Below are 72,089 nucleotides of genomic sequence, written 5' to 3'. Positions count from 1 at the left end.
AGAAGGATCATCCGAGTTAGAATCTTTAACTTAAACTAGATAATAGAGATACCCCTTGGAGATTAATCTTCGAGCTCTAAGATATAATATGAACTTCACTTTTAGACCTAGGAAACCACCCTCCCACTCAATAACTGTCTCATTAGGGAATTTAAAGACAACCTTATGGGTTTGACAGTCTAGAGAAGCATAGCACGAGTGAAACCAGTCTATCCCTAATATAATATTAAAATCCACCATAACTAATTCAAATAGATCCACAAAAGTTTCTTTGCTGCCAACAGATACCACATACCCTCTATAGACTCTTTTAGCAATCACAGAGTCACCTACTGGGGTAGAAATAGAAAAAGGGTTAAAAACATACTCCGAACCAAAGCCAAAAGACAAGCCACTAATGGGTTAACATAAGAGAGAGTAGACCCTAGATCAAGTAAATAGTACATATCATGAGAAATGATTTTTAATGTATCAGTCACAACATGGGAGATACCTCAGACTCCTATCGGGTAGAAAGAGCATATAGATGATTCTGACCAATGCCAGAACTAGATGGTTCACCCATTAGTGCAAGAATTGATGATAAAGCAATTGAAACCTTTTTAGCCCCCAAAGTAGCCTTACCAAAAGGACAATTTCTTATCATATGCCTTATTTGACTGCAATTAAAGTATCTATCCCTCCCCTTATCAAAAAAATCCCAATGCAATCTACCACAAAACCTACAGTAGGTAACTGATGGAGCTGACTCCGACCTACTAGCCTGAGATTAGACACCTAATGACCTGAAGTTATCACCACCATAGAAATGCCTATCGCCTTGCGAATTTGGGTGGGAGCACTAGCTGTAGAGTAAGACCTAGAATTGCCCCACTTTTTCTTGGGCCACTTCCTACCATCTCTACCACTCTATTGCTGGCAACCACCCTGCTTAGAGAACCGCAACTTCTTTCCCTGCCTCTTCCCTATTTTAGCCTACTTTGTTTCTCTTGCTCTACCTTTTGCATGTACATAACTAATCTAGAGATATCTATGTCCTTGATAAAAAAGATAGCCTTACTCTCTAATATCAACTCTTTAGAAAACTTGGAAGATAACTTTCTAATTTTATCCCTCATGCTAGAAACCATCTCCAAAACACATCAAGACAACAGGTGAAACTTCAAGGCATACTCTTTTACAAACATCTTACCTTGCTTCAGATTAACAAACTTTTTAGCCTTAGCTTCCCTCAACTCCTGAAGAAAGAAGCAATCTAAAAATACATTAGAAAAATCCTTCCAAAGAGCTGACTCATCACCAACACCCCTTGCTTAATCCTATTCCTCATACCATTGGTATGTTACATCCTTCAGCTGGTAGGCGACAAACTTTATACCCTCAACATTTATGGCATGCATAATACGAAAAATATTTTCCACCTCATCCAGAAAACCCATAGAATTCTCCTCCAACATAACACCAATAAAGGTCAGAGGGTTCAACCTTATAAACTGGCCAACCCTTGTGGCCTCAAAAGATGGAGTAACAGGAATACCACGCTCTAACTGAGTAGCTACCAACTGTGCCAATATATGGATAGACTGATGATACTCAAGGTTCATCACTTTAGCCTGAGGAGTCTGAGATAGACTAGAGAACTAGTGGAATTCTAGAATAATCCAAAACTAGACCCCTAGATCGGGTATAGATCGCATAAGTAGAATGGGTCCCATCAGTATTGTCCTAAGTTGGCTAGAGGAGTTTCTATGAGCTTTAGATCATCGAGGAGGCATGATCTGAAAAGTAAAAAAATAGGAATAAGAGTATAATTCAGGACCTTAAGCTCTACAGCTCAAAAATAGAACACAAAAAAGAGAAACATTCCTAAATATCTCATAGCTTCTACATTATTAGTGTGGCAAGCTATACACTATTAAAAGAGACTCTACTAGACACGACTTTGTAAACTCCCAAGTGACCACGAACCTTAGGCTCTGATACCAATCTAACACGACCCAAACCAGGGCCTAGTAGTATCGGGTTCCTCATTTCCAACCAAGATTGGAGACCACCCCCAATGCCCAACTATAATTTCCCTACACCCTATACTAAATAAATTTTGTACATAAAACAAGATAAAACAATCATAAATCAAATTCATTCAAATGGTGTCAGCCTCAATACCAATACAAACACCAAGGCTGACACCACTACCGACACCACCCATGCCAACCCAAAGTAATCTCATAAAGCCTCTATCCAAAATCAAAACAATAACTCATTGGGATATACCCCTGACCATAGACAAAAACCAAAGTCTACAAAATAATAAAAGTACGTAAAGAAATCCATAACATGAAATGGAGTCTTCTACAATATGGAGGCTCAACACTTCAATCCGACATAAAGCTGTCCCTGAATGTAAGTCACTGAGTATGAGGATTAGTATGGCCAGTTCCTATATTGCATGGGGATACAACACCCCAAGACGGGTTGGCGAGTAAATGCTAGCATATACTCAAGAAAAAGGATAAAATTAATGCCATCATTCAAAACCAAAGTAAATAACCATATGAAATCACATGATATATACAAATATATAACATGCCAGAAAGGGAATCGGGTTTAGCGTGTATTAAAAAACTTAACCTAGGTTATGTAATATAATCGTTCTAAAACCACCCACAGGCTATATGGGTCCAGTGTTACCCCTGAACGGGCCCCATTGCATATAGATGCATAAACCAGAGATATCATAGAGGTAGGGTATTCCCATGTATTCTTTGCCCTTAATATTATATATATATAAGTATAAAATTAAGGGATTCTCGTGTGCCCCACAAGTTTATGGTCACTACGACCAACCATCATGTTGACAAATATGAGTTTCCATTATTTGTCAATTGGACTCACACCTTAACGATTAACTATCACAACCACTATTAGTTCCCATTTAAAACCTTTAACATATAACCAAACCACTAATTCCAGAGTTAATTACCAAGTCATTATGAAGTTATATCGTTATACCGATTACAATTAATGTCATTAGACAACACTTAGGGTATTCCTATGTGCTCTATAGGAATTCTATTCAATCACCACCAAGGCCTTTCCAAATTATTTAATTTAATTAATCCATTTTGGGTTCCATTTCCATTTTATGCATTGGAAGGTTTTCAATAAAATTCCAACTATGTGATAAAACCATTCTCAAAGGTAATTTAACAAACATGTTGAGGGTATATAGTTTTCAAAACCAAAACCAAGAACCATTTAACCATTCCCATGCAACCACATGTTCAAACCAACATTATAACAAGAAAAACCATAAATAGAACATGGGATAACATCATCCAACCATTAGTATCCAAAACCCCCAACATATAGTTAAAAACCAACACAAACCCATAATAATTCCATGAAAATCATTAATTAAAACATGCTCTTAGTTTGAGGTAACAATAAGAAAGGAGTAATATTTCTTAGATAACAAATAAGACAGAGAGATCTACTCTTGAAAGCCCATAATTGAGTCACCTTGAGGAAACCCTAACCTCTTTCTTGAACCAAAAGCTTGAGAGAGATTTAAGAGTATTTAAAGTGTTTTTGATTGAGAATAATAGGGTAAATAAAATTCCAATAGTGTTTTAAGTTATGAGGACAAAAGAAGTTATGAGAAGAAATTTCCAGAATACCCCAACTTAAATTGTAAAAATTTGTACAAGTAGGTATGGTTGGACCTCTCCACTCGTACCCATATTATACTAGTGGTACCATCCACTTGTACCCAAGATAGAAAGTTGGATTCCATATTCCATCCAACATACCACTCCCCTTACCTAAATTGTACCATCATCATATGAAAAGTACCCACTTAGTCATACCCTAAGCAGAATGTCAAGGCTAGATAATAAACAACATATGATTTAGACCCAACCTCTCATATCATGTACATACGACTTTTATGAAGTCCAATTATACCTTGGACAGTGAATGTCCTACCACACATTGATTATCATATGACTTGGGCTACTAAGTCATATCCATCCAATGATTCCACTACTTTTCAAATAGAAACTCCAATTTCTCTTTCTACGTCCATCTCTTTCAATGCCCAGGCATCCATCCAATGCATTCTTTTTGATCTTGTACCTTATGTAGGCTTGGAAATCATAGGCTAGACAAGCGGTATACTGAATACCAACCCAATCTCAACGAAAAAAAAAAGAAAAATCAAGTACATCATATGAATAGTAAGCTTAAGTTATATGATGTCCAGAGAGTTCAAAACATAGGAAATTTCTAAGGGTCAAACTCAGGGTGTTTCACATGTCTTCCACTAGAACCTTTAACTCCCAGTTAGTTTTTAACATAGGATGGATTATGCGGTTATACTCAAGCCCTCTAGTTATGTATTCAGGGAGGGAAGTTGGGAGGTTGAGATAGAGGAATATTTTTTTCATAATGAAATCTTGATGGAGAGTGTGGTCCTATTTAGGGGATATTAGGTGCTTGGTTGTGAAGGAAGGAACTCTGTGGAATGCTGAAGAGGACATAAAGTCTAACCATCCAATCCTATTCTCTGTTTCAAAAATTTATGCTTAAGGTAAGTGTTGTTCTTGACATCATTATTTTATGTCTTTCTTAAATGTAGATTATAAAATTGATTTTCTATCTTAAGGTAAAAGTAGAGATATTTAGGGGATTAATCGTGCTTGTACTGTCTTATTCCATTATTAGGGGATGAATGATCTAAGAGGAGGAGAATTTAAACACCCTCGGTTTTGGCCCTTCAAAATTTCTAGAGTCTTGAACCTTCTGATCATCATATGACTCATACCTTGACTCCTATGGTGAGGTTATGGGTCTAGGAAGCTAATTGTATATTGGCCAGTATGATATTGGCTATAATTTATTTAAGGTACGAGAAGACTCCATATGAGTTATACATTAATGATATAAGAAGTATAGTGCCTAACTGTATATTTTCTAGTATGATATTGGCCAAGTTTTGTTCATGGTATGAGAAAACTCTGTACGAGTCATATGTTCATGATACAAGAAGTATAGTGTGCAATCGTATATGTCTAGCCTTTGATGTTTTGTTTAGGGTATGACTTGAAGGGTACTAGTCGTATGGTGATGGTACGAGTTAGTCTAAGAAGTTGTATGTTGGAAAAAAAGTGATGTTCAACTTTTTGATCAAGTTACGAATTGAGGGTACCATAAGTATGATATGGCTACAAATTGAGGGGTCTATCCGTACCCTCTTGAGTTCTTTTTACAACTTTTAAGCTAAGGGTATTTTTGACAATTCCCATCCTAAGCCCCTAAGTCCCCACGTATTATAACCATAGTTGGTCCCCCCTTACACACTTAATTAGTTAAAATACACTCGCGAAAATCTCTCTAACAATCTCTATAGAAGATTAGGCTAGGGTTTCTTTAAGGTGGTCATCTAGAGGCTTAAGGATCAAAATCTCTTTGTGAATATGCATAACTCAGGTATGTTACTCCTCCTTCATTTTTAGTTCAACTAAAAACATATTTCAATGAATGGTTTTCATGGAAATATTTTTGTATTATTTTGGGTTTTGGAGCATATGTTTGGGGTTTTGGTTGCTCTTGATTAGATAACGTTTCTCCATATTTTTCTTATGGTTTTCATGTTATAATTGTGGTTTAAACATGTGGTTGCATAGGAATGGTCAATTTATATATGGTTTTTCTTTGGAAAAATATTATGCCCTCAACATGTTTGTTAAAATGCCCATGAGAATATTTTTGCCATATAGTTTGACAATTATTTAAAACATTGCATTTCATGATATTGTAATGAAACCTAAATTGGTTTAAATGGTTTTAAATGGATTGAAAAGGCCTTGGTGTCCATGGTATTTTCTTAAATGGAAACTTTGGAGTCAAATTGGTTTAATGGATTTGGTATGACATAAATGGATAGACTTGCAAGCTCTAGTTTTGGTATGACGATACCAACGGTTGATGCCTAATAAATAAGACTCCTTGGTAAATAGTTAATTTTGTGGACAAAAACTTAAAACTCATGTTTATAGATATGAGGTTTGGTCTTGGTGATCGTGTGCATATATCACAATTATATTTTGGAAGATATACTAGTCATCTTAGGTTTTTCTCTAGATTGTGCAGCTAAAACATGCCAGGGCCCTTTCAGTAGGGGGAGCTATACCCATATAGTCCATGGGTGGATTTAGGACGGCAGAGCTACACAATCCAATGTTAAAGATTTTAAATGCATGCTAAACCCAGTTTCATTTTCCATCATGGTATATATATATGGTTGAATATGGTTATTCCCTTGGGTTTGAATAATGACATTATTTTATTCTTATTTCTATTTATATGTTAGCGTTTACCCGCTAATACATCTTTGGGCTTAGTATCACCATGCAATATAGAAACTGACTGTACTATCACTCTTCTGCTCATTACTTGGTAGTTTAGGGATAGCTTGAGTCAAACAAAAGTGGTGAGCTTCTATTTTCCAAAAGTCCTATTTCATGTTATAGTTTACCTTATGTTTTTACTATTTATTTGACATTGGTTTTGGCTATGGTCAGGGTGATGTCCCGACTAAATTTCTTTGAAATTATTTAGAGGAATTGTATGGACAACTATAGACATAGGTACATGATGGTTTGTTTGGTTTGGTTTTGACGGTATGAATTTGTTGGATTGGTGTCAGTTTTAGACTTATCCCAAAGTCATTGAATTCTAAATACTCTATCTTGTTATATGTTCCGAATTTATCTGACAAGGGTTGTTTATTGGTTGGATTAGGAAGAGGGGGTGGTCTACGGTCCATGTTGGACTTGAGATGCCTGACATAACTGGGCCTTAGTTTGGGTCGTGTCATGATATATTGATAACCAGCAAGGCCGGAGGACACTTGATGATATATTGATACTTGGAAAAGTCGTAGGATACTTGATAATATATTGATACTTGAAAAGTCTGGAGGATACTTGATTATTTATTGATACTTGGCTAGGCTGGAGGATACTGTAATTATATATTAATGCCCGACAAGGCTAGAGATTGGTTATACCGATGATGGACATAATGATAATAGTTATTATACAGATGGTTATGATGATGAGATTGTGATATTAATTATGTACCTTGTATTCATTCCTGCGTGCGCATCTCCTATCACTAGTATGCAACTATGTTTATTTGTCGATATGGGATAGTTTCCTAGATATGGTTCAAGAATACATCTTGTTTTGTTGTATGTTGATCGAACCTTCTAAGCATGGGGTAGTGGGGTACGCATAGGCTCAGCTATGTAATTGGTTGTCCTGAGTTACTGGTTATTCATGTTGTTATTAATATTGTTATTATCATGGTTATGATCACTATTATGGCTAGCTTATCAAAAATTGGTCGTTGAATCGATATCGGTATTTGAAGTATGTTTTTGGCTTCTTCTATCTTATGATTGTATTGTTATGCACAGTTTTTTCATGTGTAGCCATATTGGCTTGAAACCCTAAGTATGATAGTATTAAATCTTGGTAGTATTATAATGAGGTCTTAGAATAAGGATATGATGATCTAGGTTATGCTTTGAGATGACCTCATGTTTATATGTATATATAGCTATATGGAGCTATCGAACTACCGTATATCTCTTCCTTTATTTGTTCATATTGTATATTCATTTCTTTGCCTTGCATATTGTTATATATCTTTCTTTTGCTCTTCATCTATATATTGGCATGAGATAAACGATATAGTATTGTTGTCTATTAAATGTGGCTGGAATAGTATACTTCACCCTAATACTTCCTTAGTCTTATTATGTTACTCTTAGGCTTGAATAGGATAGCTGTCTCTTATTATTCTCATTGACTTGTTGTATGATTTCTAGACTCTTGGGTGTGGTTTCCATTTGGTTTATATGTTGTATATATTTGCTTTATATTTGGAGCTCAGTTGGTAGTTACCAACTAATTAACATTGGTTTGGTACTCATACTACACTTCTGTAGCCTACAGATCATACTATGGGTTACCGCCGCTAATGTGTACATCGTACGGAGCAGCCTTGGTTTAGAGACTTAGAGTGAACTCCTGACTTTTAGAGTATTAATTATCTCTCTCTTATATATTAGACTAGTCTTTAAATTGAATACATAGATAGGTTGTATCAGTGTAATTCTCTTGATATTTTACTTTTGTACTCTTATTATATTAGAAGCGCTTGTACTGATACAACCAGGTTTTGGGATTCACTTATGTAATTAATCTTTATTTAATTTATTCTATATTCTTTTACTTATCTATTGAGTAATTTGTTACAAGTCATTTCGGACTACGGGTTGGCTTGCCTATGGTAGGTTATTGTAAGCGCCATCATGATTGAAGGAATTGGGTTATAACAAATTGATATTAGAGCCTAGGTTTCATCAGTGTATTAGTACAAGAGCTAAGTTGAAACAGCTAGACTTAGAACCATTGAAAAACATTATTTTTTAGTGTCACTGGGGCGGGTACGACTAGGGTCTTGAGTTGAACCCAATGGATACGAGTCATATCCTCCCTCACCTACCCGCTCATACACTTAGAATCCTAGGAAGGGTAGCATTCTATCTTCTATAAGACTGACCTCTCCTTAATCGTGCCATAAGGGTATGAGTACCTATGTGAGTTGTATAAAGTGAGGTTTTAGCTTGGAATAGACTGTGTTTTTTATGAGTCGAGCATATGACTAGGGGTGATTTTACCCCTTGGATAAGACTCAAAAAAGAATGGCCATACCCTTAACAGTGTGTGTCACCTAGGAGAGGCCTAGGGTATGAGTCAAGGTACCACTCATACCCTAGGGTACGACTACTTAAGTGAGTCTTAAGGTAAGTCGTACCCCTGGATGGGTTTATTTTCTAGCTTTTAACTAAGGGCCTTATGGTTATTTTCCTTGCCTAAAACCTTAAACTCTCTCACTAAATAAGTGTGTGTAGCCTTCTAAATATCCATTTTGATGGGTCAAACACCCTAAATACTCTCTAAATCTCATCTTTTAAAAAATTGAGTCTAGGGGCTTCAAGAGAAAAAGGGGAGTCTTTTAAAAGGCATGTACCTTTTACCCTTTATAAATAACTCTAAACCCTTGTATTTCACACTTGGATTAGTAAGTGTACATGGTGGCTTTGAAATCAAATGAAAAGAGTTTTATTGCCTAATGATGAATAATGATGGTAGTCTGCACATGTTAATGCTATTTGTATGTTGTCTAATATGTGGGTCTTGAGTAACCCCAGTATTAATAGTTTCTATCATAAAATTGGCCTTGGAAAAGGCATGTACACAAGGTGTTTGTGAAGATGTCTAAGTAAAATGTCTAGTTAAATGATGATGATATTGTGAACTAGGGAAATGGCCCAAGATTAATGAATGCTTGATAAATGATATTGTAAAGGTAAAGTGAGCAATGTATTATGTAATTATGAACCTTAATGGCTTGATAAATAAGAAGAGGGTTGAAGTCCCTAACATGAAAATGAATGTGAATTGTGTATAGGACTAAATTGTGGTATAAAATTACTAATGAAATATGAATGGCTTGTAAGGGTCTTGAGGACCATAGTTTCAATTACATGATGAATTAAGGCATTGACCTATTGAAATGTTTGAGCAATGAAGGCTCTCATGAGGACCATGTTGTTATGTATAATATGGAAATGGCCAAATGGGTTAAAGTCCTTATTTGTGGAATTGAATGTATGTGGATAAATGGACTAAGGGTTAGAGTCCCAATGTCGTCTAATAATAGTCTTGAGTTTAAATTCCCTTTCCTAATGAAATATCTTATGGTTAATGTCCCTTGCATAATGAGATATCATAAGGTCGAAGTTCCTTGCCAAATAAATTAGATTGGGGTTAGAGTCCCTTAACAAATATGGCACGAGGTTAGAGTCCCTCGTCAAATATATGAGCATATGGTTAGTGTCCCATGCTTGAATAGATATGTATGAATGGTTAGATTCCCTCACTTAAATGGGTGTACATACAGTTAGAGTCCCTTATTTGATGATATATAAATATGGTAGAGTCCTATGCCTAATGAGAAATGCTTGAATCTATAAACGTGGAAGGTTAGAGTCCTCTATTGTATGTAAGATGAATGAGTTCTTCCAAAGTTTTAATAAATCTTATCCCCTTGATTACAATGTGATATGTCTATCTATATGGATAAGGTTATGAAGATGAATGTATATGATATATTGCTTGTTATTAAAAGATTATGCTATTTTATCCTTATTCTTGAGTTACATGCTAGCATTCCAACCGTTAATCATCTTCGGCTGATGCATCCTAGGTTTGGACCCTTAGAAAATTTCAAAGAATCTTATTTTTCAGACCCATTATGACTCATGGTATGATCCATAAATTAGGGTATAAGTGGTAAAGACCTATCATAAACTGATCAGTGTTAGTTTGTAGGATGGTCTTAGACACTGGAATGGATACCACTTGAGGTTATTAGTCATAAGGCATGGGTATGAGTCATATAAGTGATTCATAAGGTGGTTAGTGTTTGATCCTTCTAGTGTTATATTCTGCTAGGTATACGAATCGTATGTTGAGGTTACAACTTGGTTGGATGAGTCATATACTGGATAGTTTCTGATCCATGGTTGAGGATTGGTTATGATTGTGTGGGAATAAACCGTAAGCTAGGTTATGACTCGTAACGAGGTCAGTCATAACCCTGTGTTGGATTTTTATGGGCTTTAAGTGGGAGTATTCTGGACATTTCCCTACTTGAGTATTCTGGACATTTCCCTACTTACCCTAATAAGGACCCACGACTTCTAATATACTTAGGAGGTTATTTACCCTATTATTTTATTCTTAAATACTTAGAATCTCTTCCTAAACAATCATAATTCCCATAAGAGCTTTTGAGGCAAAGAGCTAGGGTTTCAACTAAGGGATTACTTTTGGGCTTGTCTTGGTGAATTCACTCCAACAATCTTCTTGGTTTAAGGCATGATACTCTTCCCTACTTGTAATTTCAATTAAAGGCAAGTTTATATGGTTAATTTCATGGCTTTTACTTTTGCAAGGTTTTGGTTTTCAATCATTGATTTGGGGGTTTTGATGTTAAAGGCTTAGTTATGATATCTTATGGTTGTAGTTATGTTTTCTATGAATTAATGGTGGTTTTGGATAATAGAATTGCATAATGGTAATGGAATTTGGTTTTGGTTATATTATGCCCCCAAGGTGTTTGATTAAATGCTTATGAAGATATATTTATTGCATTTACTCTTTTAAAAGGGAACTCTTGCTTGTTTTCATCTTATGCATGAAACTACAAATGGTTTAAATAGTTTACAAAGGTTAAAGGTGAATTGGTTATATTTGTAGAGAATATGGTAGTCTCCTGAGAGGTTAATATGACAAATGACAAAGTCACCAAGAGTCCCCTTAATCTAAATGGGTTGTCTACGAAAAATACTTGCAAGTATGGTGGTATGATGATACCACTGGTTTATTAAATATCCATGGTTAATAAATGGATAATTAGATTATTTGTACTCGATTTTAATTGGGCATTAATGGAAGGAAGTGTAAGATAGCTCGTGGAAGGTGGCAATCCCAGTGGGATCAAAATTAAAAACTCATATTTGCCGATATGAGGGGTCTTTGATGGCCACGTACGAGTGCCATGTTTTTATTAGAGGGATGTTCTAGCAATCCCAGGGTTATTAACTGGTTGCGCAGCTACACACGCCGGACCCTTTCAGTAGGGGGAGCTGAACCCATATGGCCCGTGGGTGGTAGGACAACTAAGCTACACGACCCAAGTTAAGGTTTTAAATGGCATCATAAACTCGGTCCCTTATCCCAGCACTTACATATATGTATGGTTGTTTGCATTGGATGGTTTTCACTTGGTTTTGATAAATGGCATTACCTTATACTTATCCCTAGATTTATGTAGTGTTCACCCACTAACTCATCTATTACCAACTGTATACCCATACTATGCAAGAACCGGATGTTCAACTCCTCCTTCATAGTATTTGATTTAAGGATATATTATTGGACTGAAGTTGTGAGCTTTCATCCTTTCGAAAGGCATCATTTCATGTTGGATATTCTTAGACATTTATTTTCTTTTCAGATATTCATTTTGGCCATGGTTGAGGGTATATCCCAATGAGATATTTGTATTCTTTTGGATAGAGGCTTTGTGGTACTTCTGGGGGGTTGGAATAGGCGGGATCGGTATTGGTATCAGCCTTGGTGTTAGAATAAGCTGGGAGGCTGGAATCATCGGAAATAATTTCTCACTATTCCATCATATTACATTTTGGGTTTGATTTTTATATTATTTTTTGATATTCTCTTTGGTTTGGTATGGTATGGATGGTTGATTTGGTATGGACAGGCTTGGTTGGGTCGGTCATGGTTTTGACCCTATACTAAAGTAATTATGAGAGCATTGCGTAATTTAGTTGTATGCTCAAAATTCAGCTCATCTAAGGTTGTATGAGGTGGTTGGGTTAGGTTAAGGGGGTGGTCCCTGTTCCTAGGTGGACTTGGGATGCCTATAATGACAAGCCCCAGGTTCGGGCTGCGTCAAGTTGGTATCAGAGCCTAGGTTCATGGTTAATTAGGAGTCCACAAAGTCATGTTTAGTAGAGTCTTTTTTAGAGGTGTGTAGCGTGCCACACTCATATGGGAAAGGCTGCAAGACTTCTAAGAATGTTTCACTTTCTTGGTATTCTTTCTTCAATCTCTACTTCTCGGTCCTGGAATCTACTCTAATCCTTGTTTTTTCAATTTTCAGATCATGCCTCCTAGATCTAAAAAATAAGGAAATACTTCCGTCTCATCTGGGGATAATGCTAAAGAAGTACTTCCTATATCTGGAGTATATCTTTGATCTTATGATCTTGTTCCTAATAATACTAGAGTTCCTTCTATTTCTCCTACTACTTCTTAGGTCCCTCGGGGCAATATGATAAATGAAGAGTTTCGTCAGTCTATACATGTTATTGCCTAACTAGTTACTACTCAAGCCTAATGGGGTATGATAATTATTGTATCTACTGAGGCTGCTAGGCTTGGACAGTTTATGATGATGGGTCCTTCGACTTTTATGGGAGTGGAGGTAGAGGAAGACCCACAGGGCTTTTATAATGAAATAGAGAAGATTTTTTGGGTAATAAGGGCTACTAATGTGGAAAGAGTAAACTTTGCAGCTTATCAGCTCAAAGAGATTGAACTTTGCAGCATATCAGCTCAAAGAGATTGCTTATCTATGGTTTGAGGAGTAGGATAGAGATAAGGGTGATATAGAAAAGGATGCTTTGTGGGGGATCTTTTTTGATGCTTTCATTGATTGGTTCTTTACTCAAGAATTGAGGAAAGCTAAGATGGAGGAGTTTATGAACCTCAAGCAAGGGAGAATGTCTGTGAAGTAGTATGCTTTGAAGTTCCATCAGTTGTTAAGGTATGCTCTTGATTTGGTGGCTAATATGAGGTTGAGGCTGAGGAAGTTTGCTTCTGGGATAAACAGAGATCTAATTCTATAGAGCAAGACTGCTTTGCTCATGAGGGATATCGACATATCAAGGCTAATTGTTCATATATGTAATAGGTTGAGGATGAGAAGAGAAGGCAGGCGGAATATGGAGACAGGCATAGTAAGCGGGGTAGGTTTTTTATTAGAGAGGTGCCTAGTCTCAAGGTGGTAGAGATAGTGGGAAATGGCTGAAAAAAGTGGGGGAGTTCTAGTTCCTTCTCTACTGCCAGTGATCCTTAACCCAGTAGTCAAGCGACAAGTATCATCATGATGATGAAAATTATCGAGCGTAGGGAGTCCAGTCTCGGATAAGTGGAGGTCAGTTTGTTTCTTTGTGTACTCCTTGTTGGTTTTATTGTCATCCTCATCGGGGATTCTATGAGAAAAGTAGGTATAAGTGCTAGAAGTGTGGCCAAGTAGGCTATCAGCTTGGGGATTTTTCATCTAACAAGGTTGCTACAGGGGCGAATAAGATTCTGGTGGCTTCATCTTCTATTTCTATACCCAGGGGTGTGACATCTACTTCTGTTACTATTCCTAGTTCCAGTGCTAGTCGAAATAGGTTGTTTGCTTTGGTATCCCGTCAGGAATCTGATGAATCACCTGATGTTCTTATTGGTAGGTTAAAGTTTTTCTCTTGTGATGTGTATTGTTTGCTTGGTCTAGGTTCTACCCTTTCCTATGTTACCCCTTATGTAGCTGTGTCTTTTGGTTTTGATCTAGAAATTATTTCAGATTCATTATTATTTCTACCTCAGTAGGAGATTCGATCATTGCTGAAAGGGTCTATAAGGGGGTATTGTACCTGTAAGTGGTAGGCAGACTTTGACGGATCTATTTGAGTTGGGTACGATAGATTTTGATGAAATCTTAGGCATGGATTGGTTGCATTCTTGTTATGCATATTGGGATTGTCGAACCCGTAGGGTCATCTTTAGGTTCCCTGGTGAGCCAGAAATAGAATGGGAAGGTTTTTTCCTTAGTGCCTAGGGGAAAGTTATTTCTTATCTTAGAGCCCAAAGGTTAATCTCTAAAGGTTGTCTTTATCACTTAGTCGTAGTTAAAGATTCTAATTCGAAAGGTCCTCCTTTATCTTTGGTCCCTATGGTTAATGAGTTTCCAGAGGTCTTTTCGGATGGTCTTCCTGGTGTTTCTCTTGACAGGAAAATAGAGTTTGGTATTGATCTACTTCTAGACACTCATCCAATTTCTATTCCTCCATATAGAATGGCTATGGCTGAGTTAAGGGAACTCAAGAAGCAAATTAAGGATCTTCTAGATAAAGTATTCATTCGTCTAGTGTTTCCTTATAGGTTGCACTAGTGTTGTTCGTGTGCAAGAAGGATAATTCTATTTGTATGTGTATCAACTACTGGTAGTTGAGTAAGGTAACGGTCAAGAAAAAATATCTTCTCCTGTCGGATAGATGATCTGTTTGATCAGCATCAAGGTGAAAAGTTCTTCTCAAGATAGATCTTCAGTCTGGGTACCATCATTTAAAGATTAGGGAGGTGGATATCTCTAAGACGGCTTTTTGCACTAGGTATGGGCATTATGAGTTTCTGGTGATGTTATTTGGATTGACAAATGCCCTGATAGTGTTTATGGATCTGATGAATAGGGTGTTTGACAGTATTTTGATCTCTTTATCATTGGGTTTATAAATGATACTCTGGTGTATTCAAAGAGTGAAGTGGATCATGCTAATCACCTCTGTGTGATATTGCAGACCTTAAGGGAACAACGGTTGTTTGCTGAGTTCTCTAAGTGTGAATTTCAGTTGATTGTTGTGACTTTCTTGGGTCATATCATTTCCAAAAAAGAGATCATAGTGGATCCACAGAAAGTGGTTGTGGTAAAGAAGTGGCCTAGACCTATGACTGGGTATTATAGGTAGTTTGCGGAGAGCTTCTTATCAAAATTTGTTTCTTTGAGTAAGTTGACTTAGAAGAATGTTAAGTTTTATTGGTCGGATCCATGTGAAGGAAGTTTTGAAAAGTTGAGGGATAAATTGACATCATCTCTAGTTCTGACTTTGTCGGAAGGCAATGATGGTTTCATAGTTCATTGTGATGCATCTCGGGTTAGTCTTGGTTGCATGTTAATGCAGCATGGGAAGGTGATAGCTTATGCTTCCAGGCAGTTGAAGGTGCATAAGAGAAACTATCCTACGCATGATTTGGAGCTGTTGGCCATTGTGTTTTCTTTGAAGATATGGTGGCATTATTTGTATGGGTTCAACGTGGATATATTTTTTGATCACATGAGTTTGCAGTATGTTTTCTCGCAGAAAGAGCTTAATCTCAGGCAAAGAAGATGGCCTGAGCTTCCAAGGACTATGATATGAGTCTTCACTACCATCCAGGTAAAACTAATATGGTTGCTGATGCACTTAGTAGGTTGTCCATGGGTAATTTGGCTCATGTGGAAGAAGGAAAGTAGGAATTGGTGAAGGATATTCATCGCTTGCAAAATCTTGGGGTTCGTCTCTTGGACTCAAAGGAAGGTGGTGTGATGTGCAAGAAGTGGTTAGATCATCTCTTGGTGCGGAGATTAAGGAGAAGCAAGTGTTGATGAAAATCAAAGGCAGCGTTGGTGAGAAAAAGGAGGCAGATTTTGAGATGATGGAACTTAGCAGTACCAAGGGCGGTTGTGTGTACCTAATGTAGATAGTTTGCGGCAAAGGATCTTGGCTGAGGCGCACGAGTCGCACTATTTGTCCGTTGATTAGTGGTGATTTTACCACCCATTCTCACTAATTCATGCACATTACTTTTTTTGAATGAATCAACGAGACATAATTGTGATTAAATGCACTAATATCCACTCCTTGCAGACATAGAGTTGAGAAAACATAAAGATGTGGATCAGATCTTGAAATGATCAAAAGGAATCAAAAAAGTTCTACTAATGACTCAGAGCAGAAATGCCTTGGTTTCCGCTGTCGCGGTATGAGCTCCGCGATCATAGTCTTCTAAACAGAGAACATATAAAGCCTCAAGTAATGCAATCGTAGTCGGAGGAATGCAATTGCGGTTTATCAAGATGGTCAACATACCGTGAACGCTCAATCATAGATGTGACCGTGGTTGTCAATCGCAGTTAATGCTCTGCGATCACGAATCAGTAAGATAAATGAGCAAAGGCATTGTGGGTAATTCAGACAGCTGATTCAAGATTTCTGTAGAGGATCCAAACACTTTTTGAAGAGGTGTGGTGAAATTGAGGAGAAAGTGCGAGAGAAAAAAAGAGGAAGAACCCTAGAATTTTGGGTGAAAAATTGATTGTTCGTAGTTATTGTAATTATTATTCAAAGAGAAGATTGGCGAAATTTAAATGTGGAATTTAAGATTATTTTACCTTCTATTATTATGGATACCATGGAAGATAAACTTGGTAAAAGTCTTTTCCCCTATCTCTTGAGTAGCTATCTTTTGTCTAGGGATTATGTTGAGCTAAAGTGTAATTTTTTATGGAGTTATTGTTTTTGCATGATTCTTAGTTGTTGAGTATGGATTCCACCATTGCTTCTGTTGATGAGTTGGAATTTGTGTGTGAAAACCCAAATCTCTAAATAGATTTGATAGGTGAAAACCCCAATCTCTAGAAACCTTTCATTATCCTTGAAAGAGGGATTAAGGTGAACATGAGGTAACCTATAACATCCTTAAAAAAGGGTTATAGGGAGACAAGGAAATGGTTGACAACTAATCCTATGGATTACAAACTTTTGCAATCTTAGATATAAGTGTAATTGGAGTGTAAATCATGTCAAGAGCATTATCCTAGAAACAGAGATGCTTGATTGAGGTTATGGGTGTTTACGAATTGTACACTTTTTAGGTGCTCGAAAGACCCAATGGGTGAAATCATTGTGGTTTTATTGAAAGATTGACCTAAATGACTTTTGACCTATCCTATCCTTTAGTTAACAACTAAGCTTCATGCTAAACCATCAACAACCCATATGTTTTCCCTTTAGGTAGACATAATCCCAAGATCTTCTTAAATCTTGATTTTTAAGCAAAAGTATTACGTTCATGCATTGTTAGTCGAAAATTGTTACAAACCAATACCAAATTGAATCCCCTCATTTTATTTTACATGTCGTGTTTATTATCATTCCGGCTAACCTTTTAGTAATTAGAGCACCCATAGGACTTGAAATTCATAATTTGCTCCATGTAGATTCGACCCCAACTCTAGTTGGGTTATTGAAAACTACCACCTCACCCTTAAACGTGGGAGTGAGTTGAGCGTTATCAAAATGGCGACGTTGCCGGGGAGTGACATATAGATTTTGCTTGTGCAGTGTGATTTTTACTTCGGTGCACCCGTATTGAATTTAATTTAATTTCCTTGTTGTTTTTTATCTTTGATTAGGTAAACATTATTTTTCCCAAATCATTATGTGTCACAAGGACTCGGATTATCTTGGGGTCGGATATCATGAAAGTTCCATTCGTATTCCCCCCACCAAGGAGCATGGAGTATTTTATGTTAAAAGTGTAATAATGCAATTGCTCCACTTAAAGGGACTTTTCAAGGGTGAATCCCTTGAAGACTCAAATGCCCACTTAAAGGGGTTCATGGAAATTTGTGCTCTGTTCAATGTTGCACATATATCCCAAGAGTCTATCTGGTTATGCCTTTTCCCATTTTCTCTCATGGGAAAGGCAATGCTATGGCTAAGGTATTTTCCCGCCGGATCTATTACTTTGTGGAAAAGTCTCACGAAGTCCTTCTTATGTCAATACTTCCCACCATCTAAAATGTTTAAGTTGCGTGATGAGATTGTCATTTTTGCCAATACCACAAAGAACCGTGGTACAATGCTTGGGGAAGATTCAAGGAAGTACTTTTAAAATGCCCCTCCCATAAGATGCCGGAGAAAATACTTCTCCAAATCTTTAATAGGGAATTGGACTAACAAAATAAGGCCATAGTGGACAATGCATCCAGTAGATCATTCATCAACTCGCCAGATGGGATTATTTCAAAAGTCTTGGACCAAGTTGTAATTTGGTGTAAGGGTTGGGACATAGAGGATGCTGAGGTGGACATGGGGGCTCCCACCTCATCCTTTATGTACCACGATCAAAAAGATGAAGAAAAAGAGATTGATGTGAAGATGGTCAAAGTGATGTCATCCCTCGAACTCCTACTTGAGCATATGTTAGGTGACCAAATGGAAAGTGTAAGTGTGATAAGTACAAAAGAAGTTGAACTTTGTGAAGACACAGAGGAGGAGAGGATTGGTGACAAGTTAGGTATGGTACCTAAGAGCTTGGAGGGTTTCTATATTGTACCCTAAGGATAAGAAGGGAATCAAGGTCAAAATTGGGAAAGTCTAAGCATGGTACATTGTAAAGGGAAAGAGGAAATCAATAGAGATATTTTGGCGTGGATCTTGAGTAGTGTTGAGAAGAATAGTGAAATGGTGAATGAGATGTGAAGTGAATTCTCCATGCTACACCAAATGGTTACATCTTACTCCATCTCCATCCAACTACTAGAGGCAAAATTAGCCAAATATCAAAGTATCTCATGGAGAAGCAGAGTGAAGAAATGTAAAATGGGGAAGAGACAAAGGCGAAGAGAAAAAGATTGAATGATAGAGAGCCAAATTTAAGTGACTTATTGATAGGAAAGCCAATAGTTAATGATTGTCAAATAGTATCTATGCCATTGAACCCCATTCATCCTTCTTTTCCAAAATGGTCCTTGAGAAAGGGAGAGCACGATAAGCTCAACAAGTTTTTCCATAAATTTCGTACACTCTCTATTAATATTTCTCTTATTGAGGCATTGCAAGACATGCCCAGAGATGCTAAAATTATGAAGGATTTGATATCAAAAAAGAGGTTTGTGGAGGAAGAAACAATAGAAGTGACACATCATTGCAGTGATATTATGACAAGCCTATATGTGTAAGAGAAAAAGGACCCCAATTCTTTTACAATCTCATGCACCATTGGCGCTCTCACATTTGCTAAGGTATTATGTGATCTTGGAGCAAGTGTGAACATCATGCTTTATGCTATATTTTACAAGCTTGGATTGGGGAAAACTAAAGTCAACAAAGATGAAATTTCTCATGGCTAATCGATCCATAAAAAATCTCATAGGAGTCCTCCATGATGTTCTAGTAAAAGTGGATTGGCTCATCTTTCTGCTCGACTTTATTTTTTTGTATTATACAATGGATGTGGAAATTACTATTAATTACCCTTGGGAGGCCATTTTTAGCTACCAGAAAGTCTTTGGTAGATGTGGAGTCCAGGGAGATAAAGTTTAGATTAAATGATAAGGAGGTATCCTTCAATGTGTGTAAGTCTATAAAACAACCAATGGACTTACAAGTCATCTCGGTGATTGATGTTATTGATGGGAAAGTGTCAAACCATGTTTATGTGAGCTTGTTGAATGATCCTTTGGTTGGGGTGCTATGGAATTGTGAAAGAGAAGAAATGGAGAAGTATGATGAGGTGGTAGCATCTTTAACAGGGCTTGGGTTTCACACCAAGAACCCGGTTAAGTTGGATCTTGGTCTAAAAAACTGCGGAAGTTCACCCGCAAAACCATCCATCCTTGAACCTCCCAAGGTCAAATAAGTATTCTTGGGAGAGGGTCATACTTTACCAATCATCATTGCTAGTGACCTCGACTCCCCTAAAGTAGAAGCATTAAAATTGGTGGTAAAAAAATCCATTTAGGCCATTGTTTAGATGATAGAGAATATCATCTAAATAGCTCTTTCCATTTGTTTGCACAAAATTAAACTTGAGCAAGATCACATACCGAGTGAGGAACACCAAAGAAGATTAAACCAACCCATGCAAGAGGTGGTAAAAAGGAAATTATAAAGTGCCTTGACGTGTGAGTGATATATCCAAAATCCAATAGCACTTGGGTGAGCCCGGTACAATGTGTTCTGAAAAAAGGTGGTATCACGGTATTTAAAAATGAAAGAAATGCTCTCATCCCCGTCCAATTAGTCACCGGATGGTGAGTGTGTATGGACTACCAAAAATTGAACTTATGGACCAAGAAGGACCATTTTCCAATGCCTTTCATGGATTAGATGCTATTTAGGCTTGTTGAGAGAGGATGGTATTATTTCTTAGATGGGTACTCTGGGCACAATCAAATTTGTATCGCCCCGGAGGACCAAGAAAAGACAACTTTTACATGACCATATGGTATATTTGCATTCAAGAGAATGCCCTTTGGGTTGTGTATTTCCCCAACAACCTTTCACCATTGCATATTGTCAGTATTCACGGATATGGTTGAAGACTCTATGAAAGTATTTATGGATGACTTCTCGGTAGTGGGGAACTCTTTCGAGTCATCCCTCGAATATTTGAACAACGTGGTTGAAAGGTGCATGGAAACAAACCCTATCTTGAATTGGGAGAAGTGCTACTTCATGGTCAAACAAGGGATCATCTTAAGCCACAAAATATTAGGAAAGTGCATTCAAGTCGATCAATCCAAGGTTGAGGTAATTACCAAGCTCCCATCTCCCATTTCCATAAAAGGTGTTCTAAGTTTTCTTGGCCATGTCGGGTTCGACCGATATTTAATCAAGAATTTTTCCAAGATAGTGCACCCCATGTGTATAATTCTTGAGAAAGAATCTAAATTCCAATTTTATGAGGCATGATTGAAAGCTTTCGAACATCTTAAGTAATTGCTCACTTCTGCCCATATTATTGTGGCTCCAAATTAATCATCCCCATTCGAGATAATATGCATGCAAGTGGTATCCATAAGGTGTGGTGCTAGGGAAGCACAAGGACAAGATCTTTCATCCTATATACTATGCAAGAAAAACCTTGAATGACACAAAATGTAACTACACCATCACCGAGCAAGAATTATTAGCGGTTGTATATGCCTTTGAAAAGTTTTAGGCTTATTTATTAGGCATGAGAGTAGTGGATCACATAGATCATTCTATCCTTAAGTATCTCATGTCCAAGAAAGAATCAAAGCCACATTTAATTAGGTGGATTTTGCTATTACAAAAGTTCAACTTTGAGGTGAAAGATCAGAAAGGGCGTGAGAATCAAGTGGTCGATCATCTCTCTCAAAATAAAGGAAACAATGAAAGCATAGGGAAATAGAAATTGATGAACGTTTCCATGATGAATTGATCATGTACATTGAGTGGAATAATACACATTAGTATGCTGACTTTTCCAACTAGGTAACAAGTGGTATACTCACCGAGGGACTGAGTTACCATAAAAAAGTGGTTTTTGTTTAATACAAAGCAATGTTTTTGGGATGAGCCATTTTTTTCTTGAGAATGTGCCGATGGATTTATTAGGCGATATGTTATGGATATTGAAATAAATGATATCTTGGAAGCTTGCCACTTTTCGCCTTACAACGATCACCATGGAGGAATCCAGACTACCGCCAAGATTCTCCAATATGGATTTTAATGGCCTTCCATGCATAGATACACCATTTAATGGATTAAATCTTGTCAAAAATATCAAATGCATGGTGGTATTTCAAGAAGGCACGAGATACCCCTCAAGCCTAACCTTAAGGTGGCGCTCTTTAATGTATAGGGAATTGATTTCATAGGTCCTTTTATGAGTTTATTTGGGAACAAATACATTTTATTGGCAGTCAATTATGTCTCCAAATAGGTGAAATCCATCGAACTCCTTACTAATCAGAGAAAATGTGTTACTCATTTCGGAAAAAGCATATTTTCATAAGGTTCGGTATCCCTCGGGCCATTATTAGTGATGGCAGCTCATATTTCTGCAATTGGGTGTTTGGTGCTCTTCTTGATGAGTATGGGATTAAGAAGAAAGTTGCCACTCCATACCACCCCCAAATGAGTGGTCAAGTGGAGGTTTTGAATCAAGAAATCAAGGCCATACTCAAAAAGATGGTGAATGTAGGCCACAAAAATTGGCAAGGCAACTTGATAAAGCGCTTTGGGCCTATAGAACTGCCTACAAAACCCTAATTGGAATGTCTCCCTATCAATTGATGTTTGGAAAACATGTCATTTACCCATCAATCTTGAGCATAAGTCCTTATGAGCTTTGAAGAGGTTGAATATGAATTGGGGAGAAGCATCCAAGGCACGGGTGACACAACTCCATGAGATAAAGGAGTTTCGACTAAAGGCTTATGAGAGTTCGGCATTGTATAAGGATAAAATAAAGAAATGACATGATGTTCGAATATTACGGTTAGAATTTCATGTTGGATAGACTGTAATCCTCTACAATTCCCGTTGAAACTCTTCACTAAGAAGCTCTGCGTAAAATGTTCAAAACCATTTATGATTTCTATTGTTTACCCAAGTGGTGCCGTTGAATTGGAAGATAATAAAGCGGAGAAATTTGTAGTCTATGGTCAAAGGGTGAAGCACTACAATGACAAAATCCCCATGGTGGCCAAGGTGGAGTGTGTTGAATTCAAAGATGTTTGTAGTGAAAAGGAAGAGTCGTACTTCAACTTTAAATTAGGGGCGGAGATAGCCCTTCTTTAACTCATCTTGTGTTTGTTTTGATGTTTTGTTGGTATTTTAACATAAGCAATGTTCCAAAAAAATAGGGAAAATAGAGCTAGAAAAATTGGCAGTTGTGTAGAAAATAAAAAATAATGGAAAAATAGGGGAATTCACTCTCAGTTACCATGATCGCAGCAATGTGATCGCAGACATATTGATGCAATCGCAGCATTACATTCCTACACTGCCTACTATCTATGGGAGATTTTGCCATCCCTTATACTTCTTAAATTCACTTCTGTGAGGGCACTTCAAGCCTTTGAGTTGGGGGTGTGGTAAGGCTACTTGGGTTTTCCTTGCTGTGAACGAACTTTCCCTATGATAGATAGAGTGATGACATTCTTAAGGGTAAAGCATTGTGTTTGGGTCTTGATACATACGTATAGGGGAATTTTAAGTTCCCATAGCATAAATGCCAAGAATGCAAGAAAAGTCTGAGTACCTGTGGCATTGTAAATTGTAAATTTAGGGTCTCTTTGTATGCTATTGGCAAAGTCTGAGTAGCCATAAGGTTAGTCTATCAATTTTGAGAAAAAATATGAGACTAAGGCTTTGGTTGTAGCATAGTTGAGCAAATTGTGCATGGGGCTAATGCAAAAAAGGAACGCCCCTCAATCCAAAATTATTGAAAAGTTAGGGGCATGGATGTGAGCAATGTTGTAACAAAACTTTTTCTCTTTTTGTGTATTTATTAATTTTTGACTTGTGAATAGAAATAGATACTCCAATTAAGTCTCTAGATGGAGGGACTATTGAGTTACCTTAGCAAATTTTCCATGCCATATATGGTGAGCTATTTGCATTCATTTCTTGTATACTTATGTTATCTAGAGCTTGCCTTGTTAGTCTTTCAAAGCTAATTTTGTTTGTAGTTGGTTGGAGAAGTGATCTTAGGCCATCTTTGTGACTTTGGAACCCACTTTAACCTAAATAGCCTAACCGTGCATAATTGTAATCCCTAGTTGCCTACTTTAAGCCGTTGGACCTTTCATTGGCAAACTCATTACAAGTTGTGAACCATTCTTTATATTCTTCTTTTGAACCATTCCCTCCTTGAACTTGAAAATGCAATTTGTGGCTAAAATCCTAAGTTAGGGGTGGTGATAGTTGATGGAATTAAATTTGGGGCCACGAAGTATTTGTGAAATGTTGAATGCACCTTAGCATTAAAAATAAAGGAGTAAAAAAGAAAATATCCAATAAAGGAAATAATTGCATGAAAATTGCAAGAAAAAGAAATGAAAGAAATGGGTGAACAAAGAAAGCAAAAAGTAGGCATAATAAAAGAGAGAAAACAAAAAAGTGTGGCCCATAGTCAGAAAGGCGAATTGAGGAGGGTGGCGTAAATGTTCAAGGATAGGTGTAACCATGTTGTTCCCAAAATGATATCCTACCCTAACCCAAAACTATGTTACAAGCTTAGAAAGTCCTTTGAGATCTCTGACCATTTACTTTAGTTGTAGTGGCGATTGAAAATAATGGAAAGCATATGGTATGATATTTGTTGCACAGAGTTTTTTTGTAAGAGAGAGAGTTTTTGCACTTAAATCTCTTGTTGCATATTTGGTAGTTAGGTGTACGGAATTCTCTTTCTTGTGAAGATGGCATGTGAACAAGTTGAGTTGGGTGGCTTTGTTACCTCACGAACAATGAGGCAAAAGAAGTATAGCGTAGTTGTGGTCAAAAGGAAGCTATTCCTAGGGTATTACCTTTGTTACTTGGTTGCTCTTTAACGTCTTATTCCTCCTTAGATATTGCATTTATGACGAGGGTTGAAGCGGAAATATCTTAGCACATGTGCAATGATGTAATTGTGGTGATAACTAAAGTCAATGACATTGTGCACTTTAAGGCATGAAGTTCGGGCATAAATATTTATCATCTCATGGTAAGAGGTAGTATTTCTTGGGGACAAGTAAAAGCTTTAAGTTGGGGGTGTTGATGAGTGGTAATTTTACCGCTCATTATCACTTATCATTCATGCACAGTACTTTTTTTGAATGAATCAATGAGATATAATTATGATTGAATGCACTAATATCTACTCCTTATAGACATAGAGTTAAGAAGACAGAAAGATGTGGATCGGATATTAAAATAATCAAAAGGAATCAAGAAAGTGCTACTAATGAGTCAGGATAGAAATAGCCTCAGTTATCGTAGTCGTAGTCTGAGCACCGCGATCGCAATAAGCTAAGTAGAGAATATATAAAGCCTCGAGTAATATGACCACGGTCAGAGGAATGCAATAACCATTTCTCAAGATGTCCAACATACCACAATCCTCAATTATAGATGCGAGTATGGTTGTACAATCGCAGTTAGTGCTCCATGATCGCGGATCAGTGGGATAAATAAGAAAGAGCATTGTGGTCAAGTCGGATAGCTGATTCAAAATAGAAGATCCAAATACTTTTTGTAGAGGTATGGAGAAAGTGAGAGAGAAAAAAAGGAAGAACCCTAGAATTTTAGGCAAAAAATTAATTATTTGTAGTTATTGTAATTATTATTCCAAGAGGAAATTGGTGAAATTGAAGTGTGGAATTGAAGATTATTTTACCTTATATTATTATGGATACCATGGAATAATTACTTGGTAAAATCCTTTTCCCCTATCTCATGAGTAGCTAATTTCTTTAGTCTTGGGATTATGTTGAACTAAAGTATAATTATGTGTCAGTGTTATTATGTTTGCATGATTCTTAGTTGTTGAGTATGGATTCCACCATTGCTTGAGTTGATGAGTTAGTTTTTGTAGGTGAAAACTCTAAATCTCCAAATGGGTTTGATAGGTGAAAATCCTAAACTCTAAAAACCCTTCATCATCCTTAAAGGATGGATTAAGGAGAACATGAGGTAACCCATAACATCCTAGAAAGAAGGTTATATGGGAACAAGGCAATGGTGGAAAATTAGCCATATGGATTACTTTCTTTTACAATCTTAGATATAAGTGTAATTGGAGTGTAAATCATGTCAAGAGAATCATCCTAGAAATGGGGATGGTTGATTAAGGTTTTGGGTGTTTATAAATTGTACACTTTTTACGTGCTTGAAAGAGACAATGGGTGAAATCATTGTGGTTTTATTAAAAGATTGACCATTATGACTTTTGACTGAGTCTATCCTTTAGTTAATAACTAAGCTTCATACTAAACCATCATTAACCCACATGATTTACCTTTAGGTAGACATAATCCCAAGATCTTCTCAAATCTTGATTTTCAATAAGAAGTATTACATTCATGCATTGTTAGTCAAAAATTATTACAAACTAATCCTAAATTAAATCCCCCTATTTTATTTTATATGTCGTGTTTATTATCGTTTTGAGCAACCTTTTAGATATTAGAGTACCCATAGGACTTGAAATTTATAATTTGCACCTTGTGGATTCAACCCCAACTCTAGTTAGGTTATCGACAATGACCGTCTCACCCCTCAATTATGGGAGTGAGCTGAGAGTTATCAGCCATCCTAGTTCTACTAACATGTACCATGATCTGAAGGCGATCTATTGGTAGAGTGGCATGAAGTAGGATGTGGTTGATTTTGTGTCCAAATGCTTAGCGTGTCAACAAGTTATGGTTGAGTACTTGAGGCCTGGTGGGTGATATCAAGAGATTAAGTTGCCTAAATGGAAATGGGAGGAGATCAATATGAATTTGGTTAAAGGTCTTCCTCAGTCTTGAAATTTAATTCGATTTGGGTTATTGTAGATAGGATGATGAAGTTCGCGTATTTTATGTATGTACAAACTAGCTTTTTGAAAGAGGATTATACGAAGCTTTTTCTTCAAGAGATTGTGAAACTGCATGGGGTGCCTATTTTAATTATTTATGATTGGGATATATAGTTTATGTCCCACTTCTGGTGGTCTTTCCATAAAAGGTTGGGGACTTAGTGAGCCTGATTACGGCTTTGTACCCGTAGTCAGATGGGCAGGCAAAAAGAACTATTTAGACATTGGGAGATATGCTTCGATCTTGTATGATTGATTTTGCTAGTAGTTGGGCGAAGCATCTACCTTTGGTAAAGTTTTCTTACAACAAAAGCAATCATAAGAGTATTGTTATGGCTTCTTTTGAGGCATTGTATAGTAGGAGGTGTAGATCTCCTATTAGTTGGTTTGACCTCAGCGAGGTTGATTTGTTTAGTCCAGATTTGGTTTGTCAATCTATGGAAAAGGTGAAGGTTATTCGGGATAGGCTCAAGGTTTCCCAGAGTCGTCAAAAGTCATATGCAGATGTTAGGCATAGATATTTAGAGTTTGCAGTTGGGGATAAGGTTATCTTTAAGGTGTCTCTTTTGAAGAGAGTAGTGCGGTTTGGCAAAAAGGGAAAGCTTAGTCCTCGGTACATTGGTCTTTATGAGACTTTGGAGAGAACGAGAAATGTATGAGTTAGAGTTGCTATCTAGTTTGAGTTTGGCTTATCTGGTATTTCATATTTCTATATTGAGAAAGTGTATTGGTGATTGTCTTCAATTGTGCCTTGGGAAGGGTTGGATATCTCAAATTCTTTATCTCATAAAGAGGTCCCAGTTGAGATATTGGATAGGTAGGTTCTTCGGTTGTGGACCAAGGATGTGGCTTTGTTTAAGGTTCTATGGTGGAACCACAAGGTGGAAGAGGCCACGTGAGAAGTAGAAGAGGACATGAATTCCAAGTAGCCGCTCTTGTTTTCTGCTTTTAATATTCGTGCTGAGGGTATATGTTCTTGACAGATCTTTATTTTCTAATTTTGTTAAAGGAAAGATTAATATCTTTGCTTCTTTGCTTTTAAACTTTGTTAAAGGGATGTTTGATAATGTAAATAACTCTGTGTGTGGTTACCCCTACCTTACCCGTCATTTAGGGATGAATGTTCCTAGGGGGGAGACTGAAAGGTTTTGGCCCTTAGAAAATTTCTAGGAATCTCATTATTTGGACCCATTACGATTCATGGTACGAGCCTTAAGCTGGGGTACCAGTGGTAAAGACCTATCATAAGCTGACTAGTGTAAGTTGGTGGGATGGTCTTGGACAATGGAATGGATACAACTTAAGGGTATGAGTCGTAAGGCAGGGGTACGAGTCGTATAGGTGACTAGTAAAGTGGTCAGTATTTGATCCTCCCAGTGGTACATTCTACCAGGGATATGGATCGTATGCTAAGATTGTGACTTGGTTGGATGAGTCGTATACTAGACAGTGTCTAATCCATGGTTGAGGATTGGTTACGATTGGGTGGGTATCAATCATAAGCTAGGTTATTACTCGTAAAGAGGGTAGTCATAACCCTGTGTCAGGTTTTAATGGGATTTAAGTGGGAGTATTCTGGACATTTCCCTACTTTCCCTAATAAGGACCCATGACTTCTAATACACTTAGGAGGTTATTTACCTTATCACTTTATTCTTAAACACTTACAATCTCATCCAAAACATATCATAGTTCTCTTAAGAAATTTTAGGGCAAAGAGTTAGGGTTTCAACTAAGGGATTACTTTGGGGCTTGTCTTGGTGAATTCAGTCCATCAATCTTCTTGGTTTAAGGCATGATTCTTTTCTCTACTTATAATTTCAATTAAAGGCATGGTTATATGGTTGATTTCATGGTTTTTACTTTTGCATGGTTTTGGTTTTCAATCATTAATTTAGGATTTTTGAAGTCAAAGGCTTGGTTTTGATTTCTTATGGTTTTAACTATGCTTTCTATGCATTAATGGTGGTTTTGGATAATGGAATTGGATGGTGATGGTTTAACGATAATGGAATTTAGTTTTGGTTATACTATTCCCCCAAGGTGTTTGATTAAATGCTTATAAAGATATTTTATTACATTGACTCTTTTAAAAGGGAACTCTTGCTTGTTTTCAGCTTATGCATGAAACCATAAATAGCTTAAATGGTTTACAAAGGTTAAATGTTAATTGGTTATGCTTGTGGAGAACATGGTAGTCTCCCAAGAGGTTAATATGGTAAACAGAAAGGGCACCGAGAGTCCACTAAATCTAAGTGGTTTGGCTATGGATAATGCTTACAAGTATAGTTGTATCACAATACCAATGGTTTATCAAGTATCCATGTTTTATAAATGGATAATTGGACTGTTTGGACTTGGTTTTAATTAGGCATTAATGGCAAGGAGTGTAAGCTAAGCCGTGAAAAGTAGCGATCACAGGGTGATCAAAATTAGAAACTCATATTTGCCGATATGAGGGGTCTTCAATGTCCATATGCAAGTGTTATATTCATATTAGAGGAATGTACTAGTCATCCCAGGGTTATTGCCTGGTCATGCATCTACATGTACTAAACCCTTTCAGCAGAAGGAGGTGAACCCATATGGCCCATGGGTGGTACGACGGTTAAGCTTTAGACCCAGGTTAAGGTTCTAAATGGCATTCTACACCCCTTTCCTTATCCCAACACTTACATATATGTATGGTTGTTTGCATTGGATGTTTTTCACTTGGTTTTGAAATGGATTTACATTATCCTTATCCTGAGATTCGTGCTAGTATTCACCCACTAACCCATCTGTTAGAAATTACATACTCACGCTATGCAGGAATTGAACGTTTGACTCCTCCTTCATAGTACTTGATTCTGGGATAGCTTATTAGATTGAAGTGGTGAGATTCCATCCTTTCGGAAGGTATCATTTCATGTTTGATATTCTTAGACTTTTATTTTCTTTTCAAATATTAGTTTTGGCCATAGTTGGGGGGCATGTCTCAACCAGCTATTTGTATTCTTTTGGATAGAGTTTTTGTGGCACTTCAAGGGTTAGAATGGGCGGGATTGATATAGGTGTAAGCCTTGGCATTAGAATAAAGTAGGAGGCTGGCATTATCAGACATAATTTCTCACTGTTCTATCATATTACTTTTTGGGTTTGACTTTCATATTATGTTTTTTTATCCTCTTTGGTTTGGTATGGTATGGATGGTTGGTTTGGTATGGACAGACTTGATTGGGACGGTCATGGTTGTGACCTTATCCTAAATTCTTCATGAGAGCATTGCACATGAAGTGGTTGGATTGGGTTAAGGGGGTGGTCCCTGGTCCTAGGTGGACTTGGGATGCCCATTATGACAAGGCCGCGGTCTAAGTTGTGTTACGAAAGCTATATCCCCATGCAACATAGGGGCAGAAGCATTATCTTCTCTTCCTGCACAGTGATTAGATGATCAAAGCAGTTTGTGCATTGACTTTGGAGTGATGATCTTCTTTTCTTCGAAATACATTTATCCTTTGTCTCTTATCTTTAGACTTAGTCATTTTTTACTTGGTTTAGCTATTGTTAGGGGCTTGTCCCAACATATACATTTCTAAAATCCGGTTTGTATAGAGCTATTGTGGATGACTGTGGACTTGGGTATATTGGTAGTTGATAAGCCTAATGAAGCGTTTAGATATGTATAGGTTATGACTTATAGTATGTTTTCCTTTGTCTCATTATATGGTTGGGATTTACCCAACCCATGTGATTGATGTAATAATTGTGAAGGGTTATAGGGCGACCTTTGGATCATGTGGGCTGGAGGTTCCCATACGACATGGTCTGGTCTTGAGGCGTGTTATATGTGTTTGGTAGAGTTCGGCAGATCTGTGCAGAGATATCCATATCCTATCTTTGGGAGGCTACAATGACACTTAAGAAAATTTACTTGTTGACTCTATATCATATGCCCACATTCCTGTGAACCTCAAACTTATTCTTTGACTCTATTCTATCCCCGAAGAATGATACGACAACGTTGACACATGTGAATGAGACTTCAATATGTATTTCTAGAGTTTTAGCACAACGTTGAACTAAAAAGTTAGAGATGCATATTGAAGATCTTCAGTGGAAAAGAAAAAAAAATTGGGCCAACTTAGGCTCCAACAGAGCTTGTGACTACTTCAGCCTTTAAGGTTTAGCATTGGACATTTGAATCTTATTGTAGATCTCTTTCACCCATGGATAACATTTGATTCATTGAGTAGTTCTTAGACCTGAGTTGGGTCTATTCGTGTACATCAGGGTTCTCTACTAGTATTAAGTATGAGATTGGATTTCTCGTGTTGTCTAGGCATTTTCCTATGTTATATCCTTCTAAGATGAACATTGGTGCATGGATGTATTAAAGGGTTAGTATTGTCACCCATTTGGCATTGAAGCACTTGATAGGAGCCAAATCTTCCTTTCCTCATGTTAGTGATTATGAGAGAACCATAGAGAGCACAAGTATTGAGACTTACAAAAATAATGGCAAGAGGCATGCCATCAGGTTAGTGTCATTGGTATTTTATTCGAGAGTGAGGATTTTTTTGGTAGTGTTCAACTTCACCTGCAGCCCATCATCTCTACGCAGAGAGTATTCCATACTATGAGTTATTCTCAGATTTATCGTGATGATTATAATGGTGAGAGTTCCCATCAGACTTATAGAGTGTGGTATGGTTCTTTCAGATTATGGAGACCATTATGTATTATGAAGGGCAGTATCTCAAACCATTCCAAGACATTGGTTTGGTTGTGTCATGATAAGACACAAATTTAGAGAATGCCTTGGTATAAGATAGATGATCAACTAGAGTTAGCATGTATTCCCCGCCAGGCTATAGTTCCTAAGACAGGATGTGATTTTAAAAGTACGGACATAATTTTGCAGATTTGTCTCAACGTCAGTTGGCCAGCTATTTGGGCGTAATTTTTATTCTCTCCTTGTTGATGCTTCAGGACTTGCTACAACCACAGAGACACCGACTCCTAGACTAGAGAGTGTCCTCGATATGAGATTTTCTTTCATTCAGCTTATTCAGATTAGCCTCATAATGTTGTGGCATCTTTAGTTAGAGATATTATCTGTGGAACCTCTATTGATGATTTAGTCAGTTAGTCTGAGTTGGACTCGTCCAGATTTGTTTTTCTCTATGCCCGTCAGGCATGTGATTGCGAATGTCACCACGATTGGTATGTTTTTATTTCCCGCCTTTATCTCTTATTATGTGTATTGAAGTTTTTATATCCATTGATGATTGTATGCCTTGATGAATTGATATCGGCCATAATATGCCTTATTTTTAAATTCATGAGTATGTTACTACTCCGTGGTTTATTTCTTTTAGTAGTGGATGGACTAAATCTATATTGATGTTTTCCCCTATAGGTGTGGCTTTTGGGTTCGAGTCCTATTTATTTTGGCACGTTAGCCCTATTATACCCTTTGAGTGGTACATGATATTGATGTTCATTTTGGTATTGCATATTTAGTATATTGATATTGTTGTAGCTATTGATACCACTATGTAAGGTTATTGATATTACTTGATATTATTACTTGATGTTATTACTTGATGAATTTGATTCTTACTAGCTAGCTGTATAGACTAGTATTATCTAGTTATACTTTCATTTTCTTGTGACATTATTTTGTGGCTTGAGTAGATATAGCCTGATTTGATGATTTCTTTCTCCTACCACGATAAAAATGACGGTGTTCCCTCTTGGTTGGCTCTATTAGATTGATTCAGGGATGTATTGTGGTATCGAAAGTAAGTTGACCTTGTATAGTTTTGTGTGGTTTTTGAGTTTTCAATTTAGTTATGTTTCCTGTTATTGAGTTTGATATTTATAGACTTACCTCTGGGGTTGCAAAGGCTTTTATTTTGGATATCCCTTTCTATATAGCCTGTGTATGAAATTGACCATTCCTGGTCCGTTATTTGGTTATGACTATGTCATCGTTCGATAGTAGTTTTGAGATTAAGATATCATAGATCCACATCTTAGATTTGTTGGGTTATTTCCCTTGTGATGGTTTTTCCCTGTTATTAGCGTGAAGATTGAATGCTCCTTTCCTGCGATAAGGTTTTGACTTAAGTAAAGTTATAAAGTTAGACGCACATGGCCTTTCCTGTGATCGCTTCTTAAGTTTGCAAATTGTAAATTCTTCATCTTGAGTTGTTGATTTTCTAGTGATGGTCTTGAATTTGACCTTGGTTTCGAGATTGGTATATTTCTACTATGATGATGTGATTCTTGGATGGATCGAGTGGTGATTGTTCTACTTGGGCAGATTTGGGAAATCCCTATTTCAGAGTTTATATGACCTAATGAGGCTTGGTGGAGTCTTTCTCCTTGATATGTGCATGTGGCTTTTCTTTAGTGAGATGGTATGTTAGATTGATTAGTTGTTGTTTAAAGTTGCATTTCTCCGAGTCGCTAGCATTTTTGCCAATACTAGTGTGGTTTTCAGCCTTGGGAAGTTTTTAAGTATGTTTGGATAGTTTATGCCCTCCAGCAAATATGGCGTGGATTATTTGTATTTTTAGCCAGTGATTCATCCTTTGGCATGATTTCGATTTTGTGGCTATATTCCGCACCCTCTAGCTGAGATAGAGTTGGTTTCTTGTATTTTCAGTCAGTGGTTATCTATATGGTGATTTTAGTTCTTTAGATATGTCTCAACGGTGGCTCGGTATGATTTACCTTGGATATGTTAGATTTGGATACTAAAGTCAATTTGAGATAGTTGACATTGATATAGCCTTATTGGCTCAGTTTTTTATTTGACGCCTTGGCATGGAAATTTAGAAGTACGATAAATTTAGAATATAAATGCCTACCCATCTTATGGTTAGGTTTTGGTGGCTAAGCCCGGGTGATTCAGCCTTTCTGTTGAGATTTCAGCTTGGTGTTGTAGATCTTGTGTGCATCTTTTGTTTTAGACAGTTCAAATTTCATTTATTGGCTGGTTGAGCCTACTCCATAGATTGCCTATTCGATTTCATCGACTTCTGATGGAATATGGTGAATAAGTATTTAGATAACAGCCCATGGACCCAGTATTGGTTCTTTCAATTTTAACCCTAAGCCTCTAAATTTCTTTGGGAATTTTGGATGATTTACTCAATGGGAGTAATATACTCGAGTTGGATCAAGTATGACTTCATTCTCGATGAATGAGACATTATGGAGTGGAATACTCAGTGATGAGTAGTTATACCTTGGATTATGAGATTTCAATTTGATTTTTATCTGGATTGGTTGACGCATTGGCACGGAATTCATTCCTTGCTTATCTCTATTTGTATGCCTAGATAGAGCCTTATGAGCTTATTCTCATGCTTGCCATTTTAACTTTCAGCAGGCCAGCTTCAGTTATTTGAGTGCTCTGAGGTGAGATTGTATGGATAGGACTCGGGTGATTCTTCTCCTGGTTTGGAGTAAATAGCAAGTGTAGAATGGTAAAGGTTATGTTTGGATTTAGAATTAGTGGCATGACTCATGTCTTGTGTTGCTTTGGCTTGGATGATCCTTTGTTAATTTATGAGGATATAAAGATGGTATCAGTGTGTTATGGTTGAGTTGATTTTTTGTTGTTTGGAAGTAGAATGAGAGTAATGGATGAAAAAGGGATTCTTGTGGAAAAATCCCTTGCAAGTGTTCTTTCTTTGATTAGGTTACCTGGGAAGTCATGTTGGAAGCATGAGGGCCAGTACCTCATCCATTATAGCTTTTAAGATTATTTCTATCTGTTGACTTTTGGGGATGAAAGTCCTTTTAGTAGTGGATATTGTAATGACCCTTCCAATAATTTTTCATATTTCCACTTATTTTTGCATTTGAGATTCTCCATAGCTCCACTAAGTCATTTATGATTTACTGGGACTGATGGTTCAGTTACTGGGAAGTTCGTTTGGTTTTTAGAATCAATTCTCCATTTAGAAGTCTACACTGGTTCAAAATGGCCACTGAGTGAATATTTCAGTCAGACAATCTCGGATACGAATTCTGACTGTGCCAGCAGATCAGAAATATCAATTTTAGGCAAGGTACACCTTTGGTTCGGGACCCGATGCACCCGAGCTTATTTCAACCTATTAATCAAAAAGTTAAAAATTTGTAAGTTTAGGTGTGGGAGCCACATTTGGTCAAAACGGACTTGGATTGAAAATTTGACTTCACCAACAAGTCTGAAATGTCAAATTTAGTATGGTTACATATTTCATTTGTGAAAATCGAATTCCAAATGAATCCTGAGGCATCATTGGAAACTTGGAAATTTTCTAAGTTTTGCTGGTTCTGGTGCCTCGACAATCGTGGTATGGAGGATGCGATTACGGAACTGCTAATACGATTTGAGCATCAGCGATCACGGCATCTCGTTACTTGGGAGGTATATAAATAAACCCCATAGTTGCGATTTCGGTCATTTTCACTTCACCCTTGAGAGCTTAAAACCCTAAATAGGTAGATAACTCAAAATTGATCATGGTGGGTGTTGCGGGAGCTTGTTTATCATCTTTTATCACGAATGTCTTCGAATTTATGGTATGAATCCTTTGAATTCATACTTGGATTTGTTTGTTTGGACCCAAAACCCCAATTTGGCTTAGGGCTTGATTTTAGCACAAAGTTTACTTTGTTTGCACCCATTTCTTGGTGGTTATGATTCCTTGTTCATGTATAAACATTTGTTGACCTCAAAAATTCATTTTCCGTATGTCGGACCCACTGGGGTTTTTGGTGTTGTTTTTAGACCCGAAGCACAATAGTGCAATATGGGTATCATTAGACTTGTACTGATGAGTAGATTATATTTCTGGTAGCATGATGGCATTTTGGGGATTGTGAAGTAAAGTCGAGCATGTGATGTATGATGTGTGATTTATATATGTGTGTGAATACAAATGTTAAGATTTATTATGGATAGAATGACTTAGCCTTGATTATTGATGTTTGGGGATTATGTAAGGGGTTTGAACCCCTAAGATGGTAAGTTTATGACCTTTTAGAATCCTTTTGCCTTATCCTTAGTTTAGACTAATTTGTAGCATGGATTTGATATAATACAAGGTTTGGAATATGGTTTTAGCATTAGAAGCATGATTAGTATATTTAATCTTCTTGGGCTAGTGTGGTGAAATTGAGATTGTAATTTGGGTAGATTTGGATTGAATACCCTTGTTTCTAGAAGAAGTTCGTATCTTAGTCTTGAATATGGCTTACTTGACATCTAAAAGTTGAACTAGATACCTTAGCCGAGTTTGGGGTATACGTACATAAAAATGGGAATTGAGGATTAGAAGTGGGATTGTCTGGCCCACTTAGGCCAAGACTTATGTTAACCTTATGGACTTAGCTACGGATGTTAGGCGTAGTTGAAATTAGTAAAACCTTAGTATAAGGTTACTTCGTGGCCTATTGAATGATGATGTACTTTCCCTGGATAGTGATGTTTGGGCCTATAGAGATGCTATTTCATTTTTGATAGGATGTTTGGCCTATAGAGATGATATTTCCTCTTAGATTGATATTTGGCCATAGAGATGTTATTTCCCCCTAGACTTGATTGTTGGGCCTTTAGAGATGACTTTTCTCTTAGTTATGATTATCGAGCCTATAGATATGACTTTCCTCTTAGTTATGATTATCGGGCCTATAAAGATGACATTCCTCTTAGATAAGATAATTGGCCTTGAGAGGTGACATTCCTTAATGATGTGAGATGCCTTCTAGACGTGATATGATTATATACTTATTTTTATTATACCTCTTATATGTTAGATGCCTCCTATATGTGAGATGGTTAGAGATATACTAAGCCTTACAAATATGATTATCGATATGAGTTTCGGATATGTATATAGGCCGAAGGCCGTGATTATGATGTTGTGATTAGTCCGGACATATCCTTGGGCCGAAGGTCATGTTATGATATGGGTTAGATATCCGGTAAGTTGTTATCCTTCTAAAGGATGAGGTTACAGTTTATGAATATATATATATATATATATATATATATATATATATATTTGTATACACATCTCTTCGGTATGGGATAAAGGAAGTTGTGGTATGACGCTTATTATTCCACTGATTGAATATTGGTGATGGCATGCATAGATTTGGTACATTCATGATTATTACATCGGTAATTGATGTGATTCTAGCTAAAAATGATCTTATGACAATTCTTCTTAATTAAGGGTTAAGCTATGTGGTAGCTAGTTGTCTATTAGGTGACTGTAGCATCTATTATCATGTCGAGTATCATCTAATAGATTTTCCTTTTCTAAGTTAATTAGTGTTTCAAAAATATGGACAACCACAAACGGTGCAGATATCACCGTTGAACTTCTGCCATCATAAGGTTTTACTATTTCTCATGATGATAGCTCAGTCATTGCTTCACCTTTCAAGAGGAAAGCTGAAAGTGAACCGGTTACCAATAAAGATATTAAAAACCTTTTTGAACAATATATCTATCCAAATAAGTATCTTCATACTTTTAGTGACTATTTGATTTCAAAACCATCTCTAGTTCTTAAACCATCAGAGGTGTCCACTTCTTCCTCTCCATTATTCAACCCTTACGAGATTCATAAAACCTTTACTAGGGAACTTCAAATGCATAATTCAAAATATTTTCCACAACTCTCTGACCTTCAGCAATGGATCACACAAATTGAGAAATCTCAAATCCTATAATTCCTGATACCCTCGGTGTTGCCTCATCTGCTACAGTTGGGGTACTCCAATAGAGAAATTTAGAGAACAGGCAGTCGGAGGAAGAATCTCCTCTTGAAATAGCCCCTATCAAAACTGAATCTTGTAGTTGGCGTAAGCCGCAAGAACTTTATTACGCTAGAGGTACCCATCCGGATGTAGCATTAGAGGAGATACCTAATTTTATGCAAAATATTTACAACGGCAATAATATTTATGAATGGAACATAGATGGCTATTCTGCGTATAACATTCTCTCCAAACTTCAGCAGATGATAATGGCTGCCACTGCCTATAGAATTGCCCATAACGTCTTGCATCTACTTCCCATATCCTTGTAGCTGGATTCATAGGCCAGCTTAAAGGGTGGTGGGATACCCATCCTAGTGATAAAGATAAACAAAATATCTTCCGAAGTATCCTAGTTGACTTATAGGATAACCAATTCTTAAGGATCGAGAAATCATTCCCGATTCTACAAATGCATTAATTTACACTATTATCAAAACTTTCATAGGTAGTCCAGGTATTTTTAGAGAAGATCCTCTGAAATACTTGACAATCTTAAGTGCAAAACGCTTTCTGATTTTAGGTGGTATAAAGATTCTTTCTCATGAGAATCTATGTAAGACCTGATGTAAATCTCCAATATTGGGAAGAAAAATTCCTAGATGGATTACCTAAGTCTCTTAGGGACCTATTCAAGAATATCTTCAAAACCAATACTCTAATGATATCATCCCTTATGAGTAAATCACTTACGGTCTGTTTACAAGTCTAATCCAACAAGTTTCCCTACAGATTTGTCGAAAAGATAAGATACTAAGGTAACTAGCTAAAGACATGGCTTAAACCCGATGAGATTTAGGAAGTTTTTGAGAACAATTCGGCATACCCCCTTATAGGAAGAAGGCTTATAGAAAACCAACCTCCGAAAGGGAAGTTTCTACTACCAAGCTTGATTTTTCCAAAAACCAAAATCTTATCATCCTAAATGGAGTCCAATGGCAAAACCAACTCTTCTTGTCTCCAATAATGGCAAATGTTATAGGTGTAGAAAACCTGGTCATATTGCCAAATATTGTAAATTGTCTAAATAGGTTAGAAATCTTAACCTTGATGATTCTGTTCTCAGCCAAATCCAACATCTCTTATTAGAAGAAAAAAAGATTCCAATAATGATAATGATGAATTTGAACAACTATTCAACCAAATCAAAAATGATGACTTGGAGTCCTCCTAGTCTGACCAAGCAGATCAACCTAAGATCCATGTTCTACGAAAAGAACAAGATCTTCTCCTATAAATAATTATCAATTTGCAGAATTTTGATCAGAAGAAATATTATCTAGAAAAATTTCAAAGAACTCTAGATACGCCTTCTACATCTTTGTCAGGTGCATTTTCTCATCCCCAGATTGCAAATACTTACAACATCACTGACATTCTAAATAGATTTCTAGTAAAACTAGGTCTGTAACTACCAACATCTCCAAACTGAAATAGTACTCCTTATAGATAAAGTTAGGGAGATAAAATCTAGACAAAACTTAGATCGACTTGTCCTGCAATAATTTTTTGCAAAGGCTGAACAGTCTCAGCCGATAGACGTCACCGATACAGTGGATCAAGAAGTGTAACAAGGAGATTTTCTTGTTCAATATATTATAAGGATATCCTTCAAGGGATGGAATACTCTAATAATCTTGATCATCAACAAGTCATTTATCCTAGATATCATTGCCTTGTTTGATATAGGTGTCAATCTCAATTGTGTCCAAGAGGGACTTATCCCTACTAAATACTTTGAAAAAACTAAAGAAGCCCTTTGAAATGCAAATGATAGCAGATTAGGAATTAGTTACAAACTTTCCAATGTTGAAATACAAATTTCCCTAGGAAAATCTCTTTTGTCACCCTCTACCTCCTTTGTTCTAGTAAAGGATATAACCAGTCCTATAATACTAGGTACTACATACATCGAAACTCTCATCCCTTTTCAGGTCACTCATGTGGGAATAACTATTGAAGAAAAAAACATGTTTCTCCCATTTGACAAACCTCCCATCATAAAAGTTTTTTCTTTTTTTGAAAACAAAGAGGCTTAACTCAATTTCCTCAAAGAATAAATAACATTTGGAAGGCTACAGCAACAGCTTTAGGAATCATCCTTTAAATCTAAGGTCAAGGCCTTAGAAACAAAGATTGAAAGAGAACTATGTGCTGATTTAGCCACAGCATTCTAGAATCTCATAAAACACATCGTCAGGCTTCCTTACGAACCAAACTTTGTTGAAAAAACTATCCCAACCAAAGCCCGACCGATTCAAATGAATCATGAATTGATAATCCATTGCCAGAAGAAAATCAATGATCTTCTTCAAAAATGGATTATCTCGACAAGAAAATCACCTTGGAGTTGTGCTTCTTTTTATGTCAATAGAAATTTTGAAATCGAACGAGGAGTACTTCATTTGGTTATTAACTATAAACTTCTAAATACTGCCCTTCGATAGATTAGGTATCCTATTCGAAACAAAAAAAAATTTGCTCCAACGGCTTTATGCTGCTATAATCTTCTAAAAATTTAATCTAAATAAGCTTTTTGACAAATCCAAATTGATCCCACAGTACCATTTGGGAAATATGAATGGAACATAATGCCCTTTGGCCTAAAAAATGCCCCTTTACAATTTTAGAAAATAATGAATGATATTTTTAACCCTTTTTAAAAATTCTATATTGATGTTGTCTTACTATTTTCCACTAGCATTGACTAACATTTTAAACATTTAAGAGTTTTCTTCAATATTATCTAGGAAAATGTCTTAGTTTTGTCCAAAACTAAGTATAGTCTTTTCCAGGTCAATATTAGATTTCTCGAGCCCAATATCTATTAGGGTACTGTTACCCCGATTCAACAGTCCATCCAATTTGCTGATAAATTTCCTAATAAGATCCTTGATAAAACTCAACTCCAAAGGGTTTTAGGATGCGTCAATTATATAGAAGATTTTAACCCCGGACTTAATAATTTATTAAAACCACTCCAAGATAGATTGAAAAAGCCTCCTCCTCCGTGGACTAACATCCATGCTAATGTAGTCAAGGAAATCAAATTGAAGGCAAAAGACATCCCTTGCCTATCCCTCCTTGATCCTTTAGCATTCAAAATAGTTAAAATAGATGCATCAAACATAGGCTATGATGGCATTTTAAAACAAAATAAAAATGATAAAAAAATATATATATAATTGCATTTGCATCCAAACATTGGAATAAATCCCAACAAAACTATCAAACTATCAAAAAAGAAATTTTAGAGATTGTGTTCTGCATTTTTAAATTTCAAGATGATTTGTTAAACTAAATTTTTTTACCAAGGATAGATTCTAAAGCTGTAAAATCTATTTTGCAAAAGGAAAACAAAATCGATCCTCCAAGCATATATTTGCTAGGTGGCAAACTATTTTATCTATTTTTTATTTTGATATTGAATATATAAAAGGGAGCTTCACCTCTATACCAGACTTTCTTACTAGGAAATTCTTGCAAGGAAGATAAAAATGCCCAAAAAAAAAGAAAGAAGAAACTATGTGACAAATTTCGGCTCGTCCATCCCCAGAAGAGACCACCCAAAAAGTTGTTACCCATAGCAAAAAACTATGGTTGCATCCAAGAAACTTTCAACAATAGCAGCTGAAGCATATCAACAAAGATATCAAACCCCAGCTAATTATGTCATGCAGGGAATACCTCAATCTTTTATGATGCAAGCAAGTCCAAATCCAATATCAATTTCCAATTCCAAGAAATGGGCTGATTTAGTTAAAGAATAAGAAGAGGCTCAGTTAGCCCAATCAGTTTATATCCCATGGATAGAATATGATTTTAAACAATGGCTCTTACTCATGGGTCTTAAAGATCTGACGACCATGACAGGTGCCAACAGAAAGGATTATCTAAGAGATTTTTAAATCTTCCAGAAAATATTTTCTTCAAAAGTGGAGGCCTCAAGCCACACATCATCTTCTTATTTTGTTGTTGCTAACCGCACCATGAAAAATACAGTGAAGGTAGAAAACCCCATAAATTTTTTCATTAATTTTAAATAAAATAATTTAAAAATTTTTCCTATACCAAGTAAAACAATTTCCTCACCTATAGCACAACCAATTTCCTCTAGTAAAGGATCCTCCTCAGATGATCCAACTTATTTCAAATATGATAGTGTTTTGCCGCTAATCTAAATTGAACCTGAATATTGGCACTCCAACCCGCAAGAGGTAGCTAAACAAATACTTAGCCCTTCAGTAAATTATATCTAAACAATTCCTACCTATACTCAGAAGTTTTATGAATTTCTCCTCATAGATACCAAGTCCTATTTATTCAAACCCCACAAACATAAACAAATCCAATCTTATGTTACTCATACCACGGTTTGGATTAACAGAATAATCTCACCCAAAAAATGGGGTGAGCATCCAGGAAATATCAGTATCTTTTGATCCCCAATATTATAACTATTTTGACTATCACAGTGCGTGGATAAATACATTCACCATGCAAAATAAAACTGGCAAACATTCATGGTTTTTCCTCTAGGGAAAGCAACTGGCTTCGGAATTTCCCCAGTGGTTCCTGCACCAATGGTGGCTAATTATGGTCACAACTTTGAGATCCTCCCCCCCCCCTCAGTTCGAGAAGGATATAAATATTTTATACAGAGATTTTTTTATGATCACCAAATTCCTCTGCTTTTATAATTTTACCACAAGTTTCATATTTTGGGGATATTTTTTTCAAAAATTTGCCTTCCACTAACCAAAGAGGCAAAAGGGATATCCATGGTTAGCTCTCTAAGGCCATTGTAAATGGTACAAAAATTAGGATTCAACAAAGGCTTATGTGCTGGACATAGAAAAATATTTCTGACGTAATCTTGGATATCTGGCTACAACAGATGCTTTCTAAATCTCATTTTTACAATGTAAATCATATTAAGCCACACAATTAGAAAGGTCGTGAAACCGAGATTTTATTAAACAAATAAAAAAAATTCTCCAACAAATCAAAGTTGAAGTTCCCTGCAACCAACATTCATCAAAAAAATCTAACACAGTTGATGAAGAAGAAATTCAATCAATTTTACATCACCAATTAGTCATCAACATTGATGTCATGCATGACATCAACAATCAATTGCTAAAAAATTATGGTGGGTGGTGTACTGTAGCTCACTGTAGCAATATTGTAGCAATAATTAGTGGTGTTACTATAGCTCCACTGTAGTACTTTTACTGTAGCTTATTTTTGGCTATAAATAGCCTACTTCACTTCTTGAGAATGACACATTATTTTCTTTGGAAGAAATCTCTCTCAATAAAAATCTTGGTTTGAGTTTGCTCTCTCTCTCTGTGTGTAATTTTTAAATCTACTTTTGATATTAATATCAAAGTTCAATTTTCCTAATTGTTCCTTTTTCATTAATTTATTATCTTATCTTTTTATTATACTTATCATTTATGGTTGGCACGGCCACCTATTTTATTTAATTAATTGCATCATTAGCATATGGTTGGCCCTACAGCCTAAATTATTTATTGTATTTTCCTTTATATACTTGCATTATCTACATTTAAGTATTCATAACTTGCTTCCTTTCTTTTTTTAATTTCCCCGTATTTTACCCTCTATATCTTGGGGGGCTCACTTTGTACTTGGTATCAGAGCCAAGGAGGAAGGTAAGGATTATTATTCTTGTTATTAACTTGCTATTATATGGTATTGTCAGATCTATAATTTAAATGGTAAAACTTGAATCAATCCATTACACTTTAAAAAATCTATTTTATTAAAGGTTCATTTTGAAGATAGTACTATGTAGGTTGTTTACCTAAGCATTAATGGTTGGATTGCCGATGAAGACTTAGCGGACTTACAGATGGTTATTTATAACCTTTGGACTATCCGATGGAAGAACCTTTTAGTTAAAATTTATCTAGCTAATACAAATAGAATTGAGACAAATTCAACTTATTTACTTACCAGGTCTGACTCTCCCATATAATATTGAGTTAAATACTTGAATATTTTTCTTTATCGAACCCATTGGTCTCTTGATCCAAGGATAGGAAGTATTTAAGTTATTATTGTTGTTATTCTTAATCACTCTTTTACAATTTTTTCTATGGCATCCCTCCATTCCTTCTCTTTCCTTCTAAAAACTCCTTGTCTTCTTCATCTATTTTAATTTCCTACAATTCTCCTTATTCAAAGCCCAAGGAAGAGATTAGTTTCTCTGATTTCAGCAATCAATTGATGATTAGCAAATTCCAAGACATTCTCAAGATCAAATTTATAAAACTCCTTCTAGATGACGGTCTCTAATAAGTGAATACCATATTTCAACTGTTGAACAAACCATCCCTCTTGAATCAGATCATGAGGATATCAAACTTCTCAATCCTAGGACTATAGAGAGATGTAATCATAAGTACGATTTCCTCCACTTTGGCTTAGTCCAAATAAAAGCTAAACCTCTTTCCTAGGAAGATTTAGATACCTCTCTTATCTTTTGTCTTAGAGACTCCAGGTTTCTAGACTTCAATGATTCCTTACTAGGAATGGTTGAAACCAGCCTCTGTAATAGTCCAATTTATTTTGACTGTTTTCCAAATTTTACTGTATCCTTAAAGGATCTAAATATATTAGATTCTTTAATGGTTAAGACTTCCAACTATAAGACCAAAAATGGGTCTCTCCCAATAGCAATTATTTTTAGAGTCCAGTACAAGGCCATAAATACCGCCTTTACCTTCGGTGCTATAAAAAATAGTTATAAATGAGAAATTTTCCTCTTCCAAACTGACCTTAAAAGGTCTCACTTGTCAGTTCCCAAGACAATCATATGGGATCAGGTATCCTTACCTCAAAGTTGGATGTTGTAAGAGGAAAATCCAATAGCAAAACCTGAGAATACTATAGTTTCTTAGATCTGATAATTCTCCACTGGAGTTGTTTCTATCTTCTTTAAGAGATTTCTTAGCCAAAGGGTCTGTAGCTCCCCGTTAGTTCTTCCTGAGATACAAAAGGAGAGGAATTATGTTTCCTCATTTTCCTCTAGACTCGAGACTGTTAACTTGGAATCTAGAATTCCACTATCCAAATATTCTGTGGAAACACCTCCTACTGAAATCCATGACGATAAACCTCAATCACCAACCTACTTGGCCTTAGGTGGAGAGCTAGGGGTTTTAAGTCAAGACTTTCACATTGATAAGGAAACACTTAAAATATAATTTTATTCATATAGAAATAATTTAAAACAAACTTGGTATTTCAATCACTTCAGAAAAGATGAGAGAAAAACTATCTAAGAAATTTATAATGAATTTTTAAATTCTACCCAGAAATGAATTAATTTCTTTAAATGGTTTGTGGACTTTGTTGAGTATCATCAATTAGATTTTCCTTTTTCTAAATCAATTAATGTTTTAAAAATATGAAAAACCATACACGGTGCAGATATCAGTGCTAAACTTCCACCATCACAAGGTTTTACTATTTCTCATGTTGATAGCTTAGTCGTTGCTTCTCCTTTTAAGAGGAAATTTAAAAATGAACTTGTTACTAGCAAAGATATTAAAAATCTTTTTGAACAAAATAACTATACAAATAAGTATATTCATGCTCTTGGTGAATATTTGATTTCAAAACAATCTCTAGATCTTAAACCATCAGAGGCGTCCACTTCGTCCTCTCCATTATTCAAGCCTTACGAGATTCCTAAAACCTTTACTAGGGAACTTCAAATGCATAATTCAAAATCTTTTTCACGGCTCTCTGACCTTCAACAAAAGATCATACAAATTGAGAAATCTTTAAACCCGGTAATCCCTGATACCCCAAGTATTGCCTCATATTCTATAGTTGGGGTACTGCAATTGAGCAATTTAGAGAACATCCGTCCGTAGAAAGAATCTTCTCTTGAAATAGCTCCTATCAAAACTCAATCTTCTAATTGGCGTAAGCCACAAAAACTTTATTCAAAGCTACCCATCCGAACGTAGCATTAGAGGAGAACCTAATGTTATGTAAAATAATTACAGCCCCAATAATATCTAATAATAGAACATAGACAGTTGTTCTAAGTATAACATTGATGTTGGGTGTATTTATGCACTCTAGTGTTACTATTCTAGCTTATTTGGCCTAGTTTTAAGGATAATTCGGGTGCTTTAGGTGTGATAATGATATAAATAAGTATATAAGTTTTAAAAGTATGTGATTACAATGTTCAAAGTGTTTTCCAACAAGTTTGTACTTAAAATGAGTAATTCAGAGTTTAATCGAGGAAACTAGCATTGCTAGCTTGAGCTAGGTACTTGTCTAGTTGATCCCATTGGATTCTATTATGTTTAAAGATTATTAAGGTTTAAGTGTTTAATTATGAGTAGAATAACTTGTTGGTAATGTTCAAATCTCAATTTCATTAAGTTTAGAGGTGGAGCAATAAGTTGAAAATTAACATAAACTTGCCTAGTCTTAGCTCTTGTTTTGATTCATCGTCATGGATATTGTGTTGTGATTGTATCTAATTAGTGGTGTGTTATTATGTGGAAATCCTTCTAAGCTGAATATGATGATATTTTGATATTGAATAAGCTGGACATTAAAGAGAAACAACACCAAAAGGCATGGATAAATGGAGGAGCACTTAACACTTGGTCAAAATTTTGGAAGCAACTTCCAGAGATGGCATGTAGATAAGCCTGCGATGCCCTAGCTGGAGTGTTTCTCTATAGTAGGATCATCCCCATCTAGAGTGGTGCTCTATATCAGTCTTATCCCTCTCTGGAGCGGTGAAATAGAGCAGGCGATGCCCCCCCATTCCACTACCCAATTCTTGGTCGGTTCCTACTCCTACATGGTATTGGCATACCCTTTTGATATAAATACATCATTGCACATGTTTTAAATCATCTTGGGACGTCTTAGAACATCAAAGAGCTTCTACTACATGTTTCTTTTAAGTTTTACATTATTTCTTTAGCTTTCTTTTAGATTATATCATGTATTCAATCTTTTGGATCATGATTATGACTATAAGTGGTTAGAAACCTCCTTTCCAGGGTTAAAGCCATGAACATGAGTACTATAGTTTTGACTTAAGTTCATTTAATTTTTTTATCATTATTGGTTGTGTGTCTATCTTTGATGTAACTATTTGATAGATTGATCACCCAGAAAATACATCAGTTGTTACCCTTATGATCTCGGGAGGGGGAATAGGATGATAGAACATGGAGATGAACAAAGTATGATTCGTATTCTTTTATTAAATATGGAATTGAATTAGTGTCTAGGAAAGGTATTTACTAGATGCCTTATTTGATTGAAAGATAGTATGATAGCTTAAAGAACTTAATTGGATTATTACATCCCCGCTCAACGATGTAGTTGTAATGTCCAAATTAGGTAAAATAATTAGAGGTCAGGAGACCATAATCATGAAATTAATCCTATGAGTCAAAAACCAAGATAGCAAGTTAACGGTTCAATAACATAGTATGATTGTTCGAAGTACTTTAACCCTGGGATTTACTCCATTAGTTGTTTCAAGACTTTACTTTACGCACTGTTATTTTACTTTCAGTTAAAATTTTCAAACTTTCTTTTTTGTTACGCTTACATCAATTGAATCTAAACTGTGAACTAGAATTGAATCTTTGTTGAAACAGGTCCCTGTAGGATCAATACTGGGATTTATTTAAGGTCACTTAACTACTATTTTATTTTTAGTTTTACTTTTATATTTCTTTAGTGTTTTTAACGCTTGGTCTTGGTTCTATTTTTGCAAGAAACAGGTTTACAAAGTAGTAAGCTGGCAATGGATCAGGACTTGTTGAACCATGCTCCGAACCTAAGCAACTTTTCCATCAACGTAGGAGAGAAGCAATTCTTCTCCTCCAAATTCCGTAAATCCAAGAAGGCTAAGAGAATTATGCCATCATGGATGATGTATAAGAATCCCACAGGATAGTCAGACAAGTCGTAATCCCACTTCCAACCAATTTGACCTCCCCGTTTCAGAAGCTGACAGCTGGAGGCAATTTTGAGCTTAAACAGAATATAGTACAACTTTTTATTAGCAGTAGATAGTTCATAGGGATTTCACATGAATATCCACAGGTCTATTTGTAAAATTTCTGGAAACCAGTGACACATTTATTCCTACGAGTGTGAATACATACTATGTGAGAATGACGTTGTTCCCATTTCCATTGATTGGGGAAGCAAAAAAGTGGTTGGATATGGAACTGGCAAATTCAATCACATAATGGGATGACATGGCTCGAAAATTTCATATCTGATTTTTCCCATCTGGTAAGACTATGAGACTTTGCAGTGAGATAGTGTGCTTCAAATAGAAGCCAGATGAGAACCTTTATCATGCTTAGAAGAGGTTCATGCTTAGAAGAGGTTCAAGGCTCTTCGACTGTCCACACCATCAACAGTCCAATGAGGTACTTGCTCATACTTTTGTAGAGACTCTTGATCATAATACAAAAATACTACTACATTCAACTGCAGGTGGTTAAGATCTTAAGATGACTTATGACGAGTTGTACACCTTATTGAACCATATCACACAAGGAAATTAAAAGTGGCATTTGAAAAATATGTTTCTCCCATTTGAAAAAGCTCCCATCATAAAAGTTTTGTCCTTTTTGAAAAACAAAGAGTCTCAAATCAATTTCCTCAAGGAAGAAATAACATTTCTAAGGCTGCAACAACTGCTTCAAGAATCTTTCTTTCAATCTAAGGTCAAAGCCTCAGAAATAAAGATTGAAAGAGAACTTTGTGCTAATTTACCCACAACATTCTGGAATCATAAAAACACATAGTCAGGCTTCTTTAAAAACCTGAATTTGATGAAAAAACTATCCCTACCAAAGCCCGACCATTTCAAATGAATCATGAACTAACAATCCATTGCCAGATGAAAGTCAATGATCTTCTTCAAAAACAGATCATCTCGCCATGTAAATCACCTTGGAGTTGTGCTATTTTTTATGTTAATAAAAGTTTTGAAATTGAACAAGGAGTCCTTCGTTTGGTCATCAACTATAGACCTCTAAATACCGCCCTTCGATGGATTAGGTATCCTATTGAAAAAAAATATTTTCTCCAATGACTTTATGCTGCTACAATCTTCTCAAAATTTGATCTAAAATCAGAATTTTGGCAAATCCAAATTGATTGAAGAGATCGATATAAAACCGCTTTTATAGTACCATTCAGGAAATATTTATGGAACGTAATGCCCTTTGGCTTAAAAAATGCCCCTTTAGAAGTTCATAAAATAATGAATGCTATTTTTAATCCTTCTTAAAAATTCACAATAGTTTATATTGATGATTTCTTAGTATTTTCCACTAGCATTGACCAATATTTTAAACATTTAAGAGTTTTCTTCAATGTCATCACGAAAAATGGCTTACTTCTGTCCAAAACTAATTATAGTCTTTTCCATGTCGATATTAGATTTCTCGGGCACAATATCTATCAGGGTAATATTACCTCGATTCAACAGTCCATACAATTTGTTGATAAATTTCTTGATCAGCTCCTTGATAAAACTCAACTCCAAAGGTTTTTAGGACGTGTCAATTATATAGCAGATTATATCCCCAGACTTAACAATTTGCTAAAACCACTCCATGACATATTGAAAAAGTCTCCTCCTCCTTGGAATAACATCTATACCAATGTAGTCAAAGAAATCAAATTGAAGGCAATAGACCTCCCTTGCCTGTCCTTCCTTGATCCTCCTACATTCAAAATAGTTGAAACAGATGCATCAAACATAGGTTATGGTGGCATTTTAAAACAAAAGAAAAATGATAAAGATCATATAATTGCATTTGCATCCAAGCATTGGAATAAAGCCCAACAAAACGATCCAACTATCAAAAAAAAAATTTAGCGGTTATGTTACGCATATCTAAATTTCAAGTTAATTTATTAAACCAAATTTTTTTACTAAGGATAGATTGTAGAGCTGCAAAACCTGTTTTAAAAAAAGATGTACAAAATCTAGCCTCTAAGCATATATTTGCTAGGTGGCAAACTATTTTATCTATTTTTATTTTCATATTGAATATATTAAAGAGAGATCCAAATCCATACCGGACTTTATTACTAGGGAATTCCTGCATGGAAGATAAAAATGGCTAGAAAAAAGAAAATACTATTCCACAAATTCTGGCTTTTCCATCCCTAGAAGAGACCACCCAAAAAGTTGTTACCCCACTGCAAAAAACTATGGTTGAATCCAAGCAACTTTCAATAATAACAATTGAAGCAGATCAGCTAAGATATATAACCCCAGATAATTATGCCATGCAGGGAATACCTTAATCTCATATGATGCAAGAAATTCCAAATCCAATATCAATTTCTAATCCAAGGAAATGGGTTGATTTACTTAAAGAAGGAGAAGAAGAGGCTCAGTTAGCCCAAATAGTTTATGTCCAATGGACAAAAGATGATTTTAAACCATGGCGCTTACTTATAGGTCTTAAAGATATAACGACCATGACAGGTGCCAACAGAAAGGATTATCTAAGATATTTTTAAATCTTTCAGAAAATATTTTCTTCAAAAGTAGAGGCCTCAAGCCTCACATCATCTTCTCATTTTGTGGTTGCTAACCGCACCATGAAAAATACAGTGAAGGTAGAAAACCCCATAAATATTTTTGTTAATTTTAAATAAAATAATTCAAATATTTGTCCTATACCAAGTAAAATAATTTCCTCACCTATAGCATAACCAATTTCCTTCAGTAAAGGATCCTCCATGGATGATCCAACTTATTTCAAATATGATAATGCTTTGCCGCTAATCTAAATTGAAACTGAATATTGGCACTCCAACCCGCAAGAGGTAGCTAAACAAATACTTAGCCCTTCAGTAAATTATATCTAAAAAATTTCTACCTATACTCAGAAGTTTTATGAATTTATCCTCAAAGATACCAAGTCCTGTTTATTCAAACCCCACAAACATAAACAAATCCAATCTTATGTTACTCATAGCACGGTTTGGATTAACAGAATAATCTCAGCCAAAAAATAGGGTATGCATCCAGGAAATATCAGTAGCTTTTGATCCCCAATATTATAACTATTTTGACTATCACAGAGCGTGGATGAATGCATTCACCATCCAAAATAAAACTGGCAAACATTCATGATTTTTTCTCTAGGGGAAAGCAACTGGCTTCGGAATTTCCCCAGTGGTTCCTGCACCAATGGTGGCCGATTTATGTTCATAAGTTTGAGATCCTTCCTCCCCTTGTATGAGAAGGATATAAATATTTTACACAGAGATTTTCTGATGATCAACTAATTCCTCTACTTTTATAATTTTACCACAAGTTTCATATTTCGTGGATATTTTCTCAAAAATTTGTCTTCTACAAACTAGAGAGATAAAAGAGGTATCCATGGTTAGCTCTCCAATGCCATTGCAAATGAAACAAAAATTGGGATTCAAAAGAGGCTTACGTGCCAGACATAGAAAAATAGTTCCGACGTAATTTTGGATATTTGGCTCCAACAGATGCTTCCCAAATCTCACTTTTACAATATAAATCAATTGCACCCACACAATTAGAAAGGTCAAGAAGCTAAGGAAATTTTATTAAACAAATGAAAAAAATTCTCAAACAAATCAAAGCTGAAGTTTCAACCAACCAACATTCATCGAAAAAATCTAACACAGATGATGAAGAAGAAATGCAGTCAATTTGGCATCACCATTATTCATAAACACTGATATCATGTATGACATTAAAAACCAATTGCTAAAAAATTATTGTGGGTGTTACTGTAGCACACTGTAGCAATAATTAAAGGTATTACTCTAGTTCCACTGCAGCAACACTGTAGCACTTTTACTATTTCTTATTTTGGCTATAAATAGCCTACTTCTCTTCTTGAGTAGGACACATTAATTGCCTTGGAAGAATCTCTCTCTCACTAGAAATCTTAGTTAGAGTTTTGTCTCTTTCTCTCTCTCTTTATAATTTGTAAATTTACTTTTGATATTAATATCAAAGTTTATTTTTCCTAATTACGTATTTTTCATTACTTTGTTGTACTTATCAGTTATGGTTGGCACCGTCACCTACTTTATTTAATTAATTGCATCATTAGCATATGGTCGGACATGATGCCTAATTTATTTATTGCATTTTCCTTTATATAATTGCATTATCTACATTTAGGTATTTATTAACTGGCTTCCTTTTCTTTTGTTCTTTCCCCGTATTATACCCTCTATATCTTAGGAGGTTCGCTTTTGTGTACTTGATATCAGAGCCATTGGGGGAAGTAAAGATTATTATTCTTATTTTTAACCTGCTATTACATGGTATGGTTAGATCTATGATTTAAATGGTAAAACTTGAATCAATATATTAGACTTAGCAAAATCTACTCTATAAAAGGTTTATTTTGAAGATAGTACTGTAATCTTTCATATCTATACTGCAGATTGTTTACATAAGCATTAATGGTTGGATTGTCGATGAATACTTAGCAGACTTAAAGATGGTCATTTATAACCTTTTGACCATCTGATAAAAGAACCTTTTACTTAAAATTAATCTAGCTATTACAAATAGAATTGAGACAAGATTCCACTAATTTAATTACCAGATCTCACTCTCCCATATAGTATTGAGTTAAATACTTGAATATTTTTCTTTTTGGAACCTATTGGTATCTTGATCCAAGGATAGGAAGTTTTAAAGTTATTATTGTTGTTATTCTTAATCACTCTTTTGCAAATTGTTCAATGGCAATCCTCCGTCCCTTCTCTTCTCCTTCTAAAAACTCCTCATCCTCTTCATCCACTTCAACTTTCAACAATTCTCCTAATTAAAAGATCAAGGAAGAGATTAGTTTCTCTAATTTACAGTAATTAATTGATGACTAGCAAATTTCCAGATATCCTCAAGACCAAATTTATAAATCTCCTTCTAGATGGCAATATCTAATAAGTGACTACCATATTTAAATTATTAAACAAACCATCCCTCTTGAATCAGATCATGAGGATATCAAACTTCTCAATCCTAGGACTATAGAGAGATGTAAGCGTGGGTATATTTAACTTTATTTCGGCTTAGTCCAAATAGCAGCAAAACCATTTTCCCTAGAAGGTTTAGATACCTCCCTTCTCCTTTGTCTTAGAGACTCTAGATTTCTATACTTCAATGATTCCTTACTAGGAATGGTTGAAACTAGCCGTTGTATTGGTCCAGTTTAGTTTGACTATTTTCCAAATTTTACTGTATTCTTAAAGGATCTAAATAAATTAGATTCTTTATCGCTCAATGTTAAGACTTCCAACTATAAGACCAAATCTATGTCTCTCCCAATAGCAATTATTTTTAGAGTCCAGTACAAGGCCATGAATACCACCTTTGGCTCTGGTGCTATGAAAAATAGCTATAAAGGAGAAATTGTCCTCTTCTAAACTGACTTTCAACAATCTCACTAGTCGATTCCTAAGTCGATCTCCTGGAATCAGGTACCCATGACTTAAAGTTGGACGATTTAAGAGGCAACTCGATTAGAAAAACTTGAGAATACTACAATTTCTCAGATCCGACTATTCTCTATGAGAACTATTTCTATCTTTTTCCAGAGATCTCTTAGCCAAAGGGTCTCTAGCTGTTGGGTCTGATTATAGGTACCATCCATTCTGAACCTTGCCAAAACCTTCATCCATTATGTATAGGCCGTACCAAGGCCTGATATAAGGGTAATCCAATAGCGAATAACCTTTTCTTCCCTGCCTCCTCGACCTTCATTCCCATCCTGCAGCCAAAGTGATACCCATCGATTCTTCCAGAGATACAGACGGCTAGGAATTTTTTTCCTTATTTCCCTCTAGACTCGTGATTGTTAACTTCAAATTTAGAATTCCACAAGCTAAATATTATGTGGGAACACCTCCTCTGAAATCCATGACGATCCACCTCAATCACCAACCTATTTGACCTTTGGTGGAGAACTAGGGGTTTTAAGTCAAGACTTTCACATTGATAAGGAAACACTTAGAAGAAAATTATTTCCAGATCAATAAAATTCTATTCTAAGTGTTCCTTATCAATGTGAAAGTATTGACTTAAAACCCCTAGCTCTCCACCTAAGGCTGAATAGGTTGGTGATTGAGGTGGATCGTCATGGATTTCAGTAGGAGGTGTTTCCACAGAATATTTGGCCTATGGAATTCTATATTCGAAGTTAATAGTCCCGAGTCTAGAGAGAAATGAGGAAATAGAATTCCTGGTCATCTGTATCTCAGGAAAAACTGGCGATGAGCTAGAGACCTTTTGGCTAAGAGATATCTAGAAGAAGATACAAATAGTTCCCGGGGTGAATTGTCAGATTTGAGAAACTATAGTTTTCTCAGGTTTTTTGGTTAGAGTTTCCTTTTGCAACGTCCAACTTTGAGGCAAGGATACCTGATTCTAAGAGATCCACTTCGAAACTGACAAGTGAGACCGTTGAAGGTCAGTTTGGAAGTGTACAATTTCTCTTTTATAGCCATTTTTCATAGCACCAAATCCAAATGAGGCATTCATGGCCTTGTACTGGACTCTAAAAATAATAGCTACTGGGAGAGACCCGAATTTGATCTTATAGTTGGAAGTCTTAACATTTAGCGTTAAAGAATCTAATATATTTATATCCTTTAAGGATACAGTAAAATCTAGAAAATAGTTAAAATAAATTGGACCATTACAAAGGCTAGTTTTTGACCATTCCTAGTAAGGGATCATTGAAGTCGAGAAACCTAGAGTCTCTAAGACAAGGAGATGGGAGATATCTAAACCTTCTTGGGAAAGAGGTATAGCTACTATTTAGACTAAGATGAAATAGAGGTAATCGTACTTACACTTACATCTCTCTATAATCCTGGGATTAAGAAGTTTTATATCCTCATGATCTGATTCAAGAGGGATGGTTTGTTCAACTGTTGAAATATGATAGTCACTTGTTATAGATCGATATCTAGTAAGAGTTTTATAAATTTAGTCTTGAAGGTGTCTGGGAATTTTCCAGTCATTAATTGATGACTGCAAATCAGAGAAACTAATTTCTTCCTTAAGCTTTGAATTAGGAGAATTATAGAAAGTTGAAGTGGATGAAGAGGAGGAGGAGTTTTTAGAAAGAGAAAAAAAGGAGCAAAGGAATGCCATAGAAGAATTTGCAAAAGCATGATTAAGAATAACAACAATAATAACTTAATTGCTTCCTATTCTCGTATCAAGAGACCAGTAGGTTCCATAAAGAAAAATATTCAAGTATTTAACTCAATACTATATGGGAGAGTCAGATCTGGTAATTAATTTAGTGGAATCTTGTCTCAATTTTCTTTGTATTAGGTAGATCAATTTTAACTAAAAGATTCTTCCATCAGATTTTCCAAAGGTTATAAATAACCATCTGTAAGTCCACTAAGTCTTCATCGACAATCCAGCCTTTAATGCTTAGGTAAACAACCTACAATGTAGATCTAAAAGATCACAGCACTATCTTCAAAGTGAACCTTTTATAAAATAGATTTTGATAAGTATAAAAGATTGATTTAAGTTTTACCATTTAAATTATAGATCTGACAGTACCATATAATAGCAAGTTAAAAACAAAAATAATAATCTTTACTTCCCCCCTTGGCTCTGATGCCTTAGAAACAAAGATTGAAAGAGAGCTTTGTACTTGATGATCCGTTTTTATTTAATTTTTTTAATAAAAGCGATCACAAGTGGTCCCTTTTTAAATATTATTTTTCATTAAATTTTTTAAACAAAAGAGAATAAAAGTGGTTGATTAATTTTCTTTATCAATTTTTTAAATCAAATAAAAATTTATTTTTTTAAAGAAAAGCGACCACAACTAGTCGCTTTTAGAAATTATTTTTAATTTAATTTTTTAAATAAAATCTATCACAAATGGTCGATTTTTGTAAATAATTTTATTTTTAAATTTTTTTAATCAAAAAGCGGCCACTTTGTAAAAATATTTTAAATTTATTATTTTAAAGAAAAGCGACCACAGTCGCTTTTTCAAAATATTTTTATTTTATTTTTTTAATCCAAAATCGACCACTTGTGGTCATTTTTTTCATAAGATAATTTTTTTTAATCAAAACCTGACCAAAGATGGTCGGTTTTTTAATAATATTTTAAATTTACTTTTTAATTAAAAGTGACCACATATGGTTTCTTTTACAAAAATATCATTTTAATTTTTTTAATTGAAAATAGACCACTTGTGGTCACTTTTAATTTTCAAAAAACATAATATTTAATATCACTTTTAATTTTCAAAAAACATAATATTTAATATAAAAAAATTTGAAATGATTATTTTATAATTTTCAAATATAAAAGCAACCAAATGTAGTCGCTTTTATTTTGTGGTCGCTTTTTTGTGGTTGCAAAAGTAATTTTTTTAGTAGTTTTAATGCTGCTTTTGTTTCTTGTTGATTTTTATATGGAAACTATAAGCCTGTTTAGTTTAACTGATTAAAGTAGTTGAAAACTATCAGGTGTTGAAAAATAACTTATTGTTAAAATTGATTTTATAAACAAGCCCTAACATGATTGAGCAGGAGTGTTGAATTTGGTAATAAGTCATTACACTGTTTACTAAAAAGATTTTGATAAGTACTTTTTATTTAAAGATGACTTCAATGTCTTGAAGTTATTTGTAAGGAATAAAAATTTATTTATTTATTTATTTGCATAAAAACGATGAATAAAGAAACTAAAATAATTACATCATAAATAGTTACTATATTTTTATATCAGTATTTTGGAGATTATAAATTAAGATATAAGAGATTGAATCATAAAATACTTGGTCAATTTAGAAATGCAAGATAATAACAAAAAAATCAATTATGTTTGAATCTAGGTTCAAAATAGTTCCTCAAATATATACTGAACAATTTTAATCCATTAAAATTGTCAAAAAGTTAATATTTTTAGTAACTATCAAATACCTCACAATTTATGTCGTTTGATGGAAGCAATTTATTTTTTTGGCCACAAACAACAAGAAAGTTTCATAAAATCCTAAATTACGGTAAACGCCAAGGAAGTTTCATAAAATTCTGAATCATGCATCATAAAGAATAAGGTAGTAGCCTCAATGGAGGACAAGCTATAAAAGAGAGACATAAATGGTCCAGACATGTGTAAAGGAAATGTACAAAAGCTTCAGCACAAAGGTGTAGATTGACTATAAATGATTTTAGGAGAGGTAAAGGTACGCCAAAAAATTATTGAGGTAAGGTGATTATACATGACATGACGCAACTTCAACTTACTGAGGATATGATCTTTGTTAGGATTTTTGCCCTGATTTTCTTATTATATTTAAGTTTTACTTTTTCTTAGAAGGAAAATAAAAGTTACCATAATTACTTTTACTTTTCTTCAAAGAAAAAATATAATTCTTTTCCATATTTGGCTAACCTCTTTCTTGGAGGAAAGATTTTGGTTATCTATAAATAGAAGACCCCCTTTTCATACCATAACATAATAGCATTCACAATGTAGTCTTTTAACATTTTTGTTTTGGGGGAGATTTTCTCTCTCATTAGTTTTTAGGTTTTTTAATATTAGGTTTTATATGTAGGCTAATTGGCCAAATCATATAATAAAATTATGTTTTTTGTATTTTTTTTTCGTTGTCATCTTATTTATCGTCTCATAGTTTGCAACTAATAGCTTCCGCATAACTCCCTCTCGATTTTGAACCCAACAAGTGATATCAGAGCTTACAGTTCAATGGTCTAATGGTGTGGTGAGACTAGATTAAACAGGTTCAAAGCGGTTTCGAAATCAAGCTGCAACAATTTGGATGATAATGAAGATTTTTGTCAAAAAGCTATATATGGAGACGATTGTCAATCATATTTTCAACAATCTTTCTATCAGATATTTGAAAATAAAGTTCACTTTTAAACCTGCAAAAGGGCTCCAATATTTTTGACCCAAAAATGGCTAATATATTTTTTAACCCCAAAAGCTTCATTTTTAAATATGTCAAACAGCAGTGATATATGTAGAATATATATGAAGAACGAAGATCATGCACAAGAAGAAGGAGGATCAAGAATATTTGTGAAGAAAATCAAGCCAAAAATGGGAGATTTGTTAGGGTTTTTGCCCTGACATTCTTACTATATTTATGTTTTACTTTTTCTTAGAAGGAAAATAAAAGTTACCATAATTACTTTTACTTTTCCTGAAAGAAAAAATATAATTCTTTTCCATATTTGGTTAACCTCTTTCTTGGAGGAAAGGTTTTGGACATCTATAAATACAAGACCCCCTTCTCATACCATAACATAATAGCATCCACAATGTAGTCTTTTAAAATGTTTGTTTAGGGGGAGATTTTCTCTCTCATTAGTTTTTCTGTTTTTTAATATTAGGTTTTATATGTAGGCCAATTGGCCAAATCATATAATAAAATTATGTTTTTAGTATTATTTTTTCGTTGTCATCTTATTTATCGTCTCATAGTTTGCAACTAATAGCTTCCGCATGATGCCCTCTCGATTTCAAACCCAACAATCTTAATGCTCGGATAGGAAATTATGTAGGACATAAACAAGGGTAAAGTTAAAAGATAGTTGAGCGTATTCTCGAGTATTCTTCCATACCAGTAGCTGTAGTATTATTCTTGTAAGTATTTTTTTTATTCTAGTATTATATATTTTCCCTTGTTATTCGTTTATCAAATAATTTTAGTGTAGTTACTATCATTTTTACAATATGTTTTATTATGCCTTATGTAGTTTTTTATCTTGATTTCTTTACTCCTGTTATTTTCTCAAGCTAAGTGACTACCAAAAATAATTTAACGCCGAGTGATTAACGAAAAAAGTCTATCCCCCAAGATAGGAGGAAGGTAAGTTTACACATTATTCTTCCTAGACCCCACTTATAGAACTACGTTAGGTACATTATTCTCTAAGCAACTACAAAAAATTGTAATTTTAAAAGTAAGATCCTATTAATTATCTTCCCCCCCCCCCCCCCCCCACCCCCATAATTTTTGTCTATTTGATGGAAACTAAAAATATGAATTTTTCCATATTAAAAGACCAAAATTATTTAGAATATATTTAGGGATCGTTTGGTCCAAGGTATAAGGTACAATAATTTTAAAATAAAATACAAGATTATCTTATCATGTATTTGATTACATTTGGAGGTATTAGTTAGTTCTGGATTATTTGTCTCACCATTTATATCTTAGCGATGAGATAAGTTTTCTGATATACATGTGAGACTAATCCCCAAATAGCTAATTGATACGACCAAACTATAACTTTCTTTAAAGAAGTGTAAGCGCCCGTCATCAAATATGTAACACAACAAAGGTTGGGATTGAATCCCATAGGAAATATGGTGCTAATTAAGATGCCTGTGATTTAAGCGATTGATAGCCAACAATTTTCATTTGATAGGGATTTTTTTGTAACAATTTATAAAATAGTATTTTGGTGGTTGTTAGAAATACATTTTTAACTTTGTAGAGGTGTAAATCAGTACTGAATTTGAACTAGGATTATGATTACCATGACTAAAATCATTGTTGCTTGCCAATTATTGAATAGAATTCTCATGATCTTTGGGAGATATAAAATTATCAATGCCTATAGTTAATCTAAGTATTTTCCAACTTAATTAGGTGATTAGTTCTTTAATTCTTTCGAACTTAAAGAAACCTTGTACTTGAGTTTGATTTTATTTTGAGTTTGTCAATTTTGTTAAAGCATTAATCATTAAACGGAAAGTTAATGTCTCTGAATCCTCGTTGATAATCCATGTTTATGTTTTAATTCCTTATTTCAAGCGAATTAAACATAAGACATGTTCTACTGTTTGAAATTAATATAAATCTATTAAAATAATAGAATTATCAATAGATCCCACAATAAGTCGAATCTTAATAAAATTAATAGTCAGACAATGAATTAACCTTGGTTCCCACAACCTTAGTTGTGGGAGTTTAGCGGCTCATGAATTTAAGAAAGAGTGTAGAAGATGAATTCATAATTTATAAAGTTATGCATACAAAATTTGTAATCAACTTTAGTTCTCTTTCGAAGATCCACAACAGTTTTTCAAAGTACCAAAAACAAAATTCAAAACTTCAATACTAATCTTACAAAATAATGTCTAAGGAAAGTAGTCAAAGATAATGAGAAAATCCTACACCCCTACCGAGATGTGCTCTTGAGGTAAGACCCTTAGGGGGTTTGTCAACCCAAATACAATCCAATATCCAATACCGATCCAATATTCATAACTACTTGATAAGCCATCATTTGACAACTTTCTAGTACCTTTTAAGCATAAATTATCATGATTTTTTCATTGATTTTTGTTGATTTGATATTTACCTCATACTTAATGTTCATTTGTGTAGGAAAAGTTAAAAAGGAAAGATGAGCAAGTCTTTCAAGTCAAAATGAGATCAAATGTGAAAGTAAAAGGCCATCTGCTTTGTATCCACTTTCCACCTGCTCTCCATCTTCTTAAGCAGATCAAGGGCAATGTGAAATTTTTGTAATATTGGGTAAATGTATAATTGGGGCTTCAATAGGGGATTTTATCTCATTTTCACCATCTTTTATCTATCATCTATCACTACACACTCCTCCATCATAGCTTAGATTAGCGTTTGTAATTTCTTGGAGCTTGGACCCTAAGTTGTACTAATTTTTAGCTAGGAAGAAATTAGAGTAAATTTTAAGTAAAGAATTAGCTAATTCCATTGGAGATTTGTGGGAATTTAAAGTTTGGTTTGCATTCTTTTTATCCTTCATGAATTTTTTTGATGGAATTCATGGTTTATTTGTGTTTATTATTTTTAAGTTTTGCTAGTTCTTCCGCTTAGGATTATTCTTGAATAGGGAGCAAGTATGTGGGTTGTGATGTATTTTGGTAAATTTTAGTTTGTTGATGATGGGTTCTATTATTGCTTGATTAAATAGGTTCTGATTTGATGGGTGAAAGCCCCAAATACCCATATGTGTTTGATGGGTGAAAACTCCAAACTCTAGAAAGCTCTAAGCCATCTTTGAAAGAAAGGTTTTAGATGAACTTTAGGAACCCTCATCATCCTTGAAAGAGAGATGTGGGAACCAAAGCAATCGTAGATAATTTATGGGTATAGTTTACTAATTTTCACTATCTTAGAAATAAGGGTGAATATAAGGTTGATTATCCCTCGAGTTCCATCCTAGAAATAGGGGTGCCTATTTAAGGTATTGGTTGTCTTTAAAATCACACTCGTTGGGTACTCAAAAGGGTCAACGAGTGACATCTTTAAGGCTTTGTTAAAAAACTAGCCTTAAGGACCTGAAACCTAGCCTACCGTATCACCAACAACTAGAATTAGCATTGAATTTTTTCATACCCATGCATATCTTGCCCCTATTATGGCATAGTCCCAAGATCTACTCCTAATTGTTTACACTCTAATCATTCTTAGACTTGAATTAGGTCATTAGAAGCCCAAAATTTTTTTTCCTGATTGATACCCATTTCAAACCCCAAACCATTTTGTACTATAGGTTTGAATCTAGTTAGTAGCTCTTGTTCTGAACCTACTTAACCGTTACTCACATTATTCCTCACGGATTTAACCCCGACTACTTGTTAGGTAATTATATTGACAACGACCTTCTTACACTTAATTAGATGTGTAAGTTGAGCATTATAAAAAATGGCGTCATTTTCGGGGAATAATTTGGTGTTTTGAGTTAGTTTAGAATTTTAGCTTACTTGATTTAATTCAAACTTGTAAATATTTGTTTGTGATTTTCTTTTGCTTCTTGTGTTAGTTAGATTTTTTGTCATTTCTTGTTTACTTGTTACTATGGCATCTTGGGACTAGTATGATTTTGGTGGTAGGAAATTCTATCTTGATGGTCTATATCCATATTATAATAGACCCCACTTTTGGCAAGATTGTAGATATGCTCCCCGAAGAGAGATGTGTGCACCATCTCGATCTTATAGGGAGTATCGTTCTTCTCTATGTGGTGGTCGAGATGGATATTGTAATGATTGTCCAAATGCCCTCTACTCCCATTATGCTAACCCAATTGCTAGTTATTCTTATGACTTTGATAGAGCTTATGGTCAAGAAAATAAAGAATAAATCACCAAAAAGAGTGGCATTAAAGATATGCTTCAACTAATCTTGGATCATTTGGAATCAATGGGAGATAACATACGTGATATACATCAAGACATGAGGGCATGTAATGAGGAAAGAAAGAGGAAAGAAGAGATGGATATGGAGGTCAATCATTCAAATACCACAACCATGCCCACTCTTCTAAATGAGCTTGATATTAAGGAACCCTCGATGATTTCCCAACCAACCAAATCAACCATGAGGGATGATGCCAAGATTGAGGAAATGGTGCTAGAGTCAAAAGAAGAAACCAAGAAAATCTCTTATGAAGACTCTAGCCCAATTTGGGGTGAAGATATCGAGAAGGATGCAACTCCAAAATTAGGGAGAAGACCTCACTCAAACCACTTCTCAATATTATGCTTGGTGGATGTGATGAAAGTCAAACCATCCAAGCAAATGATGAATTTTGGAGATAAGGTGGAAAATTTCTATATTTTGGAGTTTGTCATTCCAAAAGGGTAAAATGAAGCCCCTCACTTGAAGGCCAATAAATACAAAATTTGGTGTGTAACAAGTGAATTTTTAATGCTCTTTCTAATACCCAATGAACCTATTAGAAAGTTTGATGTGAAGTTGGGTAAGTGGTTTAAATCTCCAAAGTGGCGAGATAAAAAATATTTCATTGTGTCCTCACTTTTGCCCAAAATGCCTCAAAGATGTATTGATCTAAATTTGGGCCACCATTTTATGTCTTCCAAATGGAGACATTAGTTTGATAGGTAAAAGATGTCGTGCCGCGAGTTTAACTAAGATGCTTCTTAGGAGGTAGCCTAAGAAATTTTTCTTAATGTTTTCTAATATTTTTAATTCAATTCTTTTAGCTTGTTTTAGGGGGTTCGTAGGTGATAGCACAAGCTGAAATGGGTACTTCAAGAATGAAATCCCGGATAAGTATATTAGACTTTCTTTTCATCATTTTCCTCTCTTTAGTAAACTTACAAGGTATGATCTTTAAAATATGAATGAAGACCACATTTCATGGTTTCTTTTGGTTTGAATTTAATTCATTTGAGCTTAATTTAGTAGAATGTGGTTGTTGGGATGAAGATTTTTGAATGAGTGCCTTGTGCTAAATTGCAAAATTTTTGTTTTTATACACTGGTGCACATCATGTGTTTGATGAAACACCCACTTGAGGTTTTTTGCTTAATTTAATGGTGGGTAATTTAATTTGGTCAGTATGATTACAAGTGGTGTATTTTGTGATGAATTGATGTATTGGGCTTGTTCATATGTGTTGTTATTCTATCTATTTAAGCTCTTACATTTCATGCACACTATATGTTTGTTAAAATGTCAATAAGAGAGAAATGTTTTATATGTTTATAAAGGTTAATGTGAACTTTCTTGGGGCATTATGTGATCATTTTTGGAGCATGGCTTTGAGTTCAATTTATCTCGAATATGAAATATCCTGTGGTCTTTGATTGAAATTACTGAGGAATGTTGCGCCTATGGTAAAAGAGACATGAATGATTATCTTGCCCTATGATAGATTGGGTGAATCTATTCTTAAAGGTATAGAGTCGTTTATGTTTCTATTGGTGTTATGAGTATTTTAGGATCTAAATGGGCGATATGTAAAGTTGTGAGGAAAGAATACCATGAAGTGTAATGATAATGTTGTCTTGCATTCACCCAAGTTTTTCTTTAATTGTTTAGGAAGAAGCAAAAGTTCAAAAATACTTTCAAAATATATTGATAAGAAATAAAATGATTTTGACAAAAAAATCAAAAATATAGTTTTCTTTTTTTAAAAAAAGATCAAGGATTTTTTTAAGCTTTCTTTTAAGTGAAACCATTAAATTCAATTTTTGGCTCTCTCTTTACAATGATGAGTCCTAGACCCGGAGTAACTTATTAAGCTCAAATTGCTCAAATTGGTTGGGAGACTAACTTTTTGCTCTATAAGAATGATGCCATGTGTGGTGAGATTTTTGTATAACTCTTGTACATTTGTGTAGTCTAGAACTTGCTCCGAGTGTGTTCAAAGCGAAATCCTATAAAAACTTGGTTTGGAGAATGACCCGATACCTATTCAACCCTTTCGAGCCTTTTTACCTATTTTTCTTTCTTTTTATAATGATAACCTTGCTAAAACACTTTAGCCCTTTTTAAAATCATTCTTTTGGAACTTAACCTCCTTTGATGCATTGCATGATTCTAAGAAGTGAAATATAGGTAAAAGCCTAAGTTTGGGGGAATGAATATGATGTACTAAGATGAGCCAAGAAAGGTTTATGTAAGTTGTCAACTCATGTTCTTAAAAGACAAGAGATATGCTTAATAATAAATTTGAATAGCCTAGCCCATAGAACTTGAAGAGAAATTGGATGAATGAAGGGCAAAGAAGGGATTAAAGTTAGAAAGTCTCTTGAAAAATCCAAAGAAATGAAAAGAAAATGGCAGCACTGAATTTTTTTGTAAATGAAAAAAGAAAAGCAAAGAGAAATATGGAAAAAGATTTGTAAAAGAATAAGGTGAGAGTATGAAAATTTTGGGGATAAAAAGGATTGAAAAATTGCATTGAAGGAGGTATTTTAGTCCCTTGATCCATAGATATTCCTTCCCACACCTTAAATTTTTATCTTGACCCTCAAGACCTTTGTGATTCCAAACCAGGTAACTCTACATTAGTAGCAAAAAACACAAAGGACAAGCTTATGGTTCTACTCATTATACTTGAATTTATTTGCGAGTGTGATATGAATTCTTTCATTATTTGAGCTCTTTTAGAAATTTTCATGTACTTTGTGTGTGGATCTAACTCTTGCTTGTGAGCGACATCGATACTTTGGTGTAGAGGGTGAAGTCTTACTCTCGATTTGGGTAAATGGGTGAAGTAAGTTGCATTGTGATGATTGAGACAATTTTTGAAAATTTGGTGTTTCCTCTTAAGATGCTTTGTTTAAGTGGAAGGTTTATTTGATACAAACTTGCATCCTTGCTTCATAAATATGTGCATATTAAAAAAAATTGGTTTACTTGTTTCCATAACCTATTTAGAAAGTATTTGAAGAGCTTTATTATCTTATTCCTTTACTATAGCTTTCCTTTGGGTGGATTTGAGTTAAATACCCTATCTCTTTGAATTGTTCTTAATTACTTGAGGACAAGCAATAGTTTAAGTTTTGGGGTGTTAATAAGCCGTCATTTGACAACTTTTTAGTATCTTTTAAGCCTATTTTATCATGCTTTTTCCATTGATTTCCATTGATTTGATATTTATCTCAGACTTAATGCTTATTTGAGTAGAAAAAGTTGAAAAGCGAAAATGAGCAAGTCTTTCAATTCAAAAGGAGGTCAAATGTGAAAGTAAAGGGCCATTTGCTTTGCATCTTCTCTCCACCTGCTCTCCGTCTGCTTTCCATCTACTCTCCATCTGCTTAAGTAGATCAAGAGCAAGGCGGCATTTTTGTAATATTGGGCAAATATGGAATTGGGGCTTAAATAGGGGATTTTAGCTCATTTTCACCATATTTTATCTATCATCTATCACAACACACTCCTCTATCTTAGCTTAGATTAGGGTTTGTAATTTCTTGGAGCTTGGATCCTAATTAGTACTGATTTTGAGCTAAGAAGACATTAGAGTGACTTTCAAGTGAAGAATTAGCTAATTCTATTGGAGATTTGTGGAAATTTAAAGTTTCGTTTGCATTCTTTTTGTCCTTCATGAATTTGTTTGATGGAATTCATGGTTTATTTGTGTTTATTGTCTTTAGTTCTTCCTCTTGGGATTATTCTTGAATAGGGTGCAAGTGTGTGGGTTGTGATGTATTTGTGTAGCTTTTAGTTTATTGATGATGGGTTCTATTATTGCTTGATTAAATAGGCTGGGATTTGATGGGTGAAAGCCCTAAATACCCACATGGTTTTAATGGGTGGAAAATCTAAACTCTAGAAAGCTCTAAGCCACCTTCGAAAGAAGGGTTTTGGGTGAACTTTAGGAACCCTCATCATCCTTGAAAGAGGGATGTGGGAACCAAGGCAATCGGAGATAATTTATGGGTATAGTTTACTAATTTTCACTATGTTAGAAATAAGGGTGAATATGAGGTTGATTATCCCTCGGGTTCCATCCTAGAAATAGGGGTGCCTAATTGAGGTATTGGGTGGCTTTAATTGCACACTCGTTATGTACTCGAAAGGGTCAACGAGTGACATCTTTGAGGTTTTGTTGAAAAACTAACCTCAAGGACTTGAAACCTAGACTACCATATCATCAACAACTAGAATTGGCATTGAATCATTACATACCCATGCATATCTTACCCCTAGGATAGCATAGTCCCAAGATCTGCTCCTAATTGTTTACACTCTAATCATTCTAAGTCTTGAATTAGGTCTTAGAAGCCCAAAAATTGTTTTCATGATTTACACCTATTTCAAACCCCAAACCATTTTGTACCATAGGTTTGAATCTAGTTAGTGGCTCTCATTCCAAACCTACTTAATCACTACTCACATTATTCCCCGTGGATTCGATCCCGACTCCTAGTTGGGTAATTATATTGACAATGACCGCCCTGTACTTAATTAGACGTGTAAGTTGGGCATTATCACTACTCTACGACATATACATCGGTATAGGGTTTTTAAAGATGTCACATTTCCTATCATAAAACCAGTATTTTCATAGTGGTACCAATGTTTCATGAATGTATATAATATGGGGATGTTATTCAAATAAACAACTAGAACAAGAATTTCCAAAACCAACCACGTGAGCCAAAATCCACTCAATGTGTCAACCATCTATGATCCAACATAATCCATTACCAATAGAGTAAGATATACCATAATATACCATTTGATACCACATAATTCCCAATTTAGACAGCTTCCACTAAGAAGAAAATAAATAATTACATAAATACCAGACCAATAACATCATATAAGACCTCATACGATCACACATAGTAAATAATATCTCAAAACCACAAAATAAAAACAACATAGGTCCCTACACAATCACAAAACAATAATAAATCCATTTTCATGATTAGTTCCCATACCCATAATATGCTTTTATATCAATATTAACTGTATAACCCAGTCTAAAGAAAGTTAAGCCATAACCTACCTCAAATAAAGAAAATTGGATCTGAAATCCTTGTACTGTGATACCCCAAGATTTCATGTTCTAAATCTTTCAAAAGATAGCCTATAAAGTTAGCTTTCCAATACTGCAAGTCTCGCCTCGATCTAATATTATCAGAAGAAGTTATAAAATTTTACCTTTAAGTGTCAATCAGCTGCCATTGGTTACGACTCACGTGACAACCCATAATCATACCTAATGAGTCATTACGAGTAATCATAGTCACAATAGTGCTCAACTAAGAATCTGTTCCAGTGGTTACGAGTCCAATACACTACTCATAGTCTTACATATGAATCATTGTGTGGACCTGTAGCTTGACCAGTAAAGTATCCAAGAATCAAGACTCATGTTTTGGTGGTTTTATTAGTGACTTATATATGTATTACGTCCTCAAATAGCTCCTAGCTTTTGGACAAGTTAAAACTTCCCTTCGTGATTAAATTCTTGTGAAGTATATAACTATAGTCAACTTCAAAATAGCAGAAATTTTGGTATACTAAGAATTTTTTATATCAAGACCCACTAAAAGATATATAATTGAATTATCTTTTCAAAGATACCAATTTCGCCTCAATCCGATATAGGGGTGAAAGTTATGGCCAAAATATTCAAGCACAGTCACAGCTGCCCAAACTACGACTTGTATTGGGTCATTAGGAAGGAGTTGTAATATGGGTAGTAAAGTCTAAAATGGGTTTTTGATTACGACTCAAGTTATGACTCGTATCCAGATCTTATGAGTCCTGACCTAAGAGTCGGTACAGCTTCCAGGCGACTTCCAGACCATTTCTAAGGGAGTTTTTTGGTATTTTCCCACTCTTTTAACCCCAAAACAATGTTGTTTCACCCTGCAAAAAATAGTTATCAAGCATAAATAGTACCCTAACCTATCATAACTCAAAATGCATTCATCACAGAGCAAAAAACGATGATTTCTTTCTCCCCAAAGACAATTAGGGTTCTTCAATTTCAAGTTCAAACCCAAGAAATTTATCCAAGGCTTCTACAACTAGGTATGTGGAGTATTCATCAATGGGTTCCTTCCACCCATTGAGTCCCAAAAATCTTTCTTTATTCAAGTATGAACTTTTATCCTCTTTCATAAAAATATCAATGTTAATCATGAATTTAATCCATGTTTTCTTAGTAGTTTTGAATTCAAGCTATGCCAATAAGTTTCCCCATTTGAATTATGTACTTTATGCTTTAAATTTCAATCATCCATATCATGTTCAGTTGAAACCATGTTAACTTACCAATTCAGGAATCAAACTAAGTGATTACGTTTTTCTCATAAGTTTAATGTAGTCCCATACTCATAATCATGATTTCCATTAGCTAGGGATTTATTCTGTATTTTGGGTCTCTGAATCATGAATTCCCTTATTATGTCTTAAAATAATGTTATAGTATTTAAAGTGTTATGCAGTGCTAGAGGGTTATGAACATCCGATACCTATTTGTTTACACATGTTTCAGATTTTCAAGTTACAAGTAGTTAGACCATGTTTATTTCATTACATTTAGATTATAAATGCACTGTCAGTTTTTCAGAACACCATGTTTGAGAAAATTAGTTATCAGTGCATGTACTAGTATGTGTTTCCCGTGTCACTTCAGTTAGGAGTATAGCTTAACACCGAGCAAATGCACAGATAGCATCTCCCCCATCAGCTTAGGCAGAGTCATGAGTAGAAGTCCCTAAGTTCCAAAACTGCGTAGCCAGCATAGGTTATAACGGGTAACTCGTCAGTTTAGGCTTGACTTTCTCTCAGGGGCTATCCGTCAGTTTTTGCTTGACTCTATAGTCTTATGAGACATCAGCTTTATGGATCCACAGTGTCATTGTTAGTACCCATGGTAAGGTATTGACACTCTTCCAGTTGGGGTTATAGGTTGGACCTTGATTAGCTCAGATTGGGGCATATCGGTAAAATGTTAGCTCCCATAGTCTCAGTTCAGTATTTAGAGTATGTCAGCTCAGGTTTCCATGACCAAGTGTATAGATATCAGTTATTCATATATTAGTTATTCAGTTATTCAGTTATTCAAATATCGGTTATTCAGATCATTGTGCTTGTTTATGCTTGGTCTTGCATTTGTTTTACATGTTCATGTATTTATGCTCAGTATTCGTACACGTCCTCAATACGGTTTTGCAACATATTCAACTTTAACTTGAGATTTACATATGGTATTCATGTTTGTACCGCTTCCCAGCTTGCAAAAAAATGATATCAGCTCATGATATAGATATTTTAATGAGTCTTACAGTTTTTTATGTAAAGCCATGATTTAAATGAATATTTCAGTAAATAGCTTATGTCCTCAATCCTTAGGTATATATTAAGTATTTCCATGATTTACTACATGTCTCACATACTCAGTACATTCCAAAGTATTGACCACATATATACGTTTGTGGCTATATTCCTTCATAATATAGGTACCAGATGTAACCCACACACCACGGTCAGACAGTTCTCAACATTCAGCTAGAAGGAGATGAATTCTCCTAATTTGGAGCCTCAAGTCCGTTGTAGTTCATGTATTGTATTTTCCTTATCCTTATGTATTGATTTGTGGTATTTGTAAGCATGTCTCAGATACCTATAGTTAGTATAGTATATGTTTCATATAGGGTCAGTCAGAGTCAGTATTTGAAATTTAAGTTCCTCTGTCAGATTGAAGTATTATAAATTTTGATCAGTTATGTATTGAAACAACTTATCTTATGTTGATTATGCTTTTGCTCAATTGACCCAACCCGACCCCAAGCCTTGTCATAATGGGCATCCCAAGTCCAACCAGGATCGAGGACCACCCCCTGTTACCCAACCCAACCATATATGTCCAGCCTTAGATGGGCTTAATTTCAAACATATAACAAGATAGCATTATTGTTCTCATTAAGACTCTGGGATAGGGCCACAACCATGACCGACCTAACCGAGTCCCACCGTTACCCGCCCCCCCCCAATCGACCAGCCGTACCAACCAAACCATAGACCATAAACCAAAGGGAATATTAAAATATACTATGAAAATCAATCCCAAAATGTAATATGATGGAACAGTGAGAAATTATTTCTAAAGATGCCAGCCTTAATATCCATACCAATACTAAGGCTGACACCTCTACCTATCCCTCCCATACCAAACCCCAGAAGTACCACAAAGCCTCTATCCAAAAAAGTAAACAAATCCGGTTGGTACATGCCCCAAACCATGGCTAAAACCAATACCAAAAATAAAATAAAAGTGTCAAAAGAGAATCCATAAAATGAAATGATGCCTTCCATAAGGATGGAAGCTTACCACTTCAATCCAAGTGCTGATACTTAATCCGTATGCTAAACAGGAGGAGTAGAATAGCGAGTTCCTACATAGCGTGGGTATAAAGCCGTCAATAGACGGGGTTAGCAAATGACCACTAGCATGAATATCAGGGTAAGGATAACATAATGCCAGTCAGAAAATAAAGTAAAACTATAATGACCCAATTTTCTGGAACTGGATCGTCACACGGTGCTCATAATCCCGAAGGACCACAAGCCAACCCTCTGCTGATATCTATACTTCAACACTACATAATATAGATAAAAGATGCAAAAACCTGGCCATAAGGTTCAAAACGTCCAAACATACTCCAAAATTGATAACTAAATTCTGATACATTTGTCCGAAGAGCCTCTAAACTGTCTGAACTGCAGAACTGATGGGACATGTCCCCAACTAACTCCGTCTACTAAAAATAAGCAAAATTTTGATGAAATAATAAAACAAGGATCATCCTCGAATGAAGAGAACTCACTGCTTTGCCTACTGCTGTTGACTGGGACTGAACTGCTGAGGGTACTTTGGATCTCGTGCCTTGAAACCTATTGTGTCAAATAAAACACCATAGCGCAAATGCATCAGTATGGGAATGTACCGATGATGAAGATGAGGTAAAGCTAAATGCAAGGGCTCATGCATGAACAATTACATAACTGAATAATCTTGAGAGTACCAAACGAAAACACATACATGAATACATAACCATAATCACAATCATCACAACTCTAAATACTGAAATTCGGATACTGCTTTACTATCATCTGAACTCACCACTAACACTGAGATATTGAATCACTGAATTATCTGATACTGATAACTGATTAACTGGATATACTCACATCAATGACTGAATTCTGAGCTCACTACTCTCGACTGACGAAATCGGAGATCAACCTCTCTAACGGATGATTCCGGAATATATTGTCAATGATAAGAAAATAATCATGTCCGAATCTAACAACAAGAATACTCAACAGAATCTAAGATTGAGATCAAGCCTATCTATCGGGAGATCATCGGATCTGATAACAAATAACTGTATATAAGACCAAGCCTATCAGATGGATGGTCATGAATCAATGGAACTATCTTAGTTTCTCACTGAGATAGACGACTATACATCACAGTCCTAATTTCTAAAGATTGATACTGAAACTGCAACTATGAGAAGTAGTTACTTAACCAACGTGCCCTGACCTCCCATAGGTGGGGTCCAACCTGTAACCCCAGCTTGAAGGGTGTCAATACCGTGCCACGAGTAAAGACCACTCTGGTGGTTGACCCTCACAAGAAGTCAGCCTAAGGAAATATAATAGTCAAACCTCTCTCTACGGGTGATAGCCTCTACTGATGGTGACTCCTACATCTTGCGCTGGCTACGCAGTTTTAGAGTTCAGGGATTACTCCTAATAACTCGGCCTCTCTCTCTGATGGAGAGCCACCATCCCATCCCTCACTCGGGGCTAGCTCCTACTCCCAATTGAAAGACTCTAGACTAAATTCTCAACTGAACATAGACTGAACTAAATCTGATACTGTTCACGTTTCTTAATTGATCTGATTGAGTTAAACTGAATTCACATGGTTCTGTATCAGATAGAATACTACTGAATTATGGTTTCTGACTGACGATACAGAGTTTGAATAGATTACTCGGTCACTACCGAGGTCAGAACTAAACACTTGAATATAACTAGATCTGAGCTGAGTACA

Source organism: Capsicum annuum, chromosome 8, assembly GCF_002878395.1.
Source record: "Capsicum annuum cultivar UCD-10X-F1 chromosome 8, UCD10Xv1.1, whole genome shotgun sequence".
Classification (NCBI taxonomy): domain Eukaryota; kingdom Viridiplantae; phylum Streptophyta; class Magnoliopsida; order Solanales; family Solanaceae; genus Capsicum; species Capsicum annuum.
Note: the sequence above shows the minus strand (reverse complement) of the source record.